Source organism: Rhamphochromis longiceps, linkage group LG16, assembly GCF_057381845.1.
Source record: "Rhamphochromis longiceps isolate RC_006_pf linkage group LG16, R_longiceps_female_GT1.1, whole genome shotgun sequence".
NCBI lineage: Eukaryota > Metazoa > Chordata > Actinopteri > Cichliformes > Cichlidae > Rhamphochromis > Rhamphochromis longiceps.
Window position 1 is genome coordinate 8617634 of NC_140572.1, and position 72089 is coordinate 8689722.

General features: G+C 40.2%; 2 protein-coding genes across 4 annotated transcripts; one reads left to right on the top strand and one right to left on the bottom strand.

Annotated features, from left to right (window-relative positions):
* Nucleotides 1-14257: 14257 nt before the first annotated feature.
* wdr3 (WD repeat domain 3) lies at nucleotides 14258-31055 on the bottom strand. Of its 3 annotated transcripts, none has more exons than XM_085384560.1 (27): nucleotides 30903-31055; nucleotides 29397-29597; nucleotides 29080-29289; nucleotides 28731-28849; nucleotides 28554-28632; nucleotides 26054-26149; nucleotides 25595-25696; nucleotides 25218-25319; nucleotides 24575-24675; nucleotides 24120-24224; nucleotides 21482-21712; nucleotides 21262-21355; nucleotides 20930-21031; nucleotides 20706-20788; nucleotides 19423-19561; nucleotides 19262-19318; nucleotides 19069-19169; nucleotides 18542-18653; nucleotides 17142-17276; nucleotides 17006-17056; nucleotides 16860-16925; nucleotides 16396-16488; nucleotides 15788-15838; nucleotides 15636-15679; nucleotides 15398-15526; nucleotides 14701-14794; nucleotides 14258-14602 (listed from the first exon to the last, which is right to left on the bottom strand). In XM_085384560.1, the coding sequence occupies exons 2-27, from the start codon at nucleotides 29568-29570 to the stop codon at nucleotides 14447-14449; spliced, it is 2826 nt and encodes a 941-aa protein (XP_085240686.1). In that variant the 5' UTR covers nucleotides 29571-29597; nucleotides 30903-31055; the 3' UTR covers nucleotides 14258-14446. The 3 variants fall into 3 exon arrangements, with proteins under 3 accessions (XP_085240686.1, XP_085240687.1, XP_085240688.1); XM_085384561.1 differs by having other exon boundaries at nucleotides 29397-29640; nucleotides 30903-31042; XM_085384562.1 differs by lacking the exon at nucleotides 30903-31055 and adding an exon at nucleotides 30568-30590.
* Nucleotides 31056-32114: 1059 nt separating this feature from the next.
* On the top strand, nucleotides 32115-59872 carry gdap2 (ganglioside induced differentiation associated protein 2). Its single transcript, XM_085384554.1, has 14 exons — nucleotides 32115-32339; nucleotides 34060-34284; nucleotides 37132-37271; nucleotides 38014-38167; nucleotides 39780-39868; nucleotides 40454-40530; nucleotides 40674-40833; nucleotides 42304-42454; nucleotides 42922-42998; nucleotides 43860-43936; nucleotides 44284-44423; nucleotides 49833-49887; nucleotides 50830-50973; nucleotides 57473-59872. The coding sequence occupies exons 2-14, from the start codon at nucleotides 34100-34102 to the stop codon at nucleotides 57512-57514; spliced, it is 1491 nt and encodes a 496-aa protein (XP_085240680.1). The 5' UTR covers nucleotides 32115-32339; nucleotides 34060-34099; the 3' UTR covers nucleotides 57515-59872.
* The last annotated feature ends 12217 nt before the right edge of the window (nucleotides 59873-72089 follow it).

The window sequence follows — 72089 nt, forward strand, 5'->3', positions numbered from 1 at the left end:
GGTTTTTGATGAGAATGATTGTCTGTCTCTCTTTTAGCCCAGCTACAGACGCTAAACCTTTCGCGGCCAGCGTGTACCCCACCTCTTGCCCTATGACAGCTGAGATATGTCAACATGGTTTAAAATCTCTGAGGAATGTTTCCAGCTCCTTGTTGAATCTATGCCATAAAGAATTAAGCCAGTTTCCAAACAGGGGTCCAAATAGGTACTAGCCTGTTTAGTAATAATTATTATGAATTATTAATACTAAAATTCCCTGCAGCGTATCTCATATGGCTTTCCCTCTATTCAGCACTGCACAAAAACAAGTGTTGAAAGAAGAGGAGATTTCATCTGTTTTTCTATCCCTCCCTGTCATCTGATCGGAAGCACGGCGGCAGGCTCTGGAGACCAGATGTAGGAGGGTTTATTTGGTGCTAAAAAAGTTATCAGCAACTTGTGAAGGTGCTAAGCAGAGATCTGTCACTGTGGAGGAGGAAAGAGATGATGTGTTAGAGAGTGGGAGGGAGTAATGGTGCAGAAAATGGAGAAGTGTTGAACAAGGCAGGAAGACAAGGTGGAAAAACACGGGAGTAAGGAAAGAAGTCAAGCTAAAATGTTTCACTCAAAAAGGTAGCGTGACTGAGATTGTGATTGAATCTCCAACATGTAAAATAAGGGTCCTGCATGTGATGTAGGCAGCCAATACTATAATAAACTATATAAAGGTTTTTGGTCGTATACACTGTGGGGTTATTAAACCATCAGAGAGTTTCTGAAGTCATGAAGAATTTAACTTCTGTTTAACATTAACAGAAAATACAGAGCAAACCTTTGACTTTACAGAAGACTTTTTCTGTTATTTAGACATTTCACCCATTTGAAGGTAGGAAAAAGCAACTTTACAACCTCAAATCTGGTCTCTGTGGCTGATGAATATTTCACTTTGGATGAAATACCTTAAACAAAGCAGCTGAGGTAAAGATGCATGTCCACCTTCTCTTATTTATTTCTCCATCCATTTTCTGCCACTTATCCAGATCCAGCTTACAGGGACATAGTCGCAGAGCCTTGCTGTCATAAAGAGTGCAGTCTGGGTTGGACAAACTCAGCATAATGCTTATGTGAGTCAATGCAGGTCCATTAAAACAGTCCTACACTGGTAATTGTTTGAATTACTTGCATTGCATTTTATCTTGAAAATCTTCAAAGAAAAACGACCTCTCGATTTTTTTCTAGCGTCTAAAAAGCCGAAGAGGGTTACAGAAAATAAAATAATCTCCAAACGTTCCCCTGCACATTAGTCTGTGTGGTACTATTTTGACAGTCAGCCTTTAAGATCAGATTTGGAATCAGCTCCCTGCTCCCACCAACATTTTGGTACGCCGTGAAGATAAAAGCACCCGACGTGCTTGTCTTGGCATCGGTGCGGCTGAACCCTTGGCCGGAGGGTAAAATCCGAACCACAGAAAGCGAAGCCTGGACTGCCCGAGAGGAGAGGGCTGAGATGAGAGAGGGCAGGTAGTATGAAAAGAAAACAATAAGTTGGGGCATAGAAAACAAAGCTAGAGAAATGTGTGCTTATAGATGGAGGTCTGCTTAATAATTTCATTGAGTCAATCTCATGTGAGTGAGGCATCAGTGATGGCCAGAGGCAGCTATCAGGGCTGTGACGGTGATGGCACAATCTGTTTTTATGGCCTGTGGTCCCAGGCCGCAGGAACACCATCTCTGAGCCATGAAAGGAAAGACGACTTCAATTGAGTTATTGGATTGCGGAGTGAGAGAGGTGGGGAGAGGTCTTTTAACTTCATTAAACACTAATATGAAGCAGTCGGTGCCTGTCCTCCTTTTTAAAGCAAGCTTTCATGTGTGTGTGCGTCTGGCTTGAAATGAAGGCTTTGACAGAAGTTTGTGAGCTTGGACCCCCTCCCCCCCGCAGTCCCCTATACTGCACAAGCCAGTGGTGTTATTAGGTTAGGTTAGGCAGATTAGCATGTGCATTTTTGTGTGTGAATGCATGTGGCAGTGTGTGAGATTGTATGTTTTGACAGCATTAGTATTATAGGATTAGTCAGAGGCCATAGAGGTAATGTTGGACAAGCACGTGTGTGTGTGTGTGTGTGTGTGTGTGTGTGTGTGTGTGTGTGTGTGTGTGTGTGTAGCTGAGTGGTTTGCTTGTTTTGTGGGGGTTACAGGGGTTTTTAAAAATTAAATCGACTGTAGGTATCAGACCTAGTCCAAACAACCTTTTCACTCTCTAAAAGGAAAAACAATCCTCAGCCCTTTGGAAAATGCAAACAACAACTGAAGCAAGATAACAAACCATCCGCTGGTGATTTAAAAAAAAACCTGACCTCAGAAGCAGACTCTTAATGCTAATAATTCAGTATTGAATACTGTGAGACAAATGGAAGGACAGAAGATGAATCAAAATAAAGTGGATGCATTTCATTAAATAAAGTTCCAGTTTAGCTTATAGTTCAGTTTGTTCAGTGGTTTTGATTTTGGTAAAAATCAAACAAACTAACGTTCATTACAGAAAGCTAAACGAGCCAATTTATTCTGCCATTTTGATTTTATGTATTGTTACACATGACCTCAGAGCGGTGGTCCAATCAGTTGGACCAACTGATTAGTGCTGATTAGTTGCTGAGGGCTTGCCACATGAATATGAACCCACAGAGCTAGCTTCTCGGTCTCTCTCTCCTCCTCCTCCTTCACCTTCATCAGCACCCATAAGTTTCTGTTGCTTTTACAACTTTATTTATTAGGTACAGGCTGAGTTAGGAGTCACCAGCAATTCTGGCTTCAGTTTATTATCCGTTAGCTGAGTTTACAAGAACAATTTCAGTGGAGAAGCATGAATCCGACAGGCCATTATGTGACTGGTTCGAGGTCGTCTTCCTCTTTTGATTGTTTTAGCCGGGGCGCTTCCCTTTTTGTTTCAGTTTTTCAATTGTACGTAAATATTTTGATTATAAAAGTTTGTTTAATAGCAGCAGCATTGTGGCATCTTTTATGTCAGGTTCCTTTGAGCTTTATTTGGGGGCTCTTCCAGGATTGAAACCCAGGACCGCTCACAGTCCAAGCTTGAATTATACCCCTATATGAAGACAACAAAAGAGAATTTCTATAGTGGCCATCTGACAGCAGCCACCTTCAGCTACCACAACCAGATATGTTTCTGTTGTGGTTTAACCACCTTGAAACAGGTACCATCTTGCAAGTGTGTGCTTCTAAAACCAGCCTGCATTAGCAGTATTTCATAGGCACAACTGGCATCCACGGAGGACAATTTTTCCCATGAAATGTTGGCATTTTTGTACATATTGTATTTGCAGTATTTCCAAAAACTAAAGTAAAATGTGATTTTTAACATTTTCATTCATCAGTCAATTTTGTTCCACTTATCCGGGCCTTGGTTGCAGGGGGCCCCCTGAACCAGGAAACCCAGACCTCTCATTCCCCAACTATCTCCTCCAGCTTATCCCAGTCGTCGGGCTGAAAGATGTAATCTCTCCACGGTGTCCTGGGCCTCCCCCAAGGCCTAGGACATCTCACTCAGGAGGCATCCTCATCAGATGGTAGAACCACCTCAACTGGCTCTTTTCAGTGTGGAAGGGTATCAGCTCTACTATGAGCCCCTCTCAAAAGACTGCACTTGAATACAAATGAATTAACCGAGGACTATTTTGTGCATGTTCTGTGTTCGACCCCCACCTGAATTATAGACCATTTCTGTACATATGGGATTGACCAATATGGCTCCCCTAGGTCAGCTCTGTCTATTGCCGCATTCAGCAGATTTTATAAATGCTTTTTCACATTAATACTACACAAAACACTTTTAGACAAAAGCGTGCCTCCAGTTCTGTAGCAGTATTCTCTGTTTCAATATAAACACAACCTCATGCACAAAGTCAGATCCGTGAAAAGAACAGCTTCTCTGGTTTATTAGGGAAGAACTTAACTGGCATGCACAGAACCCCGATTCTAACTCCAGTTCCAACACCTTTGGGATGAACAGGAATGCCAGCAACGGGCCAGGCTTTGCAGCCAAAATCAGTATAAAATTCACTAATCCTCTTGTGGCTGAATGAGAGCAAATGCCTGCAGCAACTTAAAAAAAATCTGTTGGAAAGTATAAAACCAAGAGAACAGACGATCATATAGAATTATTATACACACATTTAATCAATTTGGAGTATGTTTTTTTCACGTTCATGCACATACTGCTTGCTTGTCATGCAGTCTAGTGTTTTTTTTTACACTTTTAGCATGTTTTAACCCCATTTTTCATTTCTTGCTTTTAGTAGAGTTAAATTGCAGAACTTCAGCAGGAATTTAAAGTTATAAACAACTGACCCATTAGAAGCTGAGTAATAAGGTGACATATAACTGTGAGCAGTATATGCTTGTAAGTCTCAGTCATACTTATTGGATGTTTTCAGTCTTGCAAATCTAATAACTGAACATTTGCGGAGCGGTATGTGCTTTTCTTATCTTCCAGCTTTTGTGCATATCACATTCGACAAACAGCAGTAAAAAGCAGAATGTGTGAAGTCTTTATTCAACAGATGGGTCCTTTAAACTGGACTGGAGGTTGCTTTATCTTTGCTCAACCGAGCCCTTTAATGCAGATGGATCACCCAGCCGCTATTAGACAGACAATGTCTCATGTCAGGTTTACACAGTGCCTGTCTAACAGCTCAATCTCGAGTGGTCCTGGGTGTTTTGTTGTGACAGAATGATATGTAATCTCATATCATTCTGTCAGTCATTACATGAAAGGAGCAGTGTTTCCATCGACTTCTCTTAAATCTCCCTAGATTAGCCAGATGCCAGGAGGCTGTATGGTGGTCTGGACTGAGGCTGCAGGTTATGTTTGGACTGATGTTAGAAGACTCGGTTGGTTTATTGGTTGGTCAGTGGTTGGTGTGTATGTTGCTGGCAGGAGGTCCATTCACTGACAGAGGGATTACGGCAAGCTCGGAGTTCAAGCCTCTGCGCTGACAGACATCTTGCCCCCGAGAGTCAACACACACTCTGGAGACACACTCCACCTGCACCCGCGCCTGACCCCGATGTGTGTGTGCATGTGTGTGGGTTCATCGGGGGAAGGATTAGTGAGTGTTTCACTACGGTCTCTATCGACATAAGTTTTCCTTTATTTTAAGGAAACCTGTCTGCTTTGATGAAACGACATTTATGGATGATTCGCACGTCTTTGAGTTTAATATTGACATTTGCCTGCAGCACAGTCCAAAGGCCGCTGTGTGGGCAAGGAAATGGAATCAGATGAAACAAAATCAGGAACAACCAGAAGTGTGCAGTCACAGACATGGCAGCAGAATACATCAGCAACCATTAAATCAATTAAAGAGAAATATGGAGCGATATCTCGCCAAGAAACCTTATACTGCAGGGTTTACCCCCTAAATGAAATGACTGACAGCTCACTATTCTTTCTGGGTGGTCTTTGGAGGTCGCTCGCAGTGATGGTAGCGGAGGGGTTTTTGACCCTCTCAGCTATTTTTCATTCCTACTTTTTCCCCACATAAATCTTTAATGGAAGTAACCACATAACCCTCGTCACGTGTCTGTTTCTTAGTCCCAAAGGCAATTCTGACATCTTATTCACAGATCCATAGCACCTCCCTTTAAGAGACACTCTGTCCTCTTTAAGGATTTCAAGACTCTTTCCCCCGCTTGGGATATTAACACAGCTTTTAAAACAGTTCACTCTGGAGTCACAGAAAACCTTATGTCACTTCTCAAATGAGATGAGAGGCCAGAATCATTTCAAACAAACAGAGACTGCTTGGGTCGCTAAAATCACTCAGGGCTCTAATGTAGTTTAACATTATTTTCATCTGGCTTGGAAGCCGCTTTTGCAGGTTATGCGGGATAGTATAAGAATGTGGCTTTAAAAAAGTTTGATTCTGTCATCCAACAGAAAAAAAACAGTCCCCCAACAATCAATTACTTTTTAAATATGTGTTTGTGACTCCAAAACCGAAACAGGCATGCAGAATAGAATAAAACACACAAAGCTTAAACCCACAAATTCCAAGTGCCAGTGGACTCAGCTGCAGATATCTGATACAGTCCAGCGACTGCCAAACCCATGTTCCTAATGAATGATTAGCTCAAATTAGCTATAGATTCATTTAATAGCACACACATTGTTGCCACATAATTTTCAAATAACTTCATTTTGTTCTTTGTCCATTCCATTACCCTCAATTCTTTAATTGTTTACAGAGCCTCCTGTTTAGACCCTTTCACCTCTTCCAACCTTTTTCTCTGGTTTTTCTAATTCCTCAGCTTTTCCACCTCCCAGCCAGCCCCACATATTTGATCTACCACATCCTCCAGAGCTGTTTCTGCCTCATGTTTATGGGCATTTGTCTTCATTTGTCTTTTGTTCTCTTTACTGAGCTACCACACCCATTTGAACTGATCAACTACTGCAGCGGTCCCCAACCCCCGGGCCTCGGACTGGTACCGGTCCGTGAGTCGTTTGGTACCGGGACACGAGAGTTGAGGCTCAGGTGTGAAATGTGTAGTTTTCAGGGTTTTTATTGGTTTTCAGCGTTATTTTGTTATCGTTTTTATCGTTTACTCGGTGTCCCTGGGTCTTTTCAGGTGTGTTATGAATAAATTTTCTTGTTTTCGGTACTGGTACTAGTTTTATTTTGTTGTATTTATCCGCGACACCTTAAAGGCCGGTCCGTGAAAATATTGTCGGGCATAAAAGGCACAAAAAAGGTTGGGGACCGCTGAACTACTGGACTTTTTTTTTGCATACCTACAGTGCTGTGAAAAAGTATTGGAACCCTTTCTGACTTCTTAGTTTTCTGCATATTTGTCATACTTGCATGTTTCAGATCATCAAACTAATTTTAATATTAGACAAAGATAACATTACTAAGGGGTAAAAGTTATCCAAACCTCCCTGACTCTGTGTAAAGAAGGTAAAGGCCCCTAAACCTAATATGTGGTTGTGCAGTCGAGTGTCTGCGGTAAATGGAAATGTATCTTTCACATCACTGTGGAGGAGATTTGCTCCACTTTCTTTGCAGAATGTTTTAAATTCAAACACTTTGGATGATTTTTAAAGCGTGAACGCAGTCTTAGAAAGTCTTAGAAAATGAATTTACACAAAAACAGGTAGGTTTGAATAACTTTTTCCACTTGATTTCAATGTTTTCAATTCAGTTTTATTTATATTGCGCCAAATCACAACAACAGCTGCCTCAAGGTGCTTGACATTGTCATATCGAAATGAAATCCTCATTAAAAAAGCTTTTTTTTTTAACTTTTCTCATTTACACTAAAATACAGTGTTTATATTCACAGGAAGTACCTGCAGATCATCAGCCATGTAAGGAGCATCTTCACTTTTTTCATTGTCACTGAAACTTTACACTTGTGCACATTCACCTCATCTGCAGCTGTTCAAAGAGGAGGATATGATGCTTTCTCTTCATATTTTATGACTCCATTGTTGATTTTTAACAAGCTTGCTTCCTGCTCTGGGCTAATTATCATATCCTCACTACAGGCTCCAAGCAGCCCTTTGCCCTTTGAGTGTCATACCTTATCCAGATGTAAGGGCTTTACCACCGACCACACTTCACAGGCATTCTTCAGATTTCTTCTCATTTTGGCCGATTATTCCTCGTTTCCCCCGAGTCTGCCAAAGTTTTGACACCTTGATCCAATGCTAGACCAAACAGAGCTTAAGACACGGCAGCAAGTATGGACCACTGATCGCGTCTGTCTTAATACCTCAGTGGATGTTTGGGTCAGTCATGTGAACGGACTTTATAATTGGCTGTGTGTTTGGGTTTCTGCTGAATTACCAAGGAATACAACATGTGGTCCGCTCAGTGAAACAAAGAGTGATTTTTGTGGACAGGTGGGATTTTTAAAACAGGTGTACCAAGCGCTGAAAGAATGCTTGCACACAACGGCAACAGCGCCGACAGGCCGTTTATCCTCCCCGCCATTAAATCGTTTTTCATTTTGTATTTTTAGCCTCCGGTTGTGTGTATGCACACGCTCAAACTGGTTGTTTGAAATGGATGCACTTCAGTGAGTTGTTCAAACGGCAGATGACTCTTGCTTGTGTTATACAGGAAGCTAAAAAAAGATTTATTGCCAGTTTTCCCTCGGGAAGAATAAGAAAGAAAATGTTGCCCGTGTTTGTTTGCACTCAAAACACCATTGTGGTTTTCTGAGATGCTAATGGCTCAGAGCAGCCGCTCGCATCTTGGCTCATGCGATTTAAACCGTACTGCTTCAAAACTCATAAAGTATTTTGTAAAATGACTTTCTGGAAGAGCTCTGGAAGAGTATTTATGATGTGTGCCACCAGATTTGTGGAATTACATAAATTGAGTGAAGTTTGCGGGCTAATTGTGCTGTTGGTGTTTATGGATTTTTCTCAGGAAATACAGTAAAAGAATATAGTCAGAGTTTTCATAGGAAAATATGAGCTGAAGCTCTTAAGTGCCCAGCGACAGTCCCACACTGTCTCGTCTAGCATTCCCTGCTAGCGGTTTGACTGTTTTTCATGTACAAATAGTTTCTGTCCGTGGCTTTTTTTTTCTTTTTACCTTATGGATTAAGTTAGTGTTTTCTCACACAGGAAATTGCATGTCTGTCGGGAGGATTGTGGGTCAGCGTCCTCTTCATAAATCATCTCTCTAACAGTGACCACATACTAACTTCATGTTACACAAAATCACTCTGCTGCCCTCAATTTGTACCTAAACTCTCATTTTCGGTAAATGGTGCCATATTTGATTTAAAAACTCTCTGAACTTATTTCCAGCAACATTCACGGTTAGCCCGAGCTGCTTAGCTTAGCTTACCTGCTGTTTATAGGAATAGGACATGTTAGATTTTCACTGGATTTAGGCTTTTCGTGTGAAATTGAACAACAAAATTCCTCTAGGCCTTTCCGATTCAGCAGACAATCTGTGTTGTGCTTTGCTTTATCCACATTCATGCCACCGTATACTAAGATAATAACGCAGATTAAGCCTTCTGCAAACACTCTGCTCCGTGTCATTCCATCGATCAGCCAGCACCACCCCGTAAATCCCCCAGCAGAGTGAAAGTATTGTTAAACTACTTTTGGAGCGGAATCGGGGTAGAACGAGTTGGCTGGACCTTTTATTTTTCTTATTATTTATTTTCTGTGTTTAATTGGACAAATGAATAGCATTCCAGCCTAAGAGCATAGTAGCATTATTGTCCTCTGAGAATAAACACAGAGGGGTCCTGTGTGGACTATAAAACTCCAGAATAAACAGCACTCTCAAAGCCCAGTATTGAATGTCTGTTTATGACTTGTAATATGAAGTGCAGAGCTCTAAAATCACTAATTACATCAGCTATGTGGATTTCTGGGGAGAGTTCTTAAAGAGCGGCTATGCACATGTGTGTGTGTGTGTGTGTGTGTGTGTGTGTGTGTGTGTGTGTGTGTGTGTGTGTGTGTGTGTGTGTGTGTGTGTGTGTGTGTGTGGAGGAGGCTTTTAAAATTAAGTCCAATGAGTTTTGTGGGCCGATGGCGGCCTCGTGCCTTTAGTGAAAACTCTGGCCTTTTCTAAAAGACATAGATCCGTTTGTTGAGTTTCGGCTCTGTGCCTGTGTGTGCGCTCCAGTATTACGAGCTTGTTACGTGTGTTCTACAGAAGGTTGTGTGTGGTTTGGTAAGGGCATTCGGGGGGCTGACCTCGATGCAGGGCGGGAGGGAAAAAACGGTTTCCTTTCCCCTGATCTCTGCAGACTCTGGTTATTAAAACATGTTTCCCCCTTCCGCTGAAATGAAGGAAGGTGAGCTGCCGACCCCATCAACATGTGCAGCACCATTAAAACCTGGAGGCAGTAACGAGAGCACGCTGAAACAGGAATGGATAAAGCCATTTTTTTGATAACTTGATGGATTTATTATTGATCCCACTTCGTGGGTTTGATTAGAAGTAGTTTTTTAAATCCTACAGTTGCATTTTTTCTATTTTTAACTTTCTTGTTATTAATAATAATTATTAACAATATATCAATTACTTAATGCATTTTTTGCTACATATTACAGTTGTGCTGCACATATTAAAAGATCTGCTGCAAGAGAAGAGACACCCAGACATGCAAGCATCAAGGAAAGAAGTGTAGAGAGTCTGAGGACAGCTGAGGGATGAGGGGGAGAGCCAAGAGGATGCAAAGAAAGGAAACATTCATGGCTGTATGTGCACAGCTATGCAGTTAGTGGCCAGTCGGCCCCGTTGGCCGCCTCTGCGTGCACCATCACCTCATCACTCAGCAACCTGCCTGGACGCTCAGCGGCCGCCGCCCAGTCCTCCCCTCCTGCTGCTGCTGCTGAAGCAGCCACATTACAACTGCGTCCCAGCAGAATGAGCCGTCACCTCATATCTCAGTGCAGGTATGGGCTCATTCATGAGTGCTGGACACAGATTTAACACGAGGCCAGTCGCTGGGATGACTGGTGGCCTGGCAGGCTGATGGATGGCCTGTCTGTATGGTTGAAGTTGTGCTGCTGTCTGACTGGACGCCACGATGACTGTGCTGAGGTCATTGCAGACGGATGAACCAAAACAGGCTGCGGGTGAATCGTTTTAGACATCAGATATTATAATAATGAGCTGGCTGGCTTGTTTAATTAGAAACAAAACAAAATGAAATCACATTTGGAGTTGCAAAGTTTGTGTAAACGTTACATGGTCTGCAGGTCAGTAACTGCTCTATACCTCAGTGGTTCCACAAAATGCCTGGAGTGCTTCACACACACACCTAACACAGCAGAGGGCAATGCAATGTGATTAACCTTTAAAGAGGCTTCAGACTGTAAATATTTTTAATAAAACAATAAACTTTTTCCAACCTATGTTATTTTTTTTAATGTTATCTACTCTTGTCAGGTCTCATATCTCCAGAAGTACATTAGTTAGAGACTCAAAAATCTGCTATAAACATGCTCAATAATAATCATCTAAAGGATAAAAAGGCCAGTGAAACAACTATTCAGTTTTATTTATATAGCACCATATCACAACAACAGTCCCCTCAAAGTGCTCAAAATCCTACAATTAGACAATCCTCTATGAGCAAGGACTTGGAGACAGTGGGGAGGAAAAACTTCCTTTTAACAGGAAGAAACCTCGAGCAGAACCTGGAGGTGGATATCTGCTATATCTGTGGAAATCGTTTATGCCAAAAAATAACAAAAATTACTCTAAAAAATATTTGCAAACAGATTACAAATGTAAAAAAATAAATAAATTGAAATCTCAGGAATTTCCTACTGCAGTCTTTGAATTCTAGCTTGTAGTTTGGATTACTTTCAGCAGTGGATCATTATGTACTTGGTACCTTGTGAGTACTTAGAATGAAAAATACACTTCTCCTTTAATATCTATAGAAGACTTTGTAATACATGCAAAATATATTTTAGCAACATCTTGCTGAAAAAGGTCTTTCCTGAAAAAGATGTCATCTGAGTGTCCTTCATACGTCATGCCATCCACACCACATTCACCAGTGTATCATTGTCAGGTTTTCTAATAAGAATGTTAGCTTGTGACTGTGTGTTCTGGATGTTGTGTTACTAATTTACCTGTTTAGCTGTCAGTGACGTTGCACCAGGGTTTTGTTTTCAGTGCATTTGTGGCTTAAGATTTGCAAAAATCATACATTTTTTTTAAAATGTAGGCACACTTTATTTTTATCTATATTTTAACAATTTATTTTAATTAAATTCAGGGAGAAAATCCTTTGTAAATTATTTGTTCTGCTTTTTTGTTCATTTAAATTTTACAGAGTCACACTCATTTACACTTTACTGTAGCACAGCATGTAATTACACCAGACAAAAATGTCATTTCCTTTGCTGGATATGTTTCACTTTAAAAGCATTAACTGATCAAATTAAATACATTAACAAAGAATGGACACAAAGATATTCAAGTGCCAACATCTCAAGCTTGTTATGCTCTTCTTCAGTCACACTGCTCAAGAGTTGCTGTGTGAACTGTTCAACAGAGGAGCAGCGCTGCTGTAACAGGAGGCCTGTCACTGCCGACAGCACCTATCTCAACTATGGGTCATACACATTTATAGCTCATATCACATTCACTGGCTATAGACAGCAGCAGATCAAGTCAGCATTTGTGAGTAGATCGTATCCTGCTGTACATAATTTCATGCAGAGTATACAATAACAGACTATAGCAATGTAGACCGCATAAAGTAACACAATCTCCTGTCCATCAATTTCTAATGTAAATACAGACTGTTAAAGAACACATAGTGTTAGAGAGCTAATACTCACTGCCTGGAAGAAAGGAAAAATAATAAGTTACAGAGAAGAAACGTTGTTTAGACATCACTTTAGATTACAGAAGAACTAAGTAGAGAAGTGGATCACCTGCGACAACTAAAGCTCAGCATCATCCAACACTAATCCAGAGTTTTTTGTGCTTCTTTCACTAACAGATGGGTGTCGCAAATGTGTACGAGCACCAATGAAGCTGCTTAGCCTGAATATCTCAGATCTGGGGCCACTGCTTTAGTTTTATTCCGCTATCTACTATTATGGCCTGAGCTGCAACAGGAGTTGTGAGATATCCTAACATGGACTAATGCATTAGATCAGACACCAAAACGGGCGCGCTAAAGCCGGTTTAAGCAAAGCCAAGACTGCCATCTAGTGAATGAAACATGTCATTCTGTTCCCTGGGCTTTCATCCATTAAAAAAGGAGTCACTGCTGCCTTTTTAAGGAATATTCAAGGTCGTAAGGCAAAAAGAATACAAAAGTGACATCATAGTGGCAAAAAAGATTGATGTACCTTCTTGTTCCACGCTAATGACAATAAACTTACAGATTATCGTGAGGGCAGGACCCAAATAAATCTTTGGATTAATTTTTTGGATCCTCCTGCAAACACTGAACATGAGCTTTGGAATAATCGGCTTGCAGGTACACGGGGATGCAAGGTGCTGTAATAAAGGCTCTAATAAACAATAAAGCCAGGCTTGCTTGCAGGAACAGTGAGGATGAGTGAAGAAAGAGGGAGAAAGTCAGCAGAACATTCTGTTACTGAGGAAGAAAAAAAGGAAAATACCCTGAAAAATGGTGCTTTGGGGTTTCATATTCTGCACAGACCATTAAAACTCTATTTTATGCTGTTACCTCACTGTAGGTTCAGTGAAATGTCACACACTTTGGCTCAGTTTGAGGCGAAAGATGCTTGTAGATTTAAGGCCTTTGAATTTTTCCCATTTTAATCAGTCTGCGATGATTAATCTAAACCACAGTTGGGTGCTAATGCGCTGCCGGTGTCGTTTGAGTGTGTGTGAGAGTGCAGCCTGGGATTTTCCTGAAGAATTTTTAATTTTGGTAGGTGAGATATTTACAGCTTTGAGACCAAATCCAGACCCATAAAAACACACACACTTTTTTTTTTTACATGCCTCTAAATACAGAGTTAATTTGCTTTTTTTGTCCTCTGTGACATTAGTACATGAACAGTGAGTGTGAGGTGTTTTAAAGGGTTCATTTCATTATTCCAAAAAGCACCCTACCGTCAGGAAATAAACACACTTGTGGAAAATGAAGTGTCTGATGTGGGTGTGAAACTTTTCTAAAGGCCAGAAGATTAGAAAGCATTCAACAAACCTACGCTGTTCACATTTGTGCAGCTCACAGAACTGGAAACCAAGATTTTTCTCCCATGCTATGAATTATACTTACCCCATCTACCAGGCCTTGGGGTAATAAATCAAGGATAGGTTACTGGGGCTATAAAGTCAAGCCACATCTCCCTAATTTCAGTAGTGGCTGGCTGCACTGAGGCCAACTGGAATCAGGGGACTTGCTCTGTGGGGCAGGGTGGTAACACCCAGGTGGTCTGGAGCTCAGGTAGTCTCTGACATCTTTCAAAACGACTGCCACGTCCAGACAATCTTTGGCCTTGTTTTGGCTCCGGGCCTGAATTGCTCCCCTTGGGCTTGTAGATCAGAAACCAGCTTAAATCATACATGTCCTTTTGTGTTTGTGGCGAGCATGAATGGAGTACTAGTGCTACTTTAAACCTGAATCTATTTAAAGTTTAACTATATTTGAATGAATTTTATAGAAACCTGAGGAAACACAAGGAAATGCTGAGAATCCACGCTACGTTTCTCTTTGCCACCAAGGATTTATTTGTTTTGAAAGCCCCCCCGCCCATAAAACTTCCAAGTACTGTGAGAAAACCTCGTAGTTTATTTGGGAAAAGAAGCTTGCCACTGAATAACACTTTGTTACATTAGTTCAGGATTTAATAACATATAAAAAGCAACAGTGTGAGGCATCTAGTCCACTCCTGGAATAAAGCAGAATGGGGTGGAGAGTGGACGTTTATACGAAAACAATCCAAAATGTTCATTATAATTCAAGCAATGGTCAAGACGGCCCTCTCCCTCTTCCTCCTCTTTTTCTTCTTCTCCTCCAGGCGACCTGTAGCGTCGGCAAAGAACATGACGTCCTCTTTGCTCTCGATCTCCCGCTGGAGGAACTGCAGGGCTGCACTGTTAAAACCCATCACATCCTGAAAGAAGGAAAGTGGAGAGAGAATAGACGCAACAATCGGTTAAACGCCAAAAAGCTTTGCTCGGTCCCGCTCCCTTCCACTCAGATGTCACTTACTCTGATTTCCCGCACTTTTGAGAGTGTATTGGTCCGTAGTTCATCGATGACAGACAGCAGCATCTGGTTACTGGAGATCTGACCAAAATGGATCCTAGAAATAAACAAAACACTTTTATTAGGTGCACCTTGCGAGTGTTATTCATGGTGTGCTATCCTGCTGGAAGCAGCCATCAGAAGATCATCACTTGCAGTTATAAAGTGATGTTAACGGTGAGCAACAATACTCAGGTAGGCTGTGCTTTTAAGTGTGCCATGAAAATATCCTCCATCCACTACCTGCAACCTGAACTGTTGAAAGAAGGACATATGGATCCACGTTTTCATGTCCGTTTCATCCATGTGTCACAGAAGAACCTGATCCTCATCTCATCGGGCGATGTTTTCCAATCTTTAATTATTCATTTTTGTTGAGCCCATTCAAATTTGTAGCCTCGGCTTCCTGTTCTTATAGCGCCTTTGAATAATCTGCATTTTCTCAACATTTTAGTTTCGTTAAAACGTTTGATCATTGAAATGAGCTTCATAACACCTAAAAAACCCACCATTCTTATGTTAATTCGTTTTTTAAATTTATGTTTTAAATCTTTTGTTGTTTAAAATTTTCATGCAGATCCCAGACTCCTGAGTCACCACTCAACTGCCCAAAGATTAAATCTGACTATAAAACAGACAACCATAATAAAGCACGTCTCACTTGAGAAGGAAAAACAGGCAGCGGCAGACCAGCTCCACCTCCAGGCCCTGCTGGATGTAACTGTTGAAGAGTTTCAGGAGCTCGGGGACATAAGGAAAAGGCAGCACCAGCAGAGAAACCTCCAGCTCACTGATGATCACAAAAAAACGTAAAAAAGAAAAAAATCTGAGTGTATTTAAATGCACAGGACAGTGTAGGCAGATGGTAATCAGCTTCACATCATTCGCTTGAATCTTACCTCGATCTGACCTTCTTTATCACATCTAAAACGTAGCGGGAGGGCTTAAAGAGGGGCAGAGACAGATTGAGTTTATAGCTTGAGCTGAAAACAAGGTTTATTTGTGATCTCAGTATGAAGACATTTATTGTTCATAACTCTGTTTCTCTTACCGAAACATTTCCAAAGGCCACGAGGATAGGGTTGGGTTGCGGTGGAGGAAGCTGCAAAAGAGGATGAACTGTTTAATGTGACCTGTGATGCTTTTTAAAAAAACAAAAAACCTGATTTAAACTTCTCTGATGTGCCCTTTGATCTTCTCCTGCACATCTGGACCCAAGTCTGTGCTTCTGCCAGTATTTACATGACTCCCTGAAAGTCATTGTGGATCTGCCACAGGTGCCCGGTCACAACTATGTGACTCATCAATTTAAACTACACTCTGGTAAGCGCACAGAGCTAAATTTAGCAAGTAGGGTAGTTTCCATGGTGATTTTTCAAATGCCCTATTGTAAGTGGACAGAGCAGGACTTCCAGTGGAGCCTTCCAAAAACAGCATCACCACTCAGGGTGGTCCAGAAGTGCACAGGAAGATGACCTTGAAGGGAGGAACTTAAAAACTAAGGTAATGGTGTTTGACCTCTTCCTCACATCACTGCATTTGCAGCTGCTGGAAAAATGATTTCTGCTCAGAATCAGCTGAGCATTGATAAAACAAAAAAATGCCTTTTTACTGCACTACCCCACAGCAAAAGTAGAATAACTGAAATCATGACTCAACCTCTTTGCCTGCGCTCTCACAGGCATATCTGTGCTCTTCCATCTTCCTTGTTTCCCCTTTATAAAGCTCCAGAGCCTCCATGATTCGCTCAGCCTGCAAAAAAAATCAAAAAAAAAAATCGCACAAACAGGAAAAAGATCAACAAAGAAGGCTTCTGATTTTTGACCCTCATAAATATGAAGAATAATTCTTAGTAAAAGGCAACTGAAATATAGAAAATCATCAAGGATTTATTCAATTAATTAATTATTAAAGAAAATATGCTTGATAAAAACTGAATGTGTACCAATCAAGTAAATTTCATTTGACCAAAGTCCGTTAAATTGAACACTTTACAATCCTACTTATGGAATACAATTACACAGAAAATTTACATGTAATCAGATTACTTAAAGTTTTCATTTTGGCCATAAATACTTTTTGAGTGCAGATAATAACTCAGCTAATTACTGAAGAGAACTCACAGCTTTGACTGTCTCCACAGTCTTCTTGCCAGCAGGTGCTGCCTCTCCTTGCGTTTCTCCCGGTACCTGAGAAGCAGAACGTATAAATGCATCACTCATCCAACATAACAGCAACTAAGTGTAGAAGCTGAAAACTAAGCACTCACCACAGGTGCATCTCCTTTAGCCAAGCTCTCCTCAAACTCTGCCTCTCGCTCCTATCGACACAAAAAGGAGGCGGTGTTTAGGTGTTTATGTCAACCACTGTAACATCATCTTTGTGGGCCCTGTCCTCCACCTCACCATCTCCCTTTCTTCCTCCAGGATGATGGGCTCCCTCGTCCTCTCCCAGAGACGCAGGGACTTGTCGTGAGATGACGACACGAGGTGGTCTCCGTTTGGGCTGATGGCCAGACACCAAACCTCCCGATGGTGGCCCTGTGATTCAAAGAGGACGTTCAGTGTTACAACGTAGCGTAGTGGCAACGTTCAAAATGTAAAATGATGAAGCTGAGCAGTAAGAAATGTGGGGCAGCTACAAAAACAAAATCAAATAGGAAAGACCAAGTATCAACAGCTACTGGGTGGAGTGTTATAAAAATTAGATTATGAATTAATTCCTGATTTAAGATAAAACCCCTTTGAACCCTACGGCATAACACTCGTTGTCTGGTTATGGCGTAGGGTTATAACCCGTTTCCGGTTACATCGTAGGTTACAAATTAGATTTCCAGCTGAAGTCTATATAAATTTATTTATTTATTTTAATTAATTAATTAATTTATTTTTTGGATGGGTTAATTCATTTTTCTGTAACATTATTGGGAGGGAGTGGGGGGTATTCATGTATTCATGCCATCTATGTTTTTGTATGCTATAAAACAGAAAAAAGAAAAGATTATCATTTCTGTGTACCTATGTGTTCTATGACAGTCTGGTATTTGAAAAGTAAAAAATAAATAAATAAGAAGTGTGAACTTAATCTAAGTAGAAAATTGATCACCCAGAATTGATCTGTGTGTTTCTGTGAGGAATAAATCCAATGCCATTCTCTGCGTAGCTCATGAATGAGGTGTAGTTTGGATTAGTTACCCTAGTTACACAGGCACACCTACTTCCAACTCCTACATCAGTTTACAGAATCATCTTCCCAATCAATCCATCTTCCCCAAATTGTATTTCTATCATTCATACAAACCCTCGTTACTCAGCTGCACGACTGAGACATTGTTTTGCTGTCTCCTATTTCACCACCAGATGTCACTGAAACAAAGCTTTGAATGAATTAACCTATTTTTAAAACAGCTGATGACATGGTTAAACACTGCTTCATTTGCGCATCACAAACGTATTGATGTGGCATCCTGGAGGATCTGATAGGGTCCAGGTATCACCTCATGCTACCGGCAGTGACACTGACAACCAGCCAAATGCAAAACTAGTGAAAAGAAACAGTCAGAAAAGATGAAAAGGGAAAGATGTGAGCGGCCTCCACCTGCCAAACCATTCCTGTTTTGGGGATTGTCTCATTGTTACCCCTCTAGTGCATCTTCTGTCAATTTCATTAACACCAAAGGAGCTGAAACTAATTAACAATTAAATTAACCGACCAGATTAATATCGTAGAAGTTTAACTGACTTCACTCTGAATAAAAAAATGTTCTTTTCATTTTTCGAGCGGTGGGCGTGGGGAAAGCTGTTACCTCAAGTGTCTGGATGTTCTCAAACTTGTCTGCGTCCCACTGTTTGATCTTCTTGTCCTTCCCTGCTGTGAAGAACAAATGAGTCTTGGGAACAAACTGAAGGAACATGACACTGCAAAGAGAAAACAGAGGAAAGAAATTATGAGACAAAGCAGACTTAGATCAATTTCAAACAAGGAGACAGGAAAGAATATTACACAACAACACATGTCAAAGGAAATTAGAAAAAAAGTGAAAGAAAAATCACATTTAGTCAAAAATTAATTAACAAACGAAAAGAAATCATCAAGCACAGAAACTGAGATGGTCCATGAGAAACCAGAGGAGCGTGCAGATGAAAGAGCAGCTGGTGTGAAGTCACGGGTCAGTGTGAGTTAACAGGACACAGATCAGAGTCTCTAACCACAGAGATGAAGTCACGGTTGGAAGCTAAACTGCCCCGTAGATGACTTCATCACTGAGTAAAAATCTCTTTTATTTCCAGTTGAACCTCTGACTGTTTGGTTTGGGTCTGTGCTGGCCAGTACCTGTCGTCATGAGCAAACATGGAGCGGTGACAGTCGCCAAAATCCAAACCCCAGATCTTCACGTTTCTGTCGGCGGAGCCAGTGGCAATAATTGTGCTATCCTGGTTAAGAGACACACAAGGTCAGAGTCAGGAAGACTCTGGGCTGAAGTGAGTCTTGCAGCTAATAATTTTAATATCTCAACAGTACTCACGTGTGAGATGTCCAGACAAAGTACAGGCAGCTTATGTCCATACAGAGACAAGAAGAACTGGAGCAGCAAAAGGAAGAATGTGTAGATATGATGTAAACAGTGACATGAAGCCAGTGTGCGGTAAATATAAATTTAAGTCGAATCTTGTATGTCGAGCCTACCTTAAGTGTGTCTGTGTAGAAGATCTTGACTGTGCAGTCTAACAAAGAGACAGCCAGCAGTCTGTGGTCAGGAGAAAACTTCACACAGAGAACGTCTTCCTCCAACTGCAGAGTGCGTTTGTGCTTCACTGTCAGCCGTCTGAGTCACAAACACACACACACAACAACTCTGCAGGTAAGTCGTGATGCAATAACACAGTTTTCAACATCACTGCTTTCACCATATATAGCAATGTTTCATATTGCACCTACTGCAAATAACAGGAATAGTAAATTAGGCAGTTAGGGCCAGATATTACTGGACACATTCTTATTGTTTTACATGCACACCGTCCAAAAGAGCATCTCCAGCATCTCCAGGTTATAGCAGGAGTCTTGAGTTGAAGAAAACTATTGCATTAACTGTGTGTCAGCTATGTTGACACACAATAATGACACACAATACTTTGGGCTCTTCCCTTACTTTCCAAGGGCTCAACGCAGCAGATGGATCTGCGTACTCTAATTGGGACTGATTTAGACAGGACGCCTTTTCTGACACAGTCTCAGGGACCTCCTGAGTCTGCAAAACTACACATTCACTCATCCATCTCCTCTTCAGCATCCAAATGTGGACCTTTCCCCCCCTTTTAAAGGCTGAAAATATTAATTTAATGTACATGAACACAAATCAGAACTGATAAGAGTGGACATGACGAGAAGTCGTGTTCAGAGACAAGAAAAAAATGTAAAACTTGTGTCCAGTAACATTAAGCAGTAGCATGAAGGCTGTGGCTACAAACTGCTGTGAGATTATGTTAAAGAGAAGACTTCATGGAAAAAACCAACAACAACAAAAAAAAACGCACACACAGCAGATTCACTGCAAAGTCTATTTAAATATTAAGATCAACCAGATTGACAATATGGAGAGTTGATTGAAACAGAGGCCATGTAATGTATGGGAATGTCCCGATCAGGTCTGCTCAGACTTGGTCTATTTCTACAAAGATGACTGGAACCACAACCACAGGCAGTTGTGTTAATAGCGCTGACAAAGTATTTAGAGAGGATTTGTTTGGTGAGTTTTGGCCATCAGGCAGTCACTGTCTGCAAACGCTTAAAAAATATTAAAAATAAGCATTTTATTTATTATGTTAATTGATCCTATATATACACATGTAGCTCCTCAGTAGTTTCAAGCTTATGCTGAACCTGACCACTTTATTCCAGGTGTTAAGGGTCCTATGAGATCATTGAAAATCTACCACATCGATCCTGAACATTGAACAAAATAAACTCACTTCTGGCTCGTCTCCTTGTCCTTTACCAGCTCAAACTCCCAGAACTTCACAGTCTTATCTGCACTTCCTGAGATAATCCCCCTCTAAAGGAAACACACACAAATAAAAAACAAATCAAATCAGTCTTCGGACTTCGATTTTTAAAAAAAAAAATCAGTTTATGGAAAGGATAAGTTGGGTGTGAAAAACACTCAGACACACAAGCTGAGTACAGTGAGGTTTACCTGATCTGGGGCCAGGCAAATTGACCACACAGCTCCATCATGGGCATCTACAGTTTCCAGAAGGCTTCCTGAACCCAGCTCAAAGATCTGCAGCTTCCCACTCTAATAAGAACAAAACACAATCTTGACTACAAGAAAGTCTACAACTTTGTAAGGAGCAATATTCTCTCTTCCAAATGGTTGCCATTAGATTACAGGATTCAGAAAGAAATACACTCTACACGCTCAAATCCACTAAATCACCGACACATCAATAACTTATAGAGAACAGTGGTTGAAACTGACTGTAAGCCTTGGACAGAGTGTCTGAATGACTCAGTGTGTCCACATACCTTCGTTCCCAGGATTATCTGTCGGTCTCCAGGCACAAAGAGGGAGCAGAGGGCGTATTCGCAGGCCATGGTGCGAATCACCTGCAGAGTGGATCTGTCACAGTGGGCAGGACAGTTAGAAGACAATGACCAATGAAGCAAGAGCTTTTTCACTGAATGCAGCAAAATGAATCTAATTATAAGACCCTTTCAGGACGTGCTGCATCTAAACTGGTGTTACCTGTTCCAAACTTTGACGGTGTCTCCGGAGGCGGAGAGGACAGCCAGGTTGTCTGAGCTGAAGGCCAGTGTGCGCACATCTGTGCGGTGTCCCCCGAGTGTGAGGCGAGCCGTTTTATCGGCTACGGGGGTCTTGTGTGAGGTCTTCAGGCTGTAGGTCTCAACTGTGTTATTCTGGAGCAGCAGAGCCACCTTCAGCTCACCACCTGCACATGACAGGCAGTCCACCCACCTGAGAGGGGACAGAGGACATGGATGGTGTGTACATGTGAACAGACCCCTGATTCCGAAGAGCGTGGCTAGCGAAGATCCCTGACTTGTGACACAAGTACCTGGGAGGGATGCATCAGGTCAAATATGTGGTTCCATTTATTGTGGCGCCCCCTTGTGTAAATAAGAGAGGAGCCAGACACAACCTTTCTAATTCTGGAAAGTGCCATCCTACATAATTCAGGTACTTCAGATATATTTAGATCAACAACTTGTACACAATTTGAGCTATTTACATATAAGGACAAAATTATGTTGATGTTTGAAAAAGCTATGTTAAATACTCTTTGCCCTGTTTAACTTAAAAACTTGCTGTTTTCATAGGGGGGTTAATAATTGTGTCCTGATCTGTACTTACTTGAATAAGAAGTCTAAATGTTTTTTTTTTCCACTTTGCAAAATTTATATTTTATATTTATTTCTATTTGTAAATCTTGTGCAGCACCACTATTGTCAGGTGGTAAGAACTTGTGCTTTTAAATGACATGAATCTTCATTTTGTTATTTTTCTACATGAATTAGCCTTATTTCATCCTATGAAATTATTCAAGGAACTAAAGACTGTTAGTTGTCTGGAATTGTACTGCAATGTAAGGCCGATTAGAGCAGTTTATAATACTTCATTCCTGCATGCTCCGCTTTTACTTCAATGTCCAGCAGGTGGTGGCAATGCACACAACAACCATGATCAGAGGAAATTCATGATCTCCTACAGGTAACTGTGGCTTAATGTTTAGAAATAGGGTCACTGGATCAACACAGATAAAGAGACAAACAGCGGCAGCAAAGTGAATTCAAAATGTTTGAAAAGTTAGATTTGAAACAAGAAAATTCATTTTAACATTTATTCGGATGCTATCTGGTAGGGCTGAACGATTATGGAAAATAATCTAATTGCGATTTTTTGCCCCAATATTGCGATTGCGATGCGATATGCGATTATTTTTTAAGGTCTTTGTCTTCTGTATTATTAAACAAAGACAAGCAATACATCATATAGTATGGCCAATACTATATTACATTAATTTTAAACTGTTCTTTCCTGGAAGACAGACCTCTGTTATGATGACATGAGGTGATGCATGAATTGATGACTGACATTTTTATTTAACTTCTTCAATCACAACAGTATATTTGAACATACACAATAGTTTATTTTTAGCTTACAAACATCTGAGCATAAAGTGCTGACAAGGAACCCTGGTGTAAACATTAAAATGAAAGTCAGTACAATGTGCAGATTGCAGAAATATACATAAACAAAATCAGTGGCTTTACCACACTCAGTTTTTCGACATCTGTGAACTACTAGACAGTCATTCAATTAAAAAATAATATTAAATAAATAAAACTAATAAATAAAAAATACACACATCTTACTGATCTCTGCAGTCAGTAACATTACACATAAAGTGCAAACATAATAGCAATTGTATAAACACACACACAAACACGCCTTTAAAGTTTAAAGGCGTGAAATTGGACGGTCTAGTTCTGATTAGCGTCACCGCTGTCTCGGTGGAGTTTAATAAACTCGGCCGTCTGCTTCTTGCTATCTAAAATATAACCAGACACTGGTGTAAATTCTCAACTGTCTCATACTTCTGTTTAATAAGTTTTCTGTTTGACGTTTAGTCAGCTGTGTGAAAACCAAGGAGGAACCCACCCGGGGGATTAATAAAGTTTTATTTTATCTAATCTAATAACTTTAATCTCAGCCAAACCGATTTACTCACGAACAAACAAAACACTGAAAAAAGCCCAACAATAACATTTTTAGGTTGTCTAAGTGACTTATATATTACGTTTAACCCGAGCAGCGAAACTCCGCGGTGATCTGAAAATGATGTGCCGGGAGTTGTGCCGTTCTCGGCCGCATCAGTAACCCTCGAGCTCCCGGCTAGCTGTCGAGCTGGTGGGTAGCAGACGCCTCTGAAAACGTCGAAGCACTTTTGCAAATATGGGATATCTTGATAAACCGAGCAGATATTTGATGTTTACACAGCTACTTTCTCGCCTGAAAATATGTTAAAAGTTTATTTTGTGACCCAGAAAGATTAGTATGAGTAATTTTAAAACTTAGTAGCGGCCGCCATTGCTGGAAACTGGAGTTTGGCTGGGCCGCGCTATGAATTCTGGGATATGGTAGTAATTTGGACAGCCTTCGGCGCGTCGCTGTGACGTAATCGGTCTACAAATGCGGCCTCAGGAGGATGCAGCCCATGAATTTGGACATGTCGCAGCCTTTGCGGTTAGAAAATTGCACTTGATCATGTCGCGATATTATCGCAAATGCGATATATCGTTCAGCCCTACTATCTGGACCTAAGTTTCAAAATCTTAGAGAGAGCATAATTCGCTGCACTGACCTGATCTTGGAAGATGCCTTGATGTTTGTTAGTCTGATGATCTCGTCCTTCAGCATCCTCTTCACCACGGGCTCCTCTGTCTCCTCACCTGAAGCTTCCTGAGCTCTGCAGAGAGCAGGGATAATAATCATCAGTTCAAAGGGAGATCAACAATAACAAAAAAGCTGAAACTAATCATTTAGGCAGCAGCACTAGCACTTGTCCTTCCACCTCCACTGACATCAGTGTGTTAGAAGTAGTCAAGATAGGTGGTGTCAGTACTGGAGTTATATTAGCGACATTCATATGAAGCTTTCTCAGAAGAGAGCAGAAATACACGCGTTTAATTGTCTTTGGTAAATTTGTCCACCTCAGTATCTGAATGTCTGGCTAATAAAACTAGCGCTGGTTGTGCGGTGGTAACAGTAACAGTCAATGTGCAAATATTCCAAAGAACAGAATACATGTGCGCTTACTTGGTGGCCTTCTTTTTGGCTTTCTTCAGCTTCTTTGTCATTTTTTTCTGCACTTCTTCCTCTGACAGCACAGTGAAGAGCTCCAGGACTGAGTCGTTGCCCTGAAAGACATAGACGGCATAATGTGTGTCATCAATCGCTTTTAGCTAGAAAATTAGTTTACAAACACAAAGGCATTTAAACTAGTATGTGCAATGTTTAAATTACAGCTGATTGTCAGGCAAATGCTGACGGGCAGTGTGACTGTATAGGAGGAAATAACTCAGCAATCAGTCTGACCAACAAAACAAAACCATTGAAACTATTCTTAATCGCATTTAACCATCAGGTCATGTGATCAGAAAACAAATGAATATACAGACAATTACAGCAGGTTGTGAACTGACATACATTAGTGATGTCAGAATGATCTCTTTCACATTACATTAGCGACACTGACTAAAAGCCACAAGACGACCTTACTACTGATGAGTGCCTAAAAGCTACCAGTGAAAGAAGAAACACATACTACAGCATGACTACAGCAGGTCTCAGTGGGCTCAAACTGCACCGAGCAAGCATTACATTCAACCCACATATAAATACTGTGTATTCCAGACATCATGCAGAGTCACAAGGAGCTGTAAGATGCTTCAGTACTAACGTGGCAGGCGATGACTCTGGCGTGGCGGTCTGCTGTCAGTGAGACGACGCGATCTCTAGCTTCTCTCAGGATGGAGCCGGCCTTTTCACAAGATAGGATGCGCTGCCCAAAAAGAAAAAGAAAGAATAAATGTTAAAGAGAGAATTTGGTTTAATTTACAAAAATACTCTAGTTGAAGATGGTGTTGAATAATTGGAACTATTAACAACTGTGAAACATTAGAAAAAAAAGAATCAACAGCACAAAAATGTGGCAGTGCACTGACTTTATCCTTCTGAGACCTACACTGCTTAATAAAGAATGACGTTCCACTACAAAGTTGATGCATGCAGAGCATTTGAATCATTTTACCCTCACTGTAATGAATGCTACTTTACCTCTTCAAGGCTTTCATCCACGTCTTCTTTATTGTCTTCTTCATCATCATCAACCAACAGAGTTTTTCCCTTCTTCACCGTAGGCTCACCCTCAGCTTTTGCCTGCGCAGGACGCGACCAGACAGAGTTTTACGACCTTACAACAACTCCATTAATATCGTTTTTAGAGCCAAAACCTACAGTTAATAAGGATCTGATTAACTTCAATAACAAATTTAATGTAATTGAAAAAAAAAGTGCCCGTGTTGTGTAAAATTACAGGCAAAATAATACAAAAGGGAAATGAAAGACTACTAAAAGCAAAACATGACATCTTCATAGAAAGTAAAGCATCGCACATTAGGGGAGAGACTCCAGGATCTCAAGAAAAACTGTTTGCTTTCTCTCTGATTGTCTTTTTTCAGTAAAGGGCAGTTGGGGGAGGAAGAGAAAAAAGTGCTCAGCTGAGTCCTTTCTCACCTCCTCCAGGTAGTTGATGTCCCAGGCTCGAAGCTCACTGTCTGCAGAGCCCGTCAACAGCCTACTCTCCTGGCTCAGCAACACCATACCCCAAACCTAACATACACACACACATTTAAAACAAAAACATCGAGTCATCTTAATAATCTAGGAAAAACATTAAAATTCCAGTGGAAAGTCTCTTATAATCCCCATTTCCTTCCAGTGAAAGCAGCTAGTCACAAGAGCTCCACTATATGGACCAAAGTACTGCACAGTACACCTACAGGAACTGCTTGGCCATGGAAAATCCTGCCATGAAGCTCCCAGTTCACAGTTTTTGTCCTGAGGTTAATGCCAGAGCAGGTTTAGAACCACACTGTGCGCTGCAGCTTCAGTGTGGGTGATATTACCTCAAAATGCTATCACAAGATGTCAAGGAAATGTGCAATAATGATATTTCTGACACTAAAGAACAAAAAATACTCAATAAATGCTGTATCAATGAGTGCAGCTTACAGCCAGCAGTGTTTATTAGTGCAAACAAAAGAAAAGGTATTAAACATGCTGTTCTTGTGATGAGTTACTGTCATTAGAGATAGACTACCCAATTCAAAATGTGAATCTACTGCCAGCAGCAGCCACATTATAGCCCAATAGCAGTGACACAGCATTACATGCAGTGACGCAGCATAAGTCCAATGTAAGCACAAAAGCAGGCCAGCTAGTGTTTTCTCTGGTACTATGTGGTCGACCTTTTTAACCAGTTACTTAAATTCCTCCTTTAGCACCAGGAGATTGCATCAGTAATTTCCATCCACTGTTTGTGCTTCTTGTTATATGGAGTGTAAGTAGCAAGTGCTCCAGTGTTGCTCAGGTGAGTCCCGGACCATCAGCACCGGCTCCCCTCAGGGCTGTGTTCTTTCTCCTCTGCTCTTCTCCCTGTACACCAACTGCTGCACCTCCACCCACCAGTCTGTCAAGCTAATCAAGTTCGCAGATGACACCACCGTCATTGGGCTCATCTCTGACGGGGATGAGTCTGCCTACAGGAGGGAGGTTGAACGTCTGGTGTCCTGGTGCAGCCACAACAACCTGGTGCTGAATGCCCAGAAGACAGTGGAGATTATTGTGGACTTCAGGAAGCACACAGCCCCACTCCCCCCCATCATCCTGACTGACACCCCCATCACCTCTGTGGACTCATTCCGCTTCCTGGGTACCACCATCACCCAGGACCTGAAGTGGGAGCCCACCATCACCTCCGTCATCAAGAAAGCCCAGCAGAGGATGTACTTCCTGAGGCAGCTGAAGAAATTCAACCTGCCAACACGGACGATGATGCAGTTCTACACTGCAATCATCGAGTCCATCCTCACCTCCTCCATCACCGTGTGGTACGCTGGAGCCACTATCAGGGACAAACAGAGACTGCAGCGTGTTGTGCGCTCTGCTGAGAAGGTGATTGGCTGCAGACTCCCATCTCTGCAGGACCTGTACACCTCCAGGACACTGCGGCGTGCAGCCCGGATCTCAGCTGACCCTTCTCACCCTGGACACAGTCTGTTTGACCTGCTCCCCTCAGGCAGGAGGCTCCGGTCCATTCGCACCAGAACCTCTCGCCACAAGAACAGTTTCTTCCCCTCTGCTGTTGGACACATGAACAATAACCACATGACTGTCCCCGCCACTAACACATGACCCTACGCTGTGTCACTGCATCATTTCATGTCTGGCACTGATCACCACCTGCACTCATGTATATATCTTTCTACGTAGCACTCATAACTCTTATTCTCATGTATATATGTTTGGCACTGATCACCACCTGCACTCATGTATATATCTTTCTACGTAGCACTCATAATTCTTATTCTCATGTATATATGTTTGGCACTGATCACCACCTGCACTCATGTATATATCTTTCTACGTAGCACTCATAATTCTTATTCTCATGTATATATCTCATGTATATCTCATGCACATATCTCTCTTTCTACATAGCACTTTAATTCTTATTGTCTGCACTGAAGCACCGCAGCAATTTCCTAATGTTGTAAACCTCAACATCTGGCAATAAACCCATTCTGATTCTGATTCTGATTTGTTTAATGTTGGGTTGCACATCATCAGCTGTTAGCATCTCCTCCTTCATAGCCTGGTTGTACTTGATGGTGTGTTTTTGCCTCAAGTTTGTTGTTTCCATCGTCACCAGGAAGCGTTTTCTTGCACATTTTGTAAAGCATCACACTTTGTTAGAGGTTGCTGAAGTAGCTCCCTTTTACAAAATCTTAATCGTGGCAGAAGGCTAGAATATGATTCTGCTGCAACCTTCTTCCTATTAAAAGGGAGTTTTTTTCTTTCCATTCTTGGCAAGTTCAGAGGAGGTTGTCTGATTGTTGGGGTTTTATTGTGAACAATATCTGGCCCAGCCCTAGTCATACATGTGTGGAATATGTAGAAGGGAAGAAATTCCACAAATGGACTTGGACTAAATGCAGAGAAAGAAGCATCTCACCTCACTGCGATGGCCCACCATAGTCTTAAAGCAGTGCTGTGTGTCCAAGTCCCACCACTTGACAAAACTGTCTTTGGAGCTATACGGTTGGCAGAGCACACAATTAGCTTTTCAAACCTCCATTTCAAATATACAATCCAGTAGACAAGACACAATGTAAACATCACGGTGTCCTACCATGTGACGAGGAGGTTCTTGTCTCTCAGGAACAGGGCCTGCGTGATGACATCTTTATGGCCTCTCAGCCTGTACAGCCCACACTCATTGATGATGTCCCACACGATCACATCTGTGTCCTAAGAGAGGAGTAAACAGTTAACTGAGGTGATTCCTTGCAACTCACAGTCCGTCTTGTAAAATAAAAAAGCATTTTTAAAGGCAAAGTAAACCACTCAACAAACAAACCTCCAATTTATCTTCCATTTATATTAACACCTTTATTTTCGTGTAACTGTTGTCACTTTGATGTTGAGTTTAGAAACACGTCAACACTTAACAAAACCAAGGAACAACCTGCCACACTCACCTTTGAGCCAGTAACAAGTCTCGCCCCGAGTGCATCATAGTGTATGACGCTGACTGCAGACTTGTGGCCGTTGAAGGAGACGTTGCTCTCACCGTTCAGCAGGCTGAAGATTCTTACTGCACCATCTTCGTAACCCACGGCAATATGAACTCCATCAGGTGAAGGGCAGAGAAAGGTCACCTCATGTTTCTGACCCTGCAGGATCAGGACCTACACACACAGAGATGACAAGAATAAAGATAAGAACAGATAAAATCTGAAGGGAAGTGTACCTGGATATGAGTTGTCGCATTGCTATAATCACACTTGAACCTCACCTTCTCTCCTTTTCGAACATCCCAGATGAAAACATGTTCACATGCAGCCACAGCCACATAGCGCCCCTTCTCCCCTCCTCGAAGGGTCACATACGTGATGTTGGCTTTTTGGCTGCCAATGACCCCAAAAACGGCGCTGGCAACATAGCGCAGGTACTGCTTGGTCAAACCCATGACCAGCAGCTAAGGTGATGCTGAATCCTGTTTCACACCAGAGCACAGGAGAAAAATTTACTGTGCACACCTTTTACGGAAGAAAAACAGAGACTCAGTGCTTGATTGGCTCCACCTGATTCTACATAATGTCTGAATAAATTTAAGACAAGTTCAGAGTTCAGCATGTTCTGCTAGATATTGAAGTCTACATTTTCATGAAGATAATACAGAAAACTGTTTTATTATCTTTATAACACTGTTTGAAAAGTTGAACATTACACCCACATGTTATTAGTTATCATGTCATCCTAAAGTGGCTTTGACGCCTCCTGTGCTAAATGTTCCAATATAGTGTGGGGAAGATCGTGAATAGTTTTTATATGAAAAACCAGTTTCCAGATACAACAGGAGGCATAAACACATAAACACTGCTGTAAACATGAACCATTTTAAACTTTGGTACTAAACCACATTTGCACAATCAGGGCACCCCTCTCTTTTTTAAGGACCTGGCTTTCTGTTTGTGCAACTGTTGGCAAATGTTGCCACAAAAATGGAAACATCGTTGACAATGCATGCTTTCCATCATGACAACAAAGACGAAATACATTGTATATCAAATGTACCCAAGAGTCCACATATTAATAGATATTTACAGCAATAAAATGACGAATCTTTATCTATATAGCATAGTTTAATTTGTGCTGTAATTTGTCCCTGCTATCTAGAATATATACTCTACCACGTATGCGTATTAAATATATCACAGTTTTCAAAAATAAGGTTTTCTGTTTTATACCAGCATAAGACACTACATACTTAATACATGTCTGATCTTAGTATGCTATTCCGTATTAATGAGGTGTAAAGTATTTTCGTATTGTTTATAATGTGTCGAACTACGGCCTTTATTTCTGCAGTGTCGATTCAGTGTTGTTGGTCTATTCCTTCGTTTTATGTCCTTTCCTCATAATTTGCAAATCCTGCTTTAAAATAATACACCAAAAATACGTACTACTTAGTAAACGTGTAGCAAGGTATAGCACATCAGTCCTCGCAGATACGGGTACGTTCGTTTTAGTACACAAAACTGCAGGCAGAGTTGCCGGTTTACGCTTCTGGCATTTGACTCAACACGACAACGTCAACCTCCGCCCGCCCGGAGACAAATTTGACCCAAATCGAGTGTGCCTAAGCATGATACTCAGTTACTAGACCCACGTGGTAAAACAATTCTTGGATAATTGTACTTAATAAAAGTAACCATAACATAAATGTATATCTCTAAACGTTATATACAACATTTGCGTTTGTTTCGTCAATGTAAAGCGTCTATGTTGGTCCTCTTACCTTTGAAGTGTGACAACTAGCAACTACCTTGAAGTGCCTGACTTCGGCTGCTGTTTCAGACCCAACCAATCTATCACAAATCGTTACTAAAACAATACCATGCAGTGCTAGTTTGCCTATAAAACTATGCACACAGATACAGTCTATTGGAAATATATATTTTTAAAAAATATTTAGATAGGATTTTAGCAGTGAACTGCGAGTCAAAGAAACCTTTCTGTTTCTCTGTTTTCTCGATTGCGCTCTTTCTATTGCTTTTGACTGCAATACCAAAAAAAGACATTTTATACATTTTTGAATGTACAGTCCAAAATAAAATAATATATTAGGTCTTTACAGATACTCGTTTTTGTTTGTTTAATTTTTGGACAGAGACGTCTGGCTTAGAGCCAATGATTTTTGCGGTTTACATCAATAAAGTGACTCCACAGTGATCCCTAAGCAACCATACCGGAAGTGTTTTTTTAAGTCAGCTGACTAGCACCGGAAAAATAAAATGATCTCGTGAATAGCACCGGAAAAGTGTTTGTCTAACCTATACAAAACAAAAGCGTGTGCTATTTTAATAGGAGAGTATAGACATGACAGAAAACTATAAAGAACAGAGTAAAAGTACATTAAACATACTCTAAAAAATAGTTGAAAGGTCAGAATAATCACAGTCACATGGCATTGTATTTCGTTTGTAATTCCAACATGTAACACATACATGGGACCGCCACTATAGAGAGAGGGAGAACAGACTTTCACTAACTACTTGATAATGATAAAATTAATGAAACACATAATTAATGGAGTCCTAACTGGCTTTTTCTAAAGGAGGGACTAAAACAGAAGAAATTCTTTAACAAGGTGCATTTGTACACTATTAAAGGAAAGGTATATGTATATGTTTTGGGTGGTTTTTTTTAAATGCAGGAGGTCACTCGATTTGTTTAATCCAAGCACCTAGCAGAAACGTTTTTTAATCATCCACAGCACTTTATTAATGAAACTTGAGAAATAAATGTAATAAGTGAGATCAAAAACATGCAAGCAGACACGTTTATGTTCAGAAATTAACGAATTAGGTCAAAGAAAATGGGAAAATGTAGTTGTCATGCTTATATGAAATGTAGTTTTTGAAATGTAGTTAAATGAAAACATTTCTAGAAGTTTATTTTGAAATGCCTAACGGGATGTTGATTTCTTTTAATACTCCAGACTTTACGCCGCAACAATCAGCTCTTAGCATGGTTGCTAAATGTGCAAATCCTTGTAATTGGCACTTTGAAACTTACTTTTTGACTGCATTTGCAGTATTTGTGCTTGTTAGTATGAGGACCCTGAGGATGAACATCACGTCTTGATTTTATATGGTGTCGTGTCAAGATTTATTAATTGTTCCTTTTATAATTTTGGCGTGACATCACCCCTGTAAAGGAAATACATTGCTAGGTGGGTAACTGTCTGTTTGGTTTCTGAAACACTCTGACCAAAGTGCACTATTTATCGATTTATAAAGAGACTATTGCTTTTCTGGCCTGACATAGAAATGCTTCGGAAGAGAAAGAAGTTTACCTAGTAAGAGACAGACGATTAATTTCTTGTGACGGATGCTTATCACACATGTGTTTGATTATTTTAATGAAATGCAGCTGTTACAGAGCTAATGGAGTAGTAACATGCCAAATGCCATGTCTTCAAACTGCTTATTTAATTTACAAAAAGTAAGTAAAAGTATCCAATTTGCCACAAATTAACAGCAAGAAAAGCAGCCAATTACAAACAAAAACAGCTCGACCAGCTTACTAAAAATAACTTTCTGCGTTACACCGAACTTATTTAAGGCTTACGAGTTTTGTCGTGCTCATGACATGGTTTTATCTCGAGCTGGGGTTTATATGGTGTTACATGTGTGAACAAAGGGACTACTGTCATACGTGTATTCAATGAAGCGCCCAGCTTTTATCTGGTGATAATGTTATTACATGAGGGTTTCTTGTTGAGTTTGCCGCCGTAAATCAGAGACAGTCTGATATGTGTGTCTGGAATCAGACTGGTGGCAGCCGTGCAGGTAGTTTGTAAGGTCCGTCTTTACTCCAGGTCGTTATTAGGAATGGGAATCGACAGCTGGTTTTCTACTCTCTAATCCGTAGACCTGCTTCATGACAAACATCTTGACTTTTCATTGCAGGGAAAGCTTATTTGTAATAATGATTCCTGAGTTCAGTAAGTGTTTCAGTAAGCCAGGTTGAAATGTGTGCTGTTAAAACAGCTGGCCGAGCTCAGCAGTGCTGTCTGTCTGACAGTTGTGTATTGCAAACGGTGAGGTTGAACTCAGAGTCACGTGCATATTTTGTACTGTCTGAAGACCCGGAGATAAGTAAAACCTATGTAGGTCACTGACATAGTAAAAATGTGGCTCCATTACAGACTCCTACAGATCAGTTTATTAGATAGATTAACAGGATGCATGTTACATATGTATTTGCATAGAAAAAAATAACATCTCAGTCTTATAGGTTTGAATTTTTAAACACTTCTTTATTCTAAACAGTTTATTTCAGACCTGAATGTATTTTTCATGTGCTAGGTAACTGCTCTGTTAAGTGATCTTATTAGGTCTTCTTGATGATCTAATGTCCTCCTCATAGCCACCAAACAGGTCTCTGGAGGCCAGAGCCACCTCCAGGAGACTGGAACACCCTTGAACTGGGTTTTGCACAAAGATCCAATACTTGAAAAATGTTTAACAAAATCATAGGTTTTGTTTTTACCCTTCAAGCTTTCAAAGATAATGTCATTTTTGCCAGTTCTCCCTGCCTGCACCTTTCTGTGTTCTCCTTGTGTTTGTGTGGGTGCTCCAGCTTACTCCCCGAGTCATTTATGGGGTTAAGGCCAATCAGTGATCCTAACGTGGCCATAAATGTGAACATAAATGGGTTGTCAGGTTTTCTGTGTTAGCCTTGCAACATACTGGTGACCTGTGGCCCGATCACAGCTAGGATAGACTGATTACCTGTGAAAATAAACCAAAATGCAGATCTTCTCAAAAGCACAGCAAACGAGCACTGTTCATTTCCACAATCATCTAGATTTTTATTTTATTTTTTTGTCTGTCAAAGCCACAGGGAGACACTGGAAATAGGCAAATGACTTTATCTTGTACTTGCAGCCCAGCTAGTTGGTGATCCTCTCGAGGCTTGTAGTGCCAGATGGGGATGGATCCTCTGGGTGCTCGCTCCCAGTTTGTGGATATCCAGACTCTTCCCACATGGCAGCAGCAGCTGGACAATGATGGCGAGGAGAAACGGCTGGTCCGGAGCCACAGCATGCTCAGCCAGAGTTTCCCCTCACCCTTCCCCTACAGACCAGATATCAACCGCAAGATCATCCTCTTGTGAGTCACGCTGTTTCTTCACATTGTTGCTGCTCTGTAGAAATCTGTCTTTTTCATAAGAGGTCACAACGTCAGCCACGGTTTCTTCCTACACATTTAGACACAGAATCATATAGTCATTCAAGCAAAAATGTCACAATGAAATAACTAAAGTTTGAAAGTATATTTAACTTGTAGCTTTAACTGGTTTTGGTGGTCTATATGATGTATTTTTTGTAACTATGTCATACTAAATTTCTTCTTTTTTTAACATCTGCTCTTTGCAGTAAGATACAGCTGCTGTGTGTGTCATTGCTTTTGTGAAAGTGACCAATCATACCGAAACTATCAGTAAATCAGATCAATGCCCACAAAAGTTTCACTTTTTACCTGTCAGAGTGTGTATTCCCGCCCACCTTAACCAAAGAGAACCCAACTCACAGTGGTTGACTTTGAGCACTTGGCTGCTTAATCTAAACACACTTTTGGATGCATATCTGTGTATTCTGGTAATCGCTATCAATCATCTGTCATTTAAGCAAAGTGTGTGATCCTAGATACATCCTAAAAAAGGGCAGTAATATTAATGTATTGATATTAGCAGTATCATATAGTAGTAGTAGTAAATGCTGCTTGTGTGTCCATGTGCTCATACAAACCTGTTCAGAGTCCATAACCTCGTAAATCTTCTTTGTAGAGAAACGCATGACTATGTGGAGCCCGACTTGGCAGCAGTTTTTCTTTAGGAGCCTTGTTGTGGTGCCAGCCTTCCCCTGAGCAGTCATCAAGAGCACGCACATTCCTGCCACAATAGCATGACCAGGATTTGAGCGCAATTGACCCTCGAGCAGTGGTGCTTTTAAACCTTCCAGCAGCTAGAATTACAAAGGGGTCTATTTTTGAGCTAATATCAGAGGTTCCATATGACTACAGCTTAGATTTTCATTCTTTCACTACTTTTTCAAACTTACTTTTAAACCCATGGTGGTTAAAAAGTAAAGTCCAAGCAAGGTATCTGAAGGTATTGAAAGTCTTAATAGTGTCTCATTAAATAGATAAAGAGCTGTTGGCTCATTTCTTTTGACAGAAAGTCATTTATAGAGTAATTAAGAAAAAATTATTCTATTTTATTTACTTTATGGTTGTTTTAAATGTCAGAGTCAATGTCATTGGACCTCAAAGCATCATCACACTGAAGTTCTTCACAGAATCTTGTAGCAATGTTACTCTTCCTGTAAGTAATGTTTGTTGATTTATGTGATAGTCATGATATAACTCTGTCAATGTGTTGCTATTTTTATTGTTTTAAAATGAACTTGTGCTTTTCGTGGATACTCTGATAGCGCACACCTGGTACTATATGTTGTTAAATGACTTTGTTCATAAATGGGGAGAGGACGTTTCATTAGTTTGGGATATATCTGCTCTACGACTTAATACAGAAGCTAGCATTTGACAAAACAGGAACAGGGGATTTGCACGAGATCTGTTTCACTGTTGTTTGCAGGCATCCTGCTTGACTTGATTTGGTGACTCATCTGTAATTGAGCTAGGAGGAATGAGCTGAACAAAAAAAAATACACAACTCTTCCTCTGTGGTCCTGGTTGCTGAATATGTCTTGTGATCAAACACTGTCAACACATGCATTTCCTCATTGTTTTTTCCTAACACAACCTGAAGGGCTTCTGAACAAAGAGTTGACTTCAGGTATTAAAATAAGCATTAAAGTTTCGCCAAATGTCTTCAAGGTCTAAATGTTTGCAGTATGTTTGATCCGTCGGTCACTGTTACTGTTAGAGGTAAAGAAAAAGTCTTTGGTTACCACTGTGCTGTGACTGGGGCCTGGTGATGACTGTCAATAAAAGTCACAAAAAGCAACTTGGATAATGAACATCAGTAGAAGTTCAATTGGGTGTTGAAATGTTCGGACAGTGGCACAGTTTTCATAATTTTAACTCTCTGTGTCAACACAATAGTTTTTAAAATGCAACAATAAAGTGCAGATTTTTAGCTTCTATTTCCAAGTGACTGTGCAAAAACATCATTCTCACAGTACTCAAATGGATGAGTTACCCAAATAATACTTTTTAAAAAACCCAGTGAATTAGTTTTTTCTTTTTGTTCTTTGTAAAAAGTTTCAAACCCACAGACATTACCAAATAGCAGATTTCCTCTTTCTGATCCTTTGATGTTGGCACCTCTGGAGCCTGTAGCGTGAAACACTTTCAACATACCCAGGATATCTTTGTTTCACTTATACTAATTCAGACCAAAAACAACGATAGACTAGCCTTCTGTTTAACCATGTAGCTACAACGGTGTTCCCAAAAGGGGTGATGTTGGAAACGTATGATGACTCAAACATGATTGTCCATACAAAATATTGTTAGAGAGAGATGAGATTAAAAATATAATGCATGCTATAGTCCAGTATACCTGCTCCAGTTAATGTGTATGTGTAGGACATACATACTGTACGGTGCTTTTATCCGATATTCATAAAAGAAACCCTTCAGTGAATGTGGGCACATTAAACACTTTGACTGAAAATGCGTTACGTTATAAAAGTTTTCTTCAGCCGCATGAATTGAAGCTCAAAGTTTGCATTTAGATTGCATCTTTATTGTTTCATTGTAAATCTGCTGTAGCTGCATACAGCATCAAACTATTCAAAAATTGCGTCCTTGTCCAAAACATTTCCACACCTAGAAAATACAGAATAACAAACTCATACAAAACATTGTTTTATGGCAAAAAAAACCTTTACAACATCTTTGGCAAAATGACATCACAACGGTTTTTTTATACGCCATATCATTCGTATTTACTCTGTATAGTTTTAATAGATTGTTTTTCTTTCCCCACAGTGTTGGTGACATTGCTCTGCTGAATTGCACCGCCGTCGTGAACACCAGCAACGAGTCGCTAAACGACAAGAACCCCACGTCTGACAGCATCCATCAGCTGGCAGGACCCGAGCTCCGAGACGAGCTGCTTAAACTCAAAGGTAGACATGGAAGGTTAAACTGCTGAAATGAGCTTGATTTCACTTTGGTCTTCTCAGAGATATCACTGGGAGTGTTAAATATAACCAGTCACCTGATATCACGCTGGCACTACCGCTGGCACTTTAATACAGAGTAACTTTTATCAAGTCTCTACAGCTGCTGAAAGTACTGATAACACACAAATAAGTATGTTCTGGCTTCTGGCTTCTGTTCTGGCAGGAGCCCAGTTTTCACTGGAACTACTTTCTGCAGAATTGCTTCCAGTAATATGCTTTGAACTTTGAGCTCCAATTTCAAGGAACAAATACAGATGTTCTTGAACCCTGCAAAGATGTCTGGGTTTGTTATTCAATCATCTGCATCACTGTGGATGTGTGACAGTGTTTTTGAGATTGGCTTTTCAGACGTCCCAAGTACAAAAAAAGGTCTAGTTACTGGTTTTTACCCCGACACACTGGAAGTGTCTTTTCATCAAAAAACGTCACCTAAAAATATCTACATTATTATATATATATTGATGCTTTAAGATGCAGTATTTGAAGAAGCTGGTGCTCAAAATAAAAACCTCTGTGTGGTTAGCATACCAGAAAATTTAATCCGCAAATTTAATTGTCAAAAGAAAACAGTTTTCCCTTTCATGAACTCTGATTCACATGTGTATTTGCTGGATCAACAGTCATGAGAGTTTATTTTTAACATGTAATAATAAATATAATAATCTTTTTGTGTGTTTGTGTCCAGGATGTCGCACCGGGGAGGCAAAGCTGACCAAGGGCTTCAACCTAGCAGCGCGGTTCATCATCCACACCGTGGGGCCAAAGTACAAAGCCAAATACAGGACGGCAGCAGAGAGTTCACTATACAGCTGCTACAGAAACATCATGCAGCTGGCTGCGTAAGAATCAGCAACTTATAATTCAGCCCACGTGCTAAACTTGGCAGTAATCGGACTTTCACAAATTTCATCTGTTTCATTCTCTGTCAGAAAGCACCAGCAAACAGTCACTGAATGAAAGTGACTGAGCTTTCCAGCTTTTCAGATTACAGAAACACTGATTTTAGAAAAGTTGGATCTGTTTTAAAAGTTGATGGAAAAACATTAAATCCATCTGTAAAATATGAACTCATTGGATAAATTAAAATCAACCCCCCCAAAAAACAGTGTTTCAGATTAAAATCCACAATTTCCTAATCAATATTTCACAGACCAGATTGTGCCGTTTCTGTCCTGATCTACTTGGTGATATAGATGTTTGCAGTATATGATGAAGTGGAGAGAGCAGTGATGATGATTTAAGGGAGAAGGCTGAACCCACTAAGACATAAAAAAGAAAGGAAAAAGTCAGACTGGCAAAATTTAAATAGTAGTACTCGAGGTCAAAGGAGCTTGCAAAGTGTGAAACTGGCTGATTGGGACCCACACCCAGTTTCACACCTTGGCTCAGGCGATTAGAGGATCATCAGGGGGTCCTTTTGTCCCTCTGTGGGGGGAAACTCCCACTAGGTTTATATCTGGGACTCTCCACCATTTGACCTTAGAACTGAAGAAGCTTCTCGGATGAGAGGTGAAACGTCTTCAAGCAACTTAAAGAAGTCCAGACGCTTTTCTTTGCAAGCTCCTTTGACTACAATGACCTGGATGACTGAGAACCTTCACAGACGTAGTACTGGAGGTATTTAGTGTTTTGTTTTTACCCCTCAGCTGTAAAAAGGCTGGTCAGAGATTGTTGTCACGCCTCCCTCAGGTGGGCAGGCAGCATGGACACCTGAGTTTGTGAATGCGATAAATCCAGAACATGGCAGGAGTTTTAAATGAATACCATACATGTATGTACTAAGAATCTTGGGGAAATTTGAATCTCAAACTCAAGGTCAGAGGACAAGTTTTCTGAAAATCTTGCAAATGCGATAACTCGTGTAGGTCACCTAGGACTTTCGAATTGATATAATAGGTTTGTCTACTAGAAAACTGAGGGGAAGCACTGACGGCTGCCAGCATTTTCTTTACATGGAATTACATTTTTACCTCCATCAAGGATGTTATGTTTTTGGTAGTGTCATTCTGTTTATAAACACAACAGCTCAGTAAGTTCTGGATGAACTCTGAAAACTTTGTAGGTGTGTAGAGTGGGGTCCATAATAATCCCTTCAAATTTGTCTTAAATTTGTCTCCACCAAGATCTTCAAGGTCAACTCAATGACTTATTAGTCAAAAACTGATGAAAAGCCTGAGAACTTCAAAACTACGATTGTTACAAGTTGGTGTGTATTGTCAGCATATAGAAAGTGCCATATGAAGGTTTAAAATATCATGTCACATTTGACCTCTGACCTTTCTTCAAGGTCAATAGAGGGATCTGAAGGTGCTATATTGAACCATTGTTTGTATTGACAACATGTAGACATATTGGGAATGATGTATGTCACATTTGACATTGTATAGTCAGTGTGTACTGTAGATGTGATGTGCAGTATGTGAGACTGTATTTCTTCATTTTTCACCACAGAGAGCAGTCAATGGCATCAGTTGGCTTCTGTGTGGTGACCACAATCAAAAGAGGTTATCCTCCGGAGGATGCAACACACATTGCTTTGAGTAAGACACACAGACACACACAGGTTTTTATTGGAGTGACACTTTAGTCATATTTTCTTATTTTTTTATCTCTCTTTGTAAGTTTATTGGTGCAGCCCTCCACCAAAATCCCGATTTCTCATGTGACCCCTTTGGAAAATTGAACTCCCCAAGCTTGTAATCGGCCCAAATTCAAAACAGTGGAATTTAATCTAAGAGGTTAGATTGCCACCCTGAAATCACTCAGATCCACTCAAACAGAAGTCTTACTCACCTCTGGAGTTAAAGCTACTACTGGCTGTAAAATAACCACAAAACCTAAACTGAATGTAAGACTGGATATACACGGGGCATAGTTGAGTGTATTAGTTCAGTGAACACCCAAAGAGAACCATATGTGGCAAATATTCTGCTTGTTTGCAAAATGTTTGCTCAGGTTTGTTCACTTAAATACACGACTACAGGTCCACACCACAGAAAAGGACGCATCTCAGTTGGTTTCATCCTCTTCTTAGTCTTAGAAAAATTGCAGTTCTCTGTAAACTACAGATTTGCTGTTATTTGTCTGTGTTATCTTGTAATAAACCAAAACAAATGTGTTTGTAGGGACAGTGCGGCGGTTCTTGGAGAATCATGGAAACAGCATAGAAACGGTGGTGTTTGCGGTTTCAGACACAGAGGAGGTTTGTGTGACTTCTTGTCTTTAGTTTAGACCAACAGGAAACACTGAACCTGCATGTTCCTCTTATTTAAAACCAGCTGTATTAAGTTAGCCATGTGCATATTAATCACTAATAGATATATATTCATATTTGTGCTCTTTCAGTCTGTGTTCAAGAAGTTACTCCCTCTGTACTACCCACGCTCTGAGGGAGAAGAAAAGGCTTGCCTACCTCTCATCCCAGCTGACATCGGCAATTCTGAGGGTGAACCAGTGGTTCCAGAAAGACGGATCCGCATCACAGAGAAACCAGGAAGCATTGAAGGTGCAGCCTTCTTCTTTTTTTTCTTTTTTTTTTCTCAATAATGTGATGAACAATTTCCTGAAATCGGAAAGGGACACACAACATGCTTCACTTTCATTTCAGTCGAAAAGAAACAAAACATTTCTTCCCTGTAGTTTGAATTTGTAGAATAAAAGCTTTTCTTTTCACTTGAAGGACTTAATTGTCAAGTTGAAATAGTCTGACCGAGCAGTCAGCCGTTTGGCTTTTTAGGCTGTCAGCCATTCATGTTGTTTGTCACTCACTCACCAACGGAACCATAAAACATCTGAGCTCAATCATTAAATACAGTGTGAAGATGACACTGGATAATGATTAACTTAGAGCTCAGGTTGTTTTTGTGAGTCAGTCAGACTGCATCTGCCTTCAGGCTCCTGAAGTGTCAGGACATGATTGTTTTATTTGTAGTAAAGCACTGACAGGACATGAGAAGTATCGCAGACAGATTTTAACCAACATAATGCCTCGTCACAATGATTGTCTCAAAGCCCTTGAACAAAAGTGTTCTCCTAAAAGAAAGAGTTTGATGTGATCAGCACACGACTATCAAACAAAGGAAGATTCGAGAAACTTTCAGAATTCTAAATAGGGAAACTGTTTTGAAGCACATCAAAGCTTTTCTAGTCTCCCAACATTTGTATTTGTCCTCTAGCTAAATGCAGACCAAGTAGTCTTTATTGAAAGTAATCGAGGCCCAACAGTTCTGTAGAAATAGCAAAATAATAAAAACACAAAGGACAAACAGAAATTTTGAGTTTTTAAACCCTCCACATAAACTGGATTTTGTATGACCTCTTTAGTTTACCTCAGCTAAGCCTTTGCTTGCACCCTAAATGTTAGGTTTTGGTGAAGAGGCCTGTGAAAGTAACACCAGCCCATGTGTTAGTGAGTGTTTGTGGTTTCCATTTTGAGCCTCTTGCCTCCATTGACCTCAAGTGTGGTGCCTGCTGGCCTGATGCTTCAAAGCATCGACATGTGGCTTTGGGGTGTTGATCCAAAGCAAGCAGGCTGCCTGCGAGTGAAACCCAATAACAACAGGCTGATGTATACACACTGACAGATGCACATGTCCGTTTGGATGTTGATAAAATGCACAGACATGCATGCAGCAGTGCATGTGGTCTTGGAGAAACAAGGAATGAAACAGACTTGAACCCGAGCCTGGAATCTGTCAGCTGAGTTTATGACTTCATAGCAGCGCTTTCACACACGTGTAACGGCATCCTTGCAGATGAATTGGAATCTGTGTAATAAAATAAATACGGACAACCAAGCAAACCCATGAGAATGTTGCTGCATTTATAATTTGCTAAAACTTGTACACAGATAGTGTTTTGAGGGGAAACGATCGTTTAAAAAAGCCAGAGTTAACTGGATTAATTATTTTTTGTAAGTAGTATCGGATACAAGTTCAGCATTTCATTACGATGTCTTATCTGTTGGCTTGTCTAGATGAATGTGAAGAGGACAGCCTGGAGTTGGATCTGGGTCAGGTTGGGACTCACGCCTTCGCCCGGATGGAGGGCGACGTAGACAAACAGCGGAAACTGATTTTACAGGGACAGATGTCTGAGGCAGCCATGCAGAAGCAACACCAGAGAAAGTAAGAGTCCAAGCAAACTGTGAGATAACTCGATGATGCTTTCAAATGTTTTTCTTTAAATAAATGTAATAACATAATACTTCAAGTGTTTTCCACTTGTATTAACATTGACGTTGCCTGTATTAAAGTTTTCACGTGCAAAATCAAGTGCAGTATTTTCTTCAGTTACTAAACTGTAAATAAGTACAATTTGAATTACTCTATTTATGAAGTATTTCTATCTAATGCTGTTTCAGTTTGCACTGTAAGTGTTTGTCACTTAAAATTTTACTGAAACATTTCTGAACGGCTACGTTTTGGCTGCTTTCATGATCACACTTAAAGTTCTTTTTAGTTTTTTTGGGGGGGTTTTTATAGGTTTTTAGTAGATGTTTTGGCAGTAATTTACAGAGGCAGTAGTTATAGCATGTGTGTAACCGCTAATTGTTCCATATATTTAAGATACTCTTTCTGTTTTAATCCTGCAGCTACGGTCGCTGGCTGTGTCGAGCGAGAGCAGAGGACCTGTCAGACATCGCCGCGCTGAAAGCGTTGTACCAGACTGGTAGGTGTTTGAGCATGGGACGTGCATATTAGATCTTTGAAGGAGTCTTTCAACGTCTGAATGTAGATCTGAAACAAAACCAGGAACCAAAAGACAGTTTTCAGACATGTGTATTGTAAGGGTGCTCGCCTGAGAGTTTCTGTTTCGCCTCTGCATGAAGAGCGAAGGCAATTCATCCTCTCTAAGGCACAATTGACTGTCATCACCAGTAGGAGGCAGTGTTGTTGCACACAGTCCAGGACGAGGTTGAGCACCAATTAGCTCAGCCGATGTCAAGTGAGGCAAAGGTTGAACCTATTTGAACTTTCAGGCCGTGTTTTGAGGTGGGTACATTTAAGCTTTAACATTAAATATATAGTTTTAAATTAAAGAATATTTAATTTAAAACTATATATTTAATGTATTTTACTTGTATCACAAGAAAAGTCTTTCGAAAAAAAATGTTCTTTATGTTGTTGACTGTCTTAGGGAAATATGCAAAAGAAACATTTTACATTTTGTAGTGATGCTACACAAGTAGAAGGTCTGTATGCATTCAAGTAAGAAACAAAGGCTGTCATACAGCCACTAATGCACATTACAGTTGGAGTGTTTTATCCAAAAGTCAGCTTTCCAAATCACTGCAGATTACAAGCGAAAAGTCCAGATCATAGTCACAGACACAGAGGCTGAACTGCTGGAAAACTATTACTCAGTGTTGGCCAGATGACCTCTGTAGGCAGAGGGCCAAACACAGTCTGTATCTCCACACTTCTCACTTACTACATCTGCAGCTCTGTTTCAATACTGTGATACTATATTTAAATTAATACAAAATTGCAGGGTCTGAGTGTCTTTACACTTTACTGTGTATTTGTCCAGGCGTGGATATATGTGGCAGGACGGTGATGGTCGTGGTTGGACGAAACATCCCCGTGACCCTCATTGACCTTGAAAAGGTAACGTGTGCCAGTATGTCAAAGTGAAGCACTTTTAGTGATCTTAGTCATGTCGGACCTCACCGTAACAGATGGTGCAGATTTATTTTTTTGTGTACTCGTAATAATGCAATACGTGTGAGCAAGCACAGGTCACATTGATCTGCTTTTAACCTTGTTCACTGCACGTTTGATTTTACTCCTCAGTACCTGTTGCAAAATGCAATATATCTGTTTTTAAATAGGAAAAGCTGCAACTATAAAAGAAAATGTATCAGATGTGGGTGATCTGGTTTTTAACAGAACTGTAAGTAAATAAATACTCACAGTAATCCTGTGTCTTTGTTTCCTCTGCCCGTGTGCTGTAGGCACTGTTGTACTTCATCCATGTAATGGACCACATCACAGTGAAGGAGTATGTTATGGTTTACTTTCACACGCTGACCGGAGAGCATAACCATCTGGACACCGACTTCCTGAAGAAACTCTACGACATCGTTGACGTCAAGTCAGTCTGACATTTTACTCACCTGATTACACTGAGCCTGTGGCTAATCTAAACCTTGAGCTGAAGGCATGACTGCAATTTTTTTAAGTATTTGCCTTCCATCTTTTAAATTAAAACATGTCAAGTATATTGGAAAACCAACATTAAATCAGATATGAAGTGGAAGAGAACATTGAATAGATAAGGCATTAACTTAGTTCCAGTTTTTGTCTTATTCCTCTGGCATTGAGTCACTGAGTAAGAACAGTCTGCTTCAGCTTTCCATCCAGAACTGTTGTCATCTGGGTTTACAATATATGTTTAAAGTAGAATTAGATTTGGCTGACATTGTTGGCCAACTACTTCTCCAGTCTTAACTAACCAAAACTTAAAAAAGAATCAGACAGAGAGAGGTTGTGTAAAAAAGACGGTCTTTGGGAATTCCCCTCTCATTCACTCCTTTTCTCTCTCAAAGGCCATGACGATACTATGATTGAGTCATTATAGTAGCCGCTTTCATATTTTCTTCCATGCAGCATAGTGCTTACTGGATTTTAAATCAATCTAACGGTCATTTTGTATCAACATGACAAAGGGTCCACTTTTCGAACTAAATCAAGGTGTTTAACATTTTGTATATTAGGTCATACAAACATTTAGAGTTGACTTTCATTTGACCTATTTGGTGTTCGTTGGCTCTTGCTCTTAGCCTCTGCAGCTGCATTAAAGTTGAGAAACATTGGTCGTGCCACAGTACGATACCACCAAGGTTACAGTGTTTAGATGATTGGAAAAGCCAAACAAGCTGTGAAACACATTTGTTTCATTGTTGGCGTTGGCGCGAAGTCTCGCGGTGACTTGAGGCCAAGCAACTTGGCTCTGACTTGGCCTCAAAGAGTTCAAACGAGTTCTAAACTGAGACCGGATAAACCTTTCAAAGACAGCGCTCTGAAAAGTTGTTGTCAGACATGACTTTGTGATAACTGAGGTTGCAGAATGGATTTGGACCTGAATCGGTCATTCTGTTGAGCAATGACGTGTCCATTGCGTACCATCACATTGGAACTCGATACACATGGAGGCAGATGCTGTTTGATCTCTTTGAGATCTCCTGAAAAGTTCACCATTTATGAATATTTTCGTCGTGCTTAATCGTAGCCACATCTTCCAAATGGAAACCAGAAAGATCTAGACTTCTATTCAGAGATCAGAGTAGACCTACAGCTTCACTGTTCTGAAGTGACTCCTCTATCCACGCAGACTCCCCTGTTTGTGAATGTTATGTGTCCAAAATTAATAAAGACAGACATGAGTGGTCATACAGTAGATATTATTAGAGTTAGGTTTAAGTGTACGTCTTAATCATCCTACTACTACTGATTTAAAACTAGCACTTGAAACTAGATTAAACAAATTTCTAGCGTCCATAAACATCAACACACACATGAAACCCACACAATATCTAAACGTAACTGGAAAAAAAGAAGGGGTTGAAATTTTGTTAACTGGAAGCCACCAAAGGAAAAACCTAGAGAAACTCAGGTACTCGGTGGGTAGGAGAAGCGTTTATAGTTGTCATCTCTTTTTAGTTTTGGTTACTAGAAACCAAACTTGCTTCCTGTGTCAGTGGGAAACTCCATGCAGTCAAGACGTACCTTTCCACGCTTGTCTTTCTCAGGTTTCATTGCTTTCTTACTGTCTATTCTGTCGGTTTCACAACACCTTTCTTAACCTTCATAAAGAAAACTGAAACTGTAGCACATTCCTGATGTTTATCCTTTATGTTGTGTGATAAATTTACCCTAAGGGTGTCAGATGCAGGTTACGCGATATATTTCAGTGAGGCAGGAAAAGGGAATTTAAAAAAAAGCAAACCTTGCTTTCACAGAGTCTTTAAATGCGAATGAAGACGCCTTCATTCAGCTTCCCCTTTCATCGGAACAGGAAACCCCCATTCAGTCATAAGTGACGAGGGCGAACGTTTGTGTTCTGCTGATTCATCAGTGCAGCCTTAAAATGTTAGGGATGTTTAGGCTCCACCACCTCTGCAAACTTTTAGCTGGACCTAACGAAACCCAGACAACAGTCTGCCCTCTACTAAAGGCTCATTTAATGTGAAACAAAAAACGCTGAGGTTATCTGTTTGCTTGTACACTTTCTGACTTGGATATTGTACTTTGGCTGCAGTAGAAAATGATGACTGCTAACAAGTTTGTCATTTAGCAGGGGCGTGGGTCTGGCAGAGCTCTGTGTTTAAAGTAGAGATGGACCGATCCGATATTACGTATCGGTATCGGTCCGATACTGACCTAAATTACTGGATCGGATATCGGAGAAAAATAAAAAATGTAATCCGATCCATTAAATATCACGAAAGCACCTCACAAAACTTGCAACACGCCATAACTCACCTCAGAACGTTAGCACGTCGGAGCAGTATGCATCACGTGATAGAGCGGCTGTGGCATGCGGGACCTGTCGGTGGTCTGGATAGCATGTGGAGCTTCGCTAGCAACCCGGCATTTCATCTCCGACAAAGTTATCCCCGAGAGAAGTAAAGCAAGTGTGTAAGTCCATCTCTGAATGTTTGTAAAGCATTCCTGCGTTAAGCTTAACAAGCGATATATGGAGCGACTGCCTCTCGCTCTCCGGCTGCTACTTCAATCATGAAACTGCTTAACGATCAGCTGATCGGCTTTTCTGTCGCGAGTCCGTCTCTCTTGTTTGCTTTTGGCCCACTTTGCACCAGAAAGAGGAAACCAGCGGCTGAACAACAGCAGCACGTTTAAGCTTGATAAGCTGTTGTTAGAATTTATTTAATATTACTTTCTACTCGAGGATCTTTTTCTACGTAGCTGACGGCTGGTAACTGTGCAGGGGCGGATCTAGCAAAGTTTAGCCAGGGGGGCCGATAGGGCATGAACAGGGAAAAGGGGGCACAAAGACATACTTTTCTTTCTTATTCTCATTTAAAATGTCGAGCTTTTAATAAATAATTATCCGAATCTTACACCCAAAGTTTTAATTTGATGTAAAAGGAATAGAAGTCCATTACTGTATATCGTAACTATTAAGTCTACGGTAATATATATACCCTAGTAAGCTATAGTACTTTTTACTTTGGGAAGGTACCATCTGTGCAGTCTGCAATTTTGCTGAAGAAAGATGTTGAATCTATTTAATATTTCTTGAAAAATAATTGATTTCTGTGCATTTTTTTTCACACTGCATCAAATTAAGGTTGATTACGTCGATTAAGCATCATGAGGTGGAGCGTGAGGGGTGGTTCCCTATTTTTTATTTATTTATTTTTGTTGTTGCTGGGAGTTGGAACCCTATTAGTTAGGTTGCTTAATATTTACGCTAAGTACTCTTTAAAATACCAGAATAGGGAGGATGGTGTAGGTTTAAGTTTATTAGATTGATCAGTATTGCTGAACTATGAAACACTTTTTTTTTTTACATACAGGTATAACAGAATAGCTTTAGTGTAGTTGTTGTTTTAAACTTGAGTATGAACTTATACAAAATTCAGCAAGATATTTAAAAAAAAACAGTTTTGTTGATTAAAAAACACTATATCGGATTCATATCGGTATCGGCAGATATCCAAATTTATGATATCGGTATCGGACATAAAAAAGTGGTATCGTGCCATCTCTAGTTTAAAGCACAAGAACTGTGCTGCCTGTCAGTCACAGAGACAATCAAAGCCTTTTTTCAGGGAACTTTGTGTCCTCATTCTTCTGCAGGGCGAGGAACACACGCACATCACGTTCAGGGATCACTTTACTTCTAAACAGTTACAGTTTCTGTTCTAGCTGTTTTCATTTAGGAGTATTTTTCTTTCTCTGCAACATTTCTCAAGCAGTTGCTTTGTTTTGGGGTTTTTTGGTTTGGCATCGTGATATTGAACCCTGGTCTGGCTATTTGGCTATTGATTGACTGCAGATGCATGTTAGCTTCAAATTACCTAACCAACAGACTCTCGCCAGATTGAACATATCCACAGTTTTGGAAGCGTATATGTTGTCTGCATTTAGCAGGAGACCGATGGACTCGAGAGTGATTATTTTTAAATATCCTCGGGTCCGGCTCTGGACCAGTGCAGAAGGCCACAAGTCACGGTTTTGTACGTTTGAATTATTTGGATAACTAAAAGTTCCTGTGTGTTCCTCTGATGGACAAATGTTTTGGTTTTTCTTAACACAAGCAAATTTAGTATGGATGGAAGTTCAGGTCGGCACTATTTCCAGAGTTTTCCAGAATGCAAGAACTTTTTGGCAGCATCCAAAGGGGCCGGGGTTAAAGGGAAAGAGCTTACTATTATTATTTAATTTATGTGTTTTATTTTAAGAGTAAAGTGGAAATGTTGAGTGTAAAGTTAAAGTGCATGGACTGTGTGGACAAACGTGTTCTCTCTGGATAAATCTGAACCTGAATCTGAACCTCACCCTGAAGACTCAACATCTGTGTGTGATGGTTGATTCCTACAATATCAAGAAGAACTTCCAGATGCAGCACATTAATTAAAAATATCATCTGAATTAGTGAATATCAGAAATACGAGGAATTTGGCTCTAAACACATGTAACTAGTAACTGACCCACAGTTTTAGTTGGCGCTCTCTTACTCTGGGATATACCCCTGATTTGTTTGTTAGTCTCACAGTCTGTTTGTTTGCTTCTGTCTTGAAAACAGAGATGCGGGAGTTGACTCCAGCAACTTAGGAATGGCAGACATAACAGGCTTATACCGGTTTGGTAACCTCAAGTTTACATGTCATGTTTTTGCCAGTGATGTGGCTCTGTTGCTTCATTGGAGCATGGTCTGTAGTTAAATAATGGTGATTGAAATTGAGTTCCTCCCAAATGTAGATGCCTCTCGGGCCCCTCTTCCATCAGGGAGAGTTGGTTGCGTGAGACTGACAGACTGGTGAGCCATCTGTGGTTTTGGCTGCTTTGACTGAGCTTCAGATACGAGTAGATGGAGACAAGTGTCTAAAATTAGCTTCCTTCTGTAGACAGTTTGGCACAGTTTTATGGCTAAAGTTGTCTGATCAAAGCAGCGTAAAGCAGCATTGTAGTATGACAGCTGCTGTAGCTGACACTGTCGATTAATTGTCTAATTACCTGTCTGTTCAATCAAATAAATAACCAAGCATTGGAAAAACATTTGGCACTTCCATGTGGTAAATGTGTCCATGCTAATGTGCAGGATGGAGCTGATTGTAAAGTGGTGTTTTTGTGGGACAGTAAATGTGTGGCTTTGGAAACGGCCACAGAAACATTGTGTCTCCTCTTTCAGAACATCAATCATTTTCATTTCATAATACAGGTTTTTTTAATTTTATGTTTGATTTCCAGAATAATGAGTCATAGAGTTGCTGAGAAGTATTATTCCACTAATGTTCTGCTTTATTTCTTGCAGGTATAAAAAAAATTTGATGGCTTTCTACTTTGTACATCCAACATTCCGCTCGAAGGTAAGGGATGGTTTTATTTACAGTTTCTGCAAAGCTTATTTAATATACAGGCCTGTGTAAAACATTTATATTTCAGTTGATAATGTATAAATGTATGAAAACAAACCTTGTCTGTGTTGTTTATTGTATTTCAGATGATTTTGATCAAGTTTTTATCCTTTTTTTGTAAGAAAAAGAGTGAGCACAAGACATTAAAAAGCCATATTTATACATTTAAGATTAAAATGCTGTGCCTTACACCCTTCAGTGGAAACTTATTTCCACTGCTTGCCTCATTCTTTTGTTCACTAGCCGGAGCTCGTGACCACAGGTGATAGTAAGAATCTAGACTGACCTGTAGATTGATAGCGTTGCTTTCATGCTCAGCTCTTTCTTCACTACAGCACACCGACACATACGCACCAGTCTGCCTGTCAGTCTCCTGCTCCCCTCACCCCTCATTCACAAACAACACCATGAGATGCTTAAACTCCTCCACTTGGATCAGCAACTCATCCTGACACAAAGTTGGGACTCCACCGTTTTGCCGTCAAAAAAAACATGGCCTCAGATTTGGAGATTTGTGCTAGTTTTCATCCCAGCTGCAAACCACTAAAGTGCAAGCTCGAGGTCACTGCCTCAGAACCACACATCTGTAAAAGGCAGACAACCAGGAGCGTTTTGCTTTTCTTATTAATCTAAGTCCTTACATTCCTACCACACTGATCCAGAAAATATTTTCCTCTTTAGGTAACGTCTGGTTTATCTGGTTTCTTGATAACTTTTTCTTTATTCATTAAAGTTCAGTCTTGCTCAGTTTTCTGTTTTTGTTGTGTTCAGTTATTCTTTGATTATTGCATGACTGGTGTCCTGGCAATGTAAAATCAAGCTTGAATGTTTTTAAAAACTGATGAACGGTTCTTTACACACATCCATTCTCTTTCTTCACTTGTCTCAATCAAGGTTTCAACATGGTTCTTCACCACTTTCAGTGTATCTGGCATGAAGGAAAAGGTCCGCTACCTCGACAATCTGCAACAGCTCTTCACCTGCATCAAGCCTGAGCAGCTCGATATCCCTCCATTTGTCTTGGAGTACGATGCACGAGTAAGAACACAATAACAGAGAGATCCATAACTCAGTCCTATGTTGTTTGCACATGATCCACGGATATCTTTCAAAGTGATTTGAATCATTTTGGAAAGGTAACTGCTAAAATACATAAAGGATTTGATAAAGCTCTCAAAACTAGCCCAAACGTTTGTTCCAAAAACCCCACACAGGTTGGAACTATTTATTTTAACATAATCAAGCTGACGTCCATCCAATTATTGCTCATCTAATTAGCTCTCCTTCACCAGCAGCAATGCATCTGAAGTATAAAGCAGCAGGTGTTCTGCCTTTGCCACACAGTATGTTATTGCAGATGGATAGAGCTACATTAACCTAGTAGAAATGAATGGTGTAAATCAGCCACTGAGTAATGCTGAAGGTTTTTTGTTTTGTTTTTTCATCCTGCTACCTTGTGGCTAACTGCACGGAAGGTCAACCATTAAATAGACAGGAAATGAAAGCACATCAGATAATGTTGTAGGCTGATTCACTCAGCGGTAGGAGCTCAACGATTTGCAGAGGTTCAGAAGTGACATTCAGTTATTATTTTCCCTAATTATTCTTATTTTTACTACCTGCCTACCTAATGTGATATTAGAACAGAGTGTTTTAATACTGGAAAGTGGTTCAGCTTTTGCCACTTTAAAAACTTTTTAACATTTTATAGTTTAGCCATATGTGGTTATAGTCTGACCATTACTAAAGTACTTTGTAAAACATCTAATTTGGGCCAGTTTTTCTTTTTTTTTAGCTTTCTGACTTTACTGTGACAGGCAAAGTATGTCAGTTGGGTGCAGCTGTGGTAACCCCTCTGCCTTCCTCTGTAAGAGTTAGGGTTCATTTGAAGTAGTGGCTAGAAATTCTAATGTAGACACCAGAAAGTTGGTCCCACTTTCTCTAGATGACTAAAATATAGGTCAGGTGCTGAAGCATGTGGTTTAAAGTTACAAGCGACCTGCCAAAATAATTTGATGTGTCAGAAACATCTGGAAGTTGCAGCAGATTATCCCAGTTAATATATCTTAACTTGGAAAATATGTCACTACATTTGGAGCGCTGATGTTTGGAGCCAGTAACTGACTTCCTTTGATAAATTAGAGTTTGTGTGTCTCCACCTCCCTGTAAGCATCGGTTTTGCATTTTCAGATGCTGAAGGACGGACCGTAACCCTGTTTAGCCTCACGTCAGCTCTCTGGCTGATGGTGTTTTAGTAGAAATATTTAGGTAGGCTATGTTCCTGTTGATGTCTCGAATAAACCTGAAATCACACAAACCTTTGTGTGTTTCTATTCACGTTCTTTTTTCATCAGTTGTATTTGAGGGATCAACAGACGAGACAAATCTCTAGACTTTCCCTTTTCTATTCTCCTCTTCCTGATGTAAACCAGAGATGGTGGAAATGATTTCTGTTGTTCTTTGTGATAGGTTTGTAGCTTGAACCCATCCGCTGGAACGTTAAAGGCAATATAATTACACTGCAAAGCAAGACACAAGTAGGCAAGCTTCTTCATGTTACTCGTGCACGGGAGAGAACCGGACAGGCACCGTTCCTTCGCTTGACCCCAGTTGCTCTCGTCCGTTCTCCCGTACCACTGTTCTTTTATTGAGGTTACATGAATATGCATAAGTTCATTAACATATGACGTCTACATACACACAAAGAGTACCTTGCCTGTGTGTGTGTGTGTGTGTGTGTGTGTGTGTGTGTGTGTGTGTGTGTGTGTGTGTGGACTGCTGATCAAAGGGTCAAACATCCTTGGTCAGGAAGAGGGTAGCCTCCCCCTCACCCTAGATGGTTCATCCTAGATAACACGGTGAGGAAGTCCAGCAGTTCATCTAAACAAAGAGCACTTAGACTAGAACAGACGCAACTACGTTAATCCTACCATAAAACAATAAGACACGGTATGACCTCTCATGCTCCCAAAGTGCTGTCTAATACACACAAAGTTTGCAGACTATCAAGGATCAAAACCTCTACCAATCTACAGCTAATTACAAAACTCTAAGCATATATAAGTAAATATTTCTAAGCATAAATGACAATCAACAATACAAATCTAACACTTTGTCTTTTATTTTCATCTCCAGGTTTAATTTCACCTGTTAAACCGTTGACTATAACCTCAATTAAAATGCCCAGGATGCTTTGTGATTACTAAATGGACAAAATAATTATCAATAACTTTGATTAATCAAGATTTTTATCGTTTTAAGAAAAGTTAGCTGATGTATTTTTTTTACTGGCATGTTTGAAGAAAAGCAGGTGAGGAGTTTTTGATTATCCACTGATAACTCTGCTATCACACCTTCCCCTCAGGTTAAGAGTGTAATATCAGTAAATAATATCAGTCGCTCTTCTTGTTTTCATCTTGGTAACGTTACCCGCCTTCGTCCTTCACTTACTCCAAACAGCACCGCCATACAGTGCTCTTGTCACATCTCGTTTAGATTACTGCAGTTCTCTGTGGTCTACCTCATAAATCTCTTCATAAACTGCAGTTAGCTCAAAATCCAGCTGCTTGTATTGTATCCAGAATTGGATCTAATGAACGTATATCACCTGTTATTAACTCCACTGGCTTCCAGTTCACCTACGTGTCAATTTCAGATCCTGCTTCGGGACTACAATCTCTCTCTCTACTTTCAAATCGCGTTTTAAAACCCATCTATTCAGAACTGCATACCCTTCATTTTGACTTGGTCTTGTCGATGTTTACCTTGATTAGCTTTTATAGTTGTTTTTTTTATTTGTTTACCTTGTAATAAATAAAAAGTGTTATTAATAATATTTTTATTATTAACTGTGGGTGTCTGTTTATACTCGGAGCTAAAATATGGGGAAACATGACAGATTGATGGCACATGTTTAAGCGTGTTTCCTTTTGGCATTCACTGAGTTGCCATGAAACGACGTAAACATTTGGATGTTCTTTAGTGGCATCAGCTAAAACAGACTGTCAGAGTAGAACGTCAGCGTTGCCCCTATTTTGAGTACTGAGGAAATGTCAAACCCTGAGGAAGCATAGTTAGAATCAAAAACAACGTCTAGTTTGTTAGTTTGATGCAGTTCGAACTTAAAAAAACGTTCTTGCATCCTCCGTTTCTTTGGAATAATTCACTTTTTCTTTGTTTTTTTTGAATAGCTGATATGTTTGTAAACCACTGTGGATATCCACTTATTGATGTTGGATTGCAGCAGTAACAAGCTTGTTTTCATATTTTGTTACTCGGGGTAGTTATGAATAAAGACACGAGGTCACGGAGCTGTAATAATTACTGGTAGATGAGAAAATGCACTTGTACATGAGGTTACCTGTACAATAAAGTATCATCGTTTCAGATTCAGCATTTTGCAGGGAATGTAACTCCAACAGTGTCCTGATGCATCAAGACACAGAATCAATTTTTTGGAACAACAATGTATTTTCCACTTTCAGCACAGCCAACAACCTGGGCAACATTGTTTATATTGACACCTACCCAGAAACACTTGTCCTGCTGAGCTTAATTACAGTGCTGATGGAGTCCAGGAAGTAATTGCTCTGTTTGTTTGCTGAAATTGAACCTAACCAGGAGGTAAATTCTTAAACGGAATCTCTTTGGAATCCTCGGCCAGTTTGATCAGTCGTTAACTCTCACAGCAGACTCAGAACAGAATTGGCATTCGTTTATACCTAAAAGTAGGAACCAGGGCTTTCACTAAAACTCTATTTGCGCTGTTACTAACTACAGAGGTTGTGTCCTTAAACTCATAAGATGATGCCACAGTTTTTTTTCGTAGCAGTCAAATAAACCCCGTATTGCAGGTTTGAAGCTTCTAATGGGGGTTAAAGTGCGCCGTGTTCCAGAGCCTACACCAGAATGGTAAGGATGATATGACGTGTGAAAGAAAGTTGGCTACAGTTACCACTGAGCTTAGATAATTGTAGATTTTCTCAAAAGGGAAATTGAGATGGTATCGCTCATGTAACCACTCACCAGCCGTCCATTTTCCTTTATTAGAAAACAAAAAAGTGAAACTTGCCTCATTCTTTGTTGGTAGACTTATTTCATTTCACAACACCTGCTGGCATTTCACCATTGGCTCTCAAAATGGCCTCGGATCGACTTGTCTTTAGTACTGTTGGCTGTTTTCACATTTGGCCACATTTATTTTAGCTTTGCTTGTCAGAGTTTGACTAAAGTGGAATCTATTATTTCTTTTTAATGCTCTAATAAGCCTTTTCAAGGCACACTGCCTACAATAGATGAGCTGTTGTGTAAATGTAATTATGTAAATATTCTTCTTGCACAGAACTTGTTTGATTACAAGTTTAAATGGCGTATTTTCACATCCAAAAGGAGTTTTTTTTTTTTTTCTCTCAAAAATTTTTTATTACTTTTTTTGACAATCTGTGTGGAAATTTGTGGGGTGGGGGTCTTTCCCCCACTGGTCTACAGCTAAAATCCTTCTGAGTAAACATAATCTAACTTCATTAATTTTTGGCCTTTTTATGCCTTTATTTGTTTTCTGGCTCTTGTTGTCATGAGGTGCTGTTAGTTCTTAGACAGCTACTTTGGTAAAAATGGCTCAAATGTGGATATGTGCTCGTTTTATATGCTTGGGATCATTGTCCTGTTGTATGATCCATTTTCAGCCACGCTGTAGCTGTCAGACAGATGGCCTCCATCATATTTCTATATACAGAGGAGTCCATCATCCACTCAGTGACTGTAAGGTGCTCAGGTCCTGAGGGCCGAATCATCATCCAAATCGATACCTGTCTACAACCATCCTTGACAGTTGGTATGAGAGGTTTTGGTTTTCGTCAAATGTTTCGCTGTCCATTATGGCCAAACATCTCCACTTGAGTCTCATCTGTTCTACAGGTGTTTTGCTCTGTTTACATGCAGCTTTGCAAATCTAAGCTGTGCTGCCGTGGTCTTTTTACAGAGAAGAGGCTGTCGCCCAGCATCTCCCCAAACAAGCTATAGTAGTTTTTAGTCTTTTTCTAACTGTACCGTCATCACCAACTTTTACATTATAGAGTCTGAGATGCAGCTCTCTTTGTTATTTCTCTGAGCATTGCACAGTTTGACTTTAGACCGAATGCTGCGATGTTCATTCCTGAGATGCACAACTGAACGCACCGGAACAGCAAACTGCCAGAATGTCTTCATTTATAAAGTGCTCACAGTTACTGCAAATCAACTCATCACAAGCGTCTGATTAGCACCATCTGGCTGCTGCTTACCCTCTAAATTCATATGGAAGCAGTAAAGGTTTTTCACAGAACTACATGGTCCTGTGAAAACCTTCTTTTGCACATGAATATCTGCTGACCTCTACTCTGAGCTTGGACTTGAGCTACCTAAATCTAAAGCTGCATGTTTTTTTTTTTTTTTGTTTGTTTTTTTTTAAGTGGATCAAAATGTGCCTCAAAACCACTTTTAATTTTCTTTCTCAATATGCTGTCGACATGTAGCCGAGGGATGAACCAACACGTCTACATGGCGTAATATTCTGGTCAATTGATGAAACAGATGTTTCTCCCTGTTACAACACCCCACGTAGATACAACATCTTGGTCTGACATTCTAGACTCTGAATAAATGTATTATTTTTTTAAATCATCATTAACGTTCAATAACCGTGCTGTCCTTTTTATGTGATGTTTCTAATTAAAGTTTTTGTGAAAAGTTTACAAGCTCAGCATTTAATAATAACACATAAATGTAAAAAAATAGAAAACTTAAAAACAGTAGCCAGTCAGCTATTTCACTGTCATACATGGAGCCCGAATATAAAATTTCAAAGCAGACACATTCTGAAAAACCAGTATCCTTTACTTAACTCGGCTGCACACTCACACCTTGATTCACACTCATGTTTTTGTGCTTGTATATTCAGTAAGAAGATCTTTTGCTTAACTAAAACTTGAATCTTTCTTAATGTTAGCGTGTTGACATAATCTTTAGCTTATCAGTGTAATTATTCTACCAGCAGAACAAAGCAGTCATGCCACACCCAACACTGCTGCCGTCTCTTCTGACAGTAGAACACTTTGAAGTTGTGAAAGGCTCTGACAGGTGTAGTCAGATTACTGCCCACAAATTTTTTTCTGCATTATTAAAACACGTACAGCAGCTAACAGGACAGCCTGCCCCTCCTGGTACGAGGAATACAGCTTCCTGACACTTTGCTATATCAAGAAAACAGCACAATAGACCTGAATGAAAGCGAGGGTGGGTTGTGATTCATGAATAATTTACTTCCTGTTAGCATGTCCTTTCTGCAGCTGCTCCATCACATTATTGTCTCCCCAAAACACTTCTGTTGTGTTTTGTAAGGCTTTGTTTATTTCTTTGTTGCAGTGCATTTGACGTCTCAGGGCCACCGTAGTATAAGTCAAATTCTCTTTGTGTTGGCAATAATCACTTTAGTGTTACCAGCTTTGGCTCAAGCGATCTGTGCTAACCCAGGTGTTTGTTTTATTCTCATCTATAACAGGTGAACGGACCCTACCATCATTCAGAGGCTTCCGGTCTGTGACATGAGTCCAATCGAATCTTTCTGTCCCAAGTGGCGAAGTGGTGGATGTCTTTTCTGGACATGAAGTTTTCTGTGTGGTCTGACCTCCAACCTCCTCTTTAAGGCTTTGAACCTCAGTTGAGGAAACTCTTCTTTTGTTCTGTTCCTGCCAAAAAAGACCAAATTAAGAGTCGCAGTGCACATATAGCACGGCGCGGTCTGGTGAGCAATCATTGTTACTCACCACAGACTATTTTTGGATCTGGCATGGCTCCTGGATTATGCCTTATACTGAGAGACTTACTCAGCAGTTTTGTCATACTGCCCAAAATATGAAGTATCACATCATAGCTGGCACTTAACTCAAAGGCTTCCCTGTGATGTGGTCGTATCAGACATCCTCGCCCATGTCTCAGAAGATGGCTTTTCAAATGCTGGAGTGATACGGGGAGTGCCTGTTTGGATTTCTACACCACACGGAGCAGCGGAAAGTCTGCAGTAAAGACAAACATTGGGTTTTGCTCAGCCGGAAGTTTTTCTCCACCTGTTTCAGCGTAATATGAGACCGTGAGCGCCAGCAGTCCAAACCGGAAAATTCCAGACAAACATTAATGCCGGGGAGATTTTCTTTGATTAAAAGCACACGTCAGCTGGCTAACATTCAATTTACATCACAAGGTCATCTTCATATTGTGTGAACATGTGAAGTTAGCTTAGCTTGGCACAGAGACTGAAAGAGGAAGCAGAAAGGCTCAGCTTAAGGTGTCAGAGTCACTTCAGCTGTAGCATCATACATTAAGTTAAATTCACAAATATTAGAGGGAGATGCCTCTTATCGTCACCATTTCCCAGATATGTAGATCTGTTACTAGAGGCAGTGCTGAAGTACTTCTGCTTAGCATTAACAATGTAAAAAGCCCTGTTTGTTTTCCAGTAGCTTTATGGTGGGCCTGAAAGGAAGCAGGGCATGTGTGCCTCTACCAAACTTGTTAGCACCGTGTCACTGAAACGCATATTTAACCTCACACATTTAACAACATATGCCTAACATTAACTGCTTCCGATCTTTGACAGTTCTAACTTAAATACTATAAAACACGTTAATTTTCCTGTTTCTGGAGATGGAACATTTGTAACTGTTTCTTGAAGCAGTAACTGGAATCATTAAAAGAAATTGGCCACTAAACAGTGATACAGTTCTAATAAGGCAGTGCCTCTGTAACCCACAACAGTGGAAACATGATGTACAAGTGAACCTAAATTACACAAGTCAAGTCATGAGGAGTCCTCACTCTCACAAGCGCCGTGAAGGAAAGTGATTAACTATTTTTTGTGCTTTTGTGTCAAATCGCTCTGTTACTCAGTCACTAACTCCTTTGTTTGCACAGCTCGCTTCACTTTACGTTGTCGTCTGTAGTTTGATTTATCTTGGACTGCCACATGTGTGGGTGTCCAGGTCAAATGGAGTGAAGTAAACTCTGAAAGCATTTCTGATTGTCTGAACCTTCGATCAGTCATGATGTAGCAGGACCCCCGCATGTGTGGTAGCCCAACACTGACACTATCACCATAAATCGGGGGGGGGGGGGGGGGGGGGTTCACCTGTGTGTAGTTCTACGTTCATCCAGGCCAAACATCAGGAACTCTGCATGATTGCATTTGAACTGTGTTGGCTGCATGGAAACTCTTTAACCTTGAAATGAAAGCGGGGATGTTATTTAACACTAGCACACAGAGTTCAGCTTCTAACTTTTGAGGTTTCAGATAATGTGATGTGCACACTGGTGGGGGGTATATATCTCGTGTCACTTACTCCAGGAGCTTCTGTTTACTGTGTTTGTAGGGTTCCTTCTAAAATCAATAATAAATGCCCTCGTGAGGAAAGCATGCGCAGTCAGATTGAGCTATTTAATGTCTTTTGTTGTTTTCCTCAGTGCTTTGAGTTCCATCCAGTGAAATGAGGTTAGTGTTCCCTCCTTTGACAAAATGAAATGTGCTGTCACTGTTTTACCTTCAGCTGAATCGGTCAGCACAGACTTGCTGTTAGAACTGTGATTATATCAGAATGTGCATCAATGAGCCAAAATATCTGTGTGTAGATGTGTCCTGTTTGGGGGAGTTTTTTATCATTTTAAAGTGATATGTGGAGGGCCTGCTGTTTGACATCCTCTGAGCTTTACAGGAAATGATGTCATTCATGTTTAAATTTCCTGTTTTTTTTTTTTTAAACACTTTGATCACAAGAAGTTTTTTTTTCTTGATAATAACGGGCTTAGACTATCCTTTTAGAAAAGAGCTGGTTGTATTGTGGAAAGTATTTAATACCTGATGAAGAATAAAGATTGATTTTGGTGCTGTAGAAACGTTTGTTATGTTTTCAAAGTGACTTTTCTGCTTAGTCTCAGTTTTCTTAATAGCGCCTCAAGGTTTTGCTCCAATTTGGAAAAAAGTGTAAAGTTTAATTTCTAACGCAACTCTGAATTCTTACAATCATCATTATTATTATTCAGGTGCATCATAATATTCCATTTACCTCGCAGCTAATGGATGAGGAGAGATTTGGTGCTAAGCTTGTGATGTGTGCTCTGCAGCAACTTAGTTCTGTGAAATGAAAATTCCTCACACGGTTTACATGAAGGGTATTTATGCAACTCTTAGCATTTCGGAGAACTCCATGTTGCTTTGAGTTAAAGCAGTTTAAACCCACATTCCAACACATATGGTTTGGCTTGACTAAACAGTGAGGTACGGCTGAACGAAGGACGGCTTTTTAACTTCTTACCTTTCAGACTGAAAAAGTCCATACAGTAAGTATTAATGTTACAACACTGTGATACATTTATTTTTATACATTTTACAAAATTGAAAATTCTTCGTGCTTGTGTTTAACATAAAGCAGAACGTGACACTAAATAAAAGTAAGATAATTCATTCTTTTTGTGGCTCTGCCACAGTTTTTCCTTCCACTGTTGTTTAAACGGGGTCGTGTGATTGTTGGGGTTTTCTCAGGTTTCTCTGTATTATTGTCGGGTCTTAACCTTACAATATAAAGCACTTTGATGCAGCTGTTTTAATTTGACGCTATTTAAATTAAGTTGAATTGAACTGTGAGAAATCGGAGAAAATTGCAAGTCTGTTGACATCTCCACAAACGGAAATTCCCATCCATTATACTTACATTCAGAGTCCAGCCAGAGCTGCGTTGCTTAAAAATAGAAATTCTTTCACAAAATGACGTAAGCGCTCAGCAACCCTGCTTTCATATAGGAATAGAACCAGTTGAGTCGTGTCCCCTATTACAGAGAGACGCACCGCAGGTGATTTGTACTCATCAGCACAGACTGTTAGGCGTCTGTCTCTGTGTATAAATTAGATGGCAATTGTTTGCTAACCTTAGCCAATCTGTGGGCGTTTGCATGGATGTGCAACACCTTCAACCTCTTGCTGGCAAGCTAGTTGCTGTAAACGCTTACAATCAGTCTCCAGCAGCAGAAAAAAAAAAACTATCACCAGTAAACCAACAACTTTTCCTGGTTGCAGAGATTTGATTTGATTTTGGCTCTTATATTCTTGTACTCTTTGTAATAAAGAGATAAATGAGATGTCTGTCTTGTGTTTATTTATTTCAAATTGTCCAGTAAGCAACTCTTGAATTTTGAGTTTTAGGTAATCAGCTGAAACGGCTGTTTGCACAAACAAGAAAGAAGTCTCATTTTCAGAGGCTGTTTCCAGATATGTGCGCTAATACAGATTTAGTACTCTAGTGGCAGCCGGAAAATAAACTCTTGTGGGCATGTTTGTGATAATGGAGGAACATGTCCACAAGGCCCACTCTGTGACTGTGTTTTTGGGACAGCACTACAGCCTTGATGACAGAGAGGAATACTGTGCTTAAGTTCTGGTGTAGCAGAAGAACAAAAGACTGCTGTGTTCAACGGGGCGTTTTAGAGGCTTGTGAGTCTATCTGCATAAGAAATGTCAGGACACAAAGGGAGTAACAGCCACACAGATGGCACTGTAATTTGGCTCATTTATATTTTAACACAGTGTAAAGATCGTATAGTGTAAAATAATTATCTTAAAATAAAGGGATTCATGATTAAATCCCAGTCCATGGCTTAGATCCTCCAGGGCGACACATTAAAAGGTTTGCTGTGTCTCTCAGCTCGGTCTCAAAAGCATTGAGGAGATTCCAGGAGACAGCAGTTGCTCTAGGAGAGCTGACGAGGACCACAGAAGGTCCTTAAGCAATCAGCAGAACCGGTATCTACTCCTATGTCTGAGGAAGAACAGTGTAAGCACTGCCAGAGTTACAAATTGACCTCCAGCAGGCCACTGGTGTGAATGTCTCTGACCAAACAATCAGAAACAGATTTCATGATGGTGGCCTGAGGGCCCCACATGGGCTTGTGGGTCCTGTACTCACTGCACAGTGCTGTGGAGCCTAACTGGCATTTGTAGTTAGAGAAGTCACATCATCAAAGAAGATGTACTGTTAAAAAGAACTACGCACCTTGGCTAGATAATGAACTTAAGGCTGCAATCTCAGAAAAGGATATAGCAAAAGTAAAAGCACATAAGTCTGTCAGTCCACAAGAGTGGGCAACATATCGTGAGTTAAGAAATCAAGTAACTAAATTGAATAGATGCAAGAAGAAAGGATATTAAGCTAAGGATATACCCTATCACCACCCTGTCACGCCACCTTATACAGGATGTTATCATGAATAATAAGCAATGCCAGTTTAAGTTTGAGACAGTAAATGTTGAGATGGTGGAGCGTTTATTAATATCACTTCCTGATGATACATGCTCCGGCTCTGATAACATAGACAGTAAACTGCTCAAAGTTGCAGCCAAGTTTGTGTCCCTTCCTATATGTCACATATTTAATAGATCTCTGGCATCCAGCTTATTTCCATTGCAGTGGAAAGAATCGAAAATAATTCCTATTCCTAAAAACAAGAATGACATTTTTAATGGTGTCAATAGCAGATCTATTAGTCTACTCCCTGTTCTGAGTAAAATTATGGAGAGGATTGTCTATGAACAAATTCAACATTGCTTAACAGAAAATCATCTACTCACTCAGTTTCAACATGCTTACAAACCGGGTCACTCCACCAGCTACCAGTTATCGGTCATATGAATGAGAGCCATTCATATGACCGATAACTGGTATAAACATCTAGATGATGGGAATTTGGTCGGGGTGGTATTCTTGGACTTTAGTGCTGCATTTGATTTGATAGCTGGATTAGAACAGGTCTGCCAGATTAAATTACTTGGTGTTAGCATAAACCACCACCTTTCATGGTCTCAGCATATCGACTATGTTATTAAGGAAATGGGACAGGACATAGCTATGGCTAGGAAAGGCTCCTATTATATTACTTCTTCAATTATGAAAGGTGTCATTAATGCACTAGTATTATCTCGTCTAGAGTACTGCTCAATCATTTGGTCAGCAGCTAATAAGACAGATCTGGACAGACTTCAGTTAGTCCAGAACAAAGCGGCCAGATTAGTGTTAAGGTGTTCATATTATACAAATATCGATAAAATGCACAATAAACTTTCTTGGCTTTCTGTACAAGCTGGATTATACTATGGCTTACTTGTATTTTTAAAGAAAGCAATACTGTTAAACACACCATATTTTTTTCTGCTCAGTCGCAGCATCCAGATGAAAAACATAATCATGCTACACTGTTTTCAGCAAACCGTAATTTAGTAACTCCTCGAGTTAAAAGCAACTTTTTGAAAAACTCTGTTATATTTAGAGCATCTTTTCAGCGGAATAAGTTGCCTTGTGCAATTACAGAACTGGCTTCTATTCATAATTTTAAAAATCACTTAAAAGCCTATTTAGGCAGCTTTTAATTTATTGTAAATATTGTAAGAGGGCAATGTCATTTGTAGAGATGGCACGATACCACTTTTTTATGTCCGATACCGATACCGATATCATAAATTTGGATATCTGCCGATACCGATATGAATCCGATATAGTGTTTTTTAATCAACAAAACTGTTTTTTTTTAAATATCTTGCTGAATTTTGTATAAGTTCATACTCAAGTTTAAAACAACAACTACACTAAAGCTATTCTGTTATACCTGTATGCAAAAAAAAATGTTTCATAGTTCAGCAATACTGATCAATCTAATAAACTTAAACCTACACCATCCTCCCTATTCTGGTATTTTAAAGAGTACTTAGCGTAAATATTAAGCAACCTAACTAATAGGGTTCCAACTCCCAGCAACAACAAAAATAAATAAATAAAAAATAGGGAACCACCGCTCACGCTCCACCTCATGATGCTTAATCGACGTAATCAACCTTAATTTGATGCAGTGTGAAAAAAAATGCACAGAAATCAATTATTTTTCAAGAAATATTAAATAGATTCAACATCTTTCTTCAGCAAAATTGCAGACTGCACAGATGGTACCTTCCCAAAGTAAAAAGTACTATAGCTTACTAGGGTATATATATTACCGTAGACTTAATAGTTACTATATACAGTAATGGACTTCTATTCCTTTTACATCAAATTAAAACTTTGGGTGTAAGATTCGGATAATTATTTATTAAAAGCTAGACATTTTAAATGAGAATAAAGAAAAGTGTGTCTTTGTGCCCCTTTTCCCTGTTCATGCCCTATCGGCCCCCCTGGCTAAACTTTGCTAGATCCGCCCCTGCACAGTTACAGCCGTCAGCTACGTAGAAAAAGATCCTTGAGTAGAAATTAATATTAAATAAATTCTAACAACAGCTTATCAAGCTTAAACGTGCTGCTGTTGTTCAGCCGCTGGTTTCCTCTTTCTGGTGCAAAGTGGGCCAAAAGCAAACAAGAGAGACGGACTCGCGACAGAAAAGCCGATCAGCTGATCGTTAAGCAGTTTCATGATTGAAGTAGCAGCCGGAGAGCGAGAGGCAGTCGCTCCATATATCGCTTGTTAAGCTTAACGCAGGAATGCTTTACAAACATTCAGAGATGGACTTACACACTTGCTTTACTTCTCTCGGGGATAACTTTGTCGGAGATGAAATGCCGGGTTGCTAGCGAAGCTCCACATGCTATCCAGACCACCGACAGGTCCCGCATGCCACAGCCGCTCTATCACGTGATGCATACTGCTCCGACGTGCTAACGTTCTGAGGTGAGTTACGGCGTGTTGCAAGTTTTGTGAGGTGCTTTCGTGATATTTAATGGATCGGATTACATTTTTTATTTTTCTCCGATATCCGATCCAGTAATTTAGGTCAGTATCGGACCGATACCGATACGTAATATCGGATCGGTCCATCTCTAGTCATTTGTAATGGAAATTTGTGTATTTTGTCTTAGTGTTATTGATATTTATATGCTTATATTTTCACAAAATATTGTAAAACCTTACTGTGGATGGAAGAGCCAAATTATGCGGATATTTTGCATCCACTTTATTGTGTAATATTCTATTTGATTGTATTTGATGGTTTGGGCCCCAGGAGGAGCAAGCACTGTTGTGGAAGCTAATGGGGTTCCTTATAAATAAACAAATAAACAAATAAACATTACATCAAACAAAAGTCGTTTTATAGAGAGCTGTCAGCATAAGGCAGACGGGACGAGGCGATGCTTATCATGAGGATATTTTCCCCCTTCCTTTTTTCCGTGTCGTGTAATAACCAGGATACTGTCTTGCACACAGTTCTGTTTTTTTGAGGAATGGAGAAGGAAACTGGACCAACATGTCAGCCATGTGTTTGTATAGTCAAATATATTTTATTATTATTTCGTAGCTCATGTGTACATACTGCTGCGAGTGACTGACCCGCAGGAGATGTCAAAGCCCTCTGGTGTGTTTCTCTTTAAGAAAACAGGAAAGATGGAGACGCATAAGTGGCTGAATAAGATGGATAAACAGCAGGTGTTGCAGTCAGTGTGGCTTTTTCCACCGTCTCATCTTCCCTTTGCAGAAAACAGCATCATTTTCCAGGAAGTGAAGAAGAAGTGGCCCCTTTCCTGATTACCCCCCCCCCCCCCCCCACACACACACACACACACACACACACACATACACAACCCCCACCACACATCCAACCTGCACGTTGCCCTCAGCACCTCCCATCCCCTCACCTGCCAACATCCTGCTGACCACGTTGACCCTCTTTCATCTCTTTTTCAGTTTTTTTTAAAGTCTCTCTATTCGTTCTGGATTAAAGTGCTGGGGGAGGGGGGGGGGGGTGGAAGGATGTTGCTGTCTATTCTGTAAATGAAGAGCTGCGGAGAGCACAGGACCAAATCTATCTTTTGTAGGCCTCTCTCCGTGACAGGCTGGGGATTAGCCGGCCAAAACACAGACAAAGAGAAGAGCAGGAAAACACAGGAAAGCATCAGTTGCTTCTCACAGCACACCAACGACTAAAACGTGTTACTTTAACTGCAATTCAAAGAGATATCACAGTTTACCTGGCAATTTAGCCTGTCATTGACACACAGAGTGAATAAAGCACTATTTAAAGGTGCTATTTCACCTCAACTGCTGTGAGACATTAGGCTGCTTTTGATTTCACTAGTTGAGTTTCATGTCATCCTGTCACTGTCAAAGTCTAGTGTTTATAAAGTGTGTGAAAAAAGTGAAGCTCAACAGGTTTGAGCGCTGTTATTACTCATTATAAAAAAATAGTCGTTTTCATTTGAAAATATTTGCTTACTGCTTTCTCATCTAAGTTTTTACTGAGATGAGAAAGCAGTTTGTCACATAGACTTTAACAGCAGCAAGTAATCATATGTGTACCAGCACCTCTGTGGTTTTAACTTGAGTTTCATTCCAGGGAAGACAAAGAGACTTCCTGAGGGGTGTCCAATATGTGATATATGTTTAGCCTAAAGTCAGAGTGTTGATTGTCATGAAGGTGGTTCTCTTGCTCACAGGCTAGATAACTATGTGTAATTTCTGCTCCAACGTATATACACAGTTTGGGTTTAAAGGTGACTTTAACTGCCATATTTTTATTAATTCTAACAATAGAATAACAACAACTTGCTCTACATAAAATATTTTATTCTCACAACCTGTTGAGCCTTGCTAACCCCACAAATTAAGCTCTTTTATAAAGTCACAGCCAAGCTGTGTGTGTGGGGGGACTTTTGCATTCAGTAGGCAATTCAGAAAATATATAATTGAACACATTTTTATGCTTGGTCATGATTTTGCTGCCAAGTCTGTTTGAAATTGCAAAGAATGAAAAAACATCGCTTTTGCATATTTGTCACATTTCAAGTCATCAAACAAATTTTAATATTGCACAAGTATAAGCAGCGTACATACAAAATGTTTTAAATGATTTCGTTTATTAGGGGGAAAAGTTATACAAGCCTAGCTGGACCTGATGTTTCACCTCTCGACCTCGTGATAGGGTGGGGCTAGGCTTCACAATGAGCTCACCCAAAACCCTGGCTGATTGTGACCCACACCCGTTTTCACACCTTGGCTCATGTGATTAGGTAGAGGATCAACAAGGGGTCCATGACCCTCTTGGGGGCACTCCTAAAGGGCTTAAAATCTGGGACTCCACCAATTTCTCTTAGGGTTAGGAGGTGAAACGTCCTCGAGGTAACTCAAAGAAGTCCAGATGCTTTTCTTTCCAAGCTCCATAGACTACGATGACCTGAATGGCTGAGAACCTTCACTCACATTTGCAGTTCTTGCTAAGTTTAGGGGACAATTACTTTTTCACACAGGTCCAGGTAGTTTGGATAAGTTTTTAGATTTAATAGATGAAATCACAATTTCAAAAAAACTGTAACAAAAATTTGTGATGGAATTTGTTTTTCACTGCACGGTGGCTTCCTCCCACAGTCCAAAGACATGCAGTTAGTGGGGTTGGGTTAATTGGAGAATGTAATTGCCCATAGGTGCGAGTGGTTGTCTGTCTTCCTTTGTCAGCCCTGTGTTAGGCTGGCGACCTGTCCAGGGTGTGCCCTACCTCTCGCCCCATGGTAGCTGAAATAGGTTCCAGCACCCTGCGACCCTGACAAGCAGAAGAGGATGGATCTTATGTTTTTATGATAATGTCTCTGCACTCAGTCCATTGTATGAGTGCACTTAAAGCAGAACGCCTGTGTTAACAAAGCAAGATGACAAGTTAAGTTGTGACAGCCATTATTTCTGATTGGGGCTATGCTGAACTTTTCTACCCATTTTATTAAAATCTCACCAAGCACGCTTAATGCAGATGCCACCACACAACCTGATGACTCATCTCAGCTTTGAGGCCAACTGTAGCACAGATTGGTGTGAATCTGTTTTACATGACAACAAGTGAAACCCATTATTAAAATCCACTGTTACTTCTCACACCAGGGGAATATGACAGAAAATAAAAAGCTGTGAATCAGAAGGACTTGTCTTCAGGTTTGGAAGATACATGCAGGTACCCAAAAAAGACAAACTATTGACAGACGAGCTAAACCTGCAGAATTAAATGAGGTTTAGACTGTAAGCCTCAGCATTTCCTTTGAAGCAGTGCTGTGTGAATCCTCAATCAATAAAACACAGGACCGATTTCCCGTCTTGTCCATACTAGTAATTGTTAACATTTCACAGAACAAATGGAGGCTTTAAGTGCATGTGGAAGCTGTGCAACGTGTTTATCAAATATGTGTTTGATCAGAATCACAGCCAGACTACCAGAGAGTGTGAAGGCAGTGGAATGCTAAATAGAGAAAACTGAATATTTTAACTCGTTTCCAGTGTTATTACCTCCGGTCATGCTGATAGATTTCCCTGCTTTATGATAAGATTTGATCAAGGAGCATTTTCTTAGATTGTGGATTTTATTTTCTATCCCCAGGCCAGTGTGGTTTGTCCCTTTTAACTACTTACAACCACACTGCAAACATTTCTGACCCCAAGTTGAGTCTGCTTGCTGGAACATGTCTGGTCCTCAGTATAATAAAAGGGAAGAAGAATGCAAAGTTAGAAGAAAAAACAGAAAAAGCACAACATGTTCACAGAGGCATGAAAACCAAAGGAAAATCTGATGCACGGAACGCTGACATGATACCGGAGTGCACGAAAACAAAACAACAAGCCGTCGGGTCTGCAGCCATGTTAGTGGCTCTGTGAGGCAGCGCTAAACAGAACAGATGCTGAATGAGTCAAATGTGAAAAAGGGTTCCTGGATTAGTTACCACACATGTCGTTCAGCTGAAATTACACATTTCAAAATTTTCACTCATCCCATTCAAGGGCTTCGAAAATCTTTGAAAACATTCATAGCATGGTAAAAAAAAAGTAAAATAAAAAAACCCAGTAAAGTAAAATTTTGTCCAGCCTAGGGAGGGGCGGCCATCTGCCCCGACCGATTGGGGGATGATGCGTGTATGTCTAATCAGGACAGGAGATCAAACTCAGTTGTGGTACGTGGATCCATCTTTTTCATTGGACAGTAAACGAGGATGATAGCTGCACATCTAATTTTGCTTTTTCCTTAATGTCCTTAAGGTCTCACAGACTGTATATAAAGATGGATGTAGCCACCGTGTTATCACCGGCTGGCTAATGAGTTTCTTTGTGATCCACTGAGCTGATAGAGCATGCACTGAACCTGTATATCATCCCTTTTTTGATTCTAATGAGTATTAAAGTCCAGAAAATTAGCATCATGTTGTTTCAATAACAACATGATAACACTTTTTTTTCACGCAAGCCTTTGTTAATTAGTGCTAAACACAACGTGGCAGATAAGGATCTTGTTTGATTTTTATATGTTTGATCCCCAAAATAAGAACTGGATGAAAGACCTGTTATTGATGCTGCGAAAGATAATTGACCTTTGAAGAGTTTTCAACAGAAACAAACACGTCCCCATCGTGCACATCGAGGAGTAGAAAAGTCCGGGGATAACCAGAAACAGAAGGATTCTTTCGAGCACATGAATATCTGCATAGAATTTTTAATGTGGATGCATCAAAAAGCTGGTGAGATACAGTACTTCATCCTAAACCACAAAACCACAGACAGACCATAAATGTGTTTGCCAGCTTTTGCGATAATTCATCCACAACTCGTTGAGACGTTTCAGTCTAGACTAAAACAGAGGAGCTGATAAGCTGGCTGCACTTCCATGGCAGGAAAACAGTGACATAGCAGAAACAGCACGTCCAACGTGCCTTTACATCTCAGTTCAGCCTCCAAAGGCACAATATACTGCACAACTCATATCATCTCATATATCAATCATGGCAAAATAAAGTAAACCAGATGGCTGTTTTTCAGCTGCATTTATCAAAGAAAATAACTTCATTTAGGCATCCCTTTGTGTCAGCGCGCTTCAGTCCATAGAGTTGTCCGGTCTGTCTTATATCACGACCCAGACTTGTGGCGATGTTTCAAAATGAGCATGTGCTCACTTGATTAAAACTTGGGTCTGCCTTTCTCAATTCTCTGGGACGAGGGGGCAAGAGGAGGACAGAGTGCAGTGAAGGGATTAGGCCACTAGGGGGGACAAGTCAGGCTGAGGTACTGTGAGAAGGGCTGGTTTGAGCTTCAGATCAGGGAAAAGGATGTTTACTAACCCCTGCTTCATTTTGCCTTGTCTAACTTTGTATATTCCACTAAGTTAGTGTCATTTCTAAGCATTATGCCTACCACTTTAAAGTGTCATTATTAGCCTATTTATTGTGTTTGCTTTGCTTTTATGTAGCATTTGTTGTGTCAGGATACCCAGGCATGCTCTATCAGGATGCAGCACACATACAGTAACAGTATCAGTGGTGCAGATAAGCTCTTGTGTTGGTTATATGAAACTCGGTCCAACATCTGGGGTGTATTGATACTAGCTGGGACACTGAGTTATGTAAACACATTATCCCAGTTAATGCACCCTGGTGTTAAGAAAGTAACTCCTCGCAGTTATATTTGGAACATTTAAATGATGCATTTGTTTAGCGCTTGCATGTTTCTCAGGGAGGAAACACAGCTTGTTCCATCTAACAGGCACAACCTTCACCAACAGAGGTTCAGACTGTAAACAGTCTGTCTGTGGCCCAAAGTCACGGGTCTTCTTAATGTTGTCGTATTGCAGCCCATGCATTATGGAAGACAAAGAATGTCAAAATTTAAAAAATAAAACACATTTAAAACCAATTTCAAATACAAGAATTACAAATACAACAAGATGCACATTTTTTTTAATTTCTGAATGTATTTTCTTTTTTACATTTATTTATTTATTTTTTATTTTTTATTTTATTCTGTCTCTCCTTTGCATTTTTATCCAAACTGATTTTGGTCATTTCCATTTGATGCTTCTTCATACCTCAGCTTTACAACATTTAAATGGGAAGTATAGTACGTTTTACTACATAACAATCATACTTTTTTTCACTTTACGATTTAGTATGTTTGTGTGAAATACTCTGTACTTTTCACCAGAAGTACAGTCTGTGTGGAGTTTGCATGTTCTTCCCGTGTTTACGTGGGTTATCCCTGGGTACTCCAGCTTCCTCCCAGAAATACACAGTTGCAGGGTTAGGTTAATTGGTAATTCTTATTTGCCCATAGGTGAGAATGTGAGTGTGAATTGCTGTCTGCCTCTCTGTGTTAGCCTGGCGACGTGCATTAGACTGTGGAGACCCTGAGCTCCTTCAGCAGGAGAAGTGCAATGGCAGGTCCTTCATCCCAAGAGCAGTCAAACTCTTGACTGTGCACAGGTTAAATACCTGCTTAAAAAATTTAAATGTCCATGTGTGCCCAGGCGCACCAAGCTTAGGTCCAGTCTTTTTGGGGTCCTTTGCTGTTCCTAGGACTGCGCTCTTCTGAACAGAGCTCTTGTCTGTTGTCCTTGTATCTGCTGGAGCCACTCGCCCACTTTGAGTGCTTCAGCTACCAGGGGGATCATTGTTACTTTCAGCTTCCACGTGTTTTCGAACGCCTCTCTCAGTCATTGGTATTTCTCAAGCTACTTGTGTCGCTTCTTCCTGATGTTGCCGTCACTTGGTATCGCCACACTGATCACTACGGCCATCTTGCGCTGCTTGTCCAACACAACTACGTCCGGTTGGTTAGCTATCAGTGTTGGGAAGGTTATTTTTGAAATGTATTCCACTACAGATTACAGATTACATGCCCCAAAATGTATTCTGTAACATATTCCGTTACGTTACTCAATGACAGTAACGTATTCTGAATACTTTGGATTACTTAATATATTATCAAGCTGTTTACAACTACGTGAATGTACTATTGCTGTGTGATTTATTACTATTACTGAAGGTTACTCACCATATCAATAGCAACTACATTTTTAAATCTTAATATAAAATGAGTAACAGTAGGTGGACATTAGGCAAGGCTGCACTTTTTGCAGTGATCTCGTATAGAAAACTATTCTGCGCGTATATAAAACATGTCCGCGGCTCCGAACCGTAGTAAAGGGACCTCTGGCTAATACGTCGGATTCGTGTCGGGCTCGTAGCTGAAAAATAGCTTTACTTTGTTGTCTGGGTCAACTTTTCTTGCGAGAGACAGAGAGAGGCGTTGAAAGGCTGCTCCAACGGAACTTATTGTTTCGGAGGAAAACACCAACACGGTGT

Coding starts and splice junctions, on each gene's coding strand:
- gdap2 (XM_085384554.1), top strand. CDS start 34,100: ATGGGGATGGATCCTCTGGGTGCTCGCTCCCAGTTTGTGGATATCCAG. Junction 39,869..40,453: donor TGCAACACACATTGCTTTGA/GTAAGACACACA, acceptor ATGTGTTTGTAG/GGACAGTGCGGCGGTTCTTG. Junction 42,999..43,859: donor GAAAGCGTTGTACCAGACTG/GTAGGTGTTTGA, acceptor GTATTTGTCCAG/GCGTGGATATATGTGGCAGG.
- wdr3 (XM_085384560.1), bottom strand. CDS start 29,570: ATGGGTTTGACCAAGCAGTACCTGCGCTATGTTGCCAGCGCCGTTTTT. Junction 21,713..24,119: donor AAGGCATCTTCCAAGATCAG/GTCAGTGCAGCG, acceptor GTCCCCTCTCAG/GTGGGTGGACTGCCTGTCAT. Junction 21,032..21,261: donor AGATAATCCTGGGAACGAAG/GTATGTGGACAC, acceptor TGTTCTTATTAG/AGTGGGAAGCTGCAGATCTT.